The sequence below is a fragment of the Dromaius novaehollandiae genome, chromosome 16, assembly GCF_036370855.1.
Source record: "Dromaius novaehollandiae isolate bDroNov1 chromosome 16, bDroNov1.hap1, whole genome shotgun sequence".
Taxonomy (NCBI): domain Eukaryota; kingdom Metazoa; phylum Chordata; class Aves; order Casuariiformes; family Dromaiidae; genus Dromaius; species Dromaius novaehollandiae.
The window spans coordinates 9,081,869-9,153,957 of NC_088113.1; the positions used below are offsets into that span (position 1 = coordinate 9,081,869).

At 43.0% G+C, this 72,089-nt stretch overlaps 1 long non-coding RNA gene across 1 annotated transcript; it reads right to left on the bottom strand.

Moving 5' to 3' along the window:
- Positions 1-24,016: 24,016 nt before the first annotated feature.
- LOC135330100 (uncharacterized) lies at positions 24,017-47,415 on the bottom strand. The gene is made up of 4 exons (XR_010391868.1): positions 47,252-47,415; positions 39,208-39,304; positions 27,891-28,068; positions 24,017-26,270 (listed from the first exon to the last, which is right to left on the bottom strand). It is a non-coding gene; the product is annotated as an uncharacterized LOC135330100 (long non-coding RNA).
- Between the last annotated feature and the right edge of the window lie 24,674 nt (positions 47,416-72,089).

Sequence of the window (72,089 nt, forward strand, 5' to 3'; positions counted from 1 at the left end):
AGGGCACTCCTGCCAATTTTGGCACTGGCTGCATGGATATGACATGTTTGTGTAGGAATATGCTGTACTTCATGGTTTCGCTGCATAAGAAACTTGCTGAGTGCACGGCCTCATCTATGATTACCTTTTCATTTCACAGGACAACAATGATTTGTGAAGCATATTTTTGTGTAACCAGAAAACATTTTCATTTAATGATTGGACAGTGTACTGCCCCCAAAAAATCTTTTATAATTTAAGAATACATTCTCACAGGAGATCTGTTGCTTTAATCGCATTGCGTTTTGCAGGGGCTCTGCTCTGGCTCGCTTTCAGGTTGCTGCACGAGGCGTCCGCTTTGTTGGAGCAAGGTGAGGAAACGTGAGCTTATGGCCAACGTGCCGAACAGGAACTTAAAAGTGTTTCTTCAATTGCCAGTTCTGACCCTGGGTCTCTGAGTGCCCTCAGCAGGTCACTTCACCTCGACGTGTGTCAGCTCAGGAGAACCATCCTTTTCATTTTCCTTTCCCGTCCCTTGGCCCGTTTCATCTCTTTTGACCACAGGCCCTCCATCGGAGGCGCCGACTCTCACTGCGGGCTTGTTGGGTGCCCAGCACAAGGAGGGCATGCAGACCCGACTGCCACAAGAAATATTAATTAATCACTGCTTTAGAAAGGAGATCTCTGCAGACAGGCTCCGAGGGCCCGCAGTACAGCCCTGGCTTTTCGAACGCAGCCTGTGGACGTGATTAAAAGGACCGCCTCAAATCATCCCAACTTTCTCACTATTAAACAGCAGCTATAGCTTGTTCTCTTTTTGATTTTCTTTTCTTATTCTTTTTATTTTTATTTTTTAACCTGGCAGCCTTAGTCAATAAGCCATAAGCGCCTAGCTAAGAAGAACTGCTGTCATCAGACAAAAAGGCCTCCAAGTCCACATCCCTAACAACCTATTTTAATAACAAGAGCAATAACGGGATTTATTATGCATGCGGCTTTCTGCAATCATTTCTGAAGAGAAAATTAGTTTGAAGCCTCAGGTGACAGTTGAACTCTCAGAGGCGCCTAAAATAAAATAAGGAGGGGGAAAGCGGGGGGGGGGGGGGGCTGAAAAATAATAACTGGGGGAAAAAAAGAAGTGCGATGGGAAAAGTTACCGGAGCAAGTGTGGTGGTAAACTTTGTGACTTGCTCTTGTCCTCCGGAGGGAGAACGCGTTGGTGCTCGGCTCTGGCAGGCTTGTGCACGTCGGGCTTTCTGCTGCGGCCACCGCAGGGCCCAGGCAGATCGCAGCCCCGCAGGGCTTGTGCGGCTGCACTGCCCCGACGGTCAGGTTTACTGCGCGGCTGGAGCGGCCGTGAATGCTGGGGGGCTCCATGCTGGGGAGCAGATCTCAATGCTGCGGCTAGGGAGTGAAAAACAGAAACAGGGGCAGGGGGAGAGAAAGAGGACAAGGGATGGGTGCTGTGGGAGGCAGCAGGGCGTGGCCTGGCTGCGCGAGGCCGCCAGGGCGGGGGGTGCCGCGCGGGGCCTGCCTGAGGGGCCGGCAGTGTCCCCAGAGCCCGCCTCGCCTCGGGGCTGGGGAGGATGCAGGGCCAGGTGGTGGGAAGGACCCTCCACCATGCTGGAGCAGGGCGAGAGCAGGCTGTAAATTGGCTCCTCGCGGAGCCTGGGGGCCACGCTGAATTTCTGCCCCCTCGGCCAGGCCCCTCCTCCCGCCCCGGCCCGAGTGGCCTTGAAGGGCCCAGGCAACTGGCCGCTTGGACTGGGCTGGGCTGTGGGATGGTCGGAGACGCCGAGCAGCCTTCATGAGCCCAGCGGCCGGGGTAGCGCCTGTGAAGGCCCTGCAGTTCGTGGTGGGGCGGTGGTGCCTGGCCGGCATCCCCGTCGGACAGCTGCCACGCAGGTGCCCATGATGGCCGACGCCGCGGTGCCCACGCGGCTGCCGCTCCCTGCCCTTGGCTGCTGCCGCCCACGGCTTTCGCCGCTTCTCCCTGCCCCGTGCTGCCGCCGTGGGCAGCGCTCGGCGGAGGAGCAGCGCCGGAGGCCCCTCAGCGCGCGGCTGTGCTTTCCAAAACACAAGCAAAGTCAAGGGAAAGGTGTGTGCGTGTGGAGGGCGCCTCTGCCCGTGCGTGTGCGTGCCCGTCGCAGAGAGACAAAGCCAGTTACTCTCATGCATGCAGGCCTGAGTGCTGGGGGATTTTTATTTTATTTTTTGAGTTGTTTGTTTTTTTCCTGAGGCCATGCATGAACTTAATTGCTGGAAATACTGTGGCCCCAGCTGACTGAGACCAAGCATCTCAAACCTGCTATTAGATGCTCCTCGCTTTCTGGGCTCTGGTTTGAGGACACATTACTTACTCCAAATCCGAAGTTTGAGGCCGCCCCTTTTGAAATGTGAGGGGTAGCCAAAGAAAATAACGTGTGGTTATTGTTCAAAAAGTCATCATACCATAAAAGTATATGATCACTTAAAGGCAGCATGAAAGAACAGGGTCTTCTGCTGGCTTCGTCCGGGCCCTTGGCTAACCAAGTAATTCCATAGTGATATTTATGGCTTGTATATAAAAAAGAAAATGGTCTGGAATCCTGTGGCTGTTTAGGACCCACGTCTTTAATGTCTAACTGCTTAATCATTCTAAAAAGTGGGATTTAATAAGACAGTTATTGTATGTTATTTAAATACCAATTGATTATTAAAAACATTTATTTATAACTACAAATTATAAAGTACTTGGGGAAGTGCAGCCAATCAAATCAGTGGACTGGCTGATGAATATCATTTTCTACCCTCTCATTTTATATATAGAAAAGAGGTTGACTTATGCAACAGGAATAAAACTAACTTAACTGCCTTTATGGGTCATTTCTTTCTTTGATGAATCCTTGTAACTCCCTTTAATGGTAATAGGACCTTTGCTTTCCAACTGAGCTGAAAATAAACAGCCCTCGCTGTCGGGGTCCTATTGCCTTTTGGGGAGCTCTGAGCAAGGTTAAGCAGAGGCAGATGAAATGTTCTCTACTTTAATAAAGCATGCCTGAAATATTTCTGAATATGATCCTCTTTCCATACTTCTGATGAATACTACCTAGAGAGCCCTTCCATTTGCACTGATGCCTGCTACAGAGATGGTCCCTCTTTGGACTGATGTATTAGCTAGTCACTGCACTTTTCACAGTGGCAAAGTCCCACTCCATGGTAGTCAGACCAGAAGGTCTGACTGATAATGAGTGTATCTTCTTTAGACTACTTGCACAGCAGTCCTTAAAGATTTTTCTGTCTTTCTCTCATACTTACATTCCTTGCCTTCTTTGGTGGCTTTTCCATCTGAAAGAATAAGGACATGTTGAAAGCTATAAGTAATGAGGAATGTTCATCCTGTCTCTCTTTTTCCTTCTTTTTCCTTTTTTTTCCCTGGTTCTCTGTTTTCTTTTTTTTCCTCCTCTGGGTAAAATTATATGATTAATGAAGACTTGAAAAAAAAGGTAGCTCTTTCCTGACTCCTTTTCCACATGCAAAGTGCAGCTGCCTAGGCAGATGCGGGTTCTGCTGCTCAAACAGGCTTTCACAGCACAGCAGGCCTGATGTGCAGCCAAAAAAAAGAGAAAATCTGATATAGTATTTATGTATCTGTTTAGGGAAATTAACCCAAAACAAAGTGATAGCCTGAAAAAGAAGACAATAAGAGAGCAGAGAGGAAATTCATTATTTAAGAAAAAAAAAAAGGAATCCTACTAAGATGATACACTCACAAATAAATGAAAACCGCTTTAAAATCCTGTAACCCGATGGCTTTATGATCTAACTGTGCAAAGGAAAATGGCTTGCTTTTCCTTGACGACTCTCATTAATGTCTGAGGGTTACACACTGAGGTGTCATATCACCAGTAGGTATCAATCAGCAAGACTCCCTTGAAATCAATGTTACGACATCAATTTGCCCAAGATCCCAGTCCAGAAAAACAGAAACATCCCAGGGTGATGTGTTAAAGCCAGGGAAACCACTAGACCTTACTACACCAAAGTGCTTTTGTTTCTACAGGTCTCTCATTTTCAAGGTATTCCTTTAACTTCGAAAACTTATTTTCTAAAATGTATTTTGATTCACTATGGAAAAAAATACTTGCAATTAACACATGTTGATCCTGTGAGTGTTTAATTGTATTGTTTTCCCTCAGTGTAGTGAAAAAAATCCATTCCTAAACACAACAAGATCTTTGGAAAGATCTTCATTATATTTCAATAGCAATCTTGACTTAGTTGAAGGAAAACATTTTTGTTTATTAATTAACAGGAATTTGCTTAAGTTAGTTCTACTGAACAAACAGTTTGTTTTGCCACATGAGGCCAAATACTTTGAAATTTTATTTGTTGTGGGTTGAAGCCCTGCTGTTACTGAATCAAATGCTATAAAACTGACTTAGAGCAAAAGCAATACTAGGCCAAGCCTTGCAGTTTTTATAGAGGCCTCTGTATCCATCCAAGCTTTTCTAAGATACCCATTTGCACTGGCATCTGAGCTCCAGATGAATCATTTATTATGAATACATTGCGTGATAGATCTCCTTTTCTGTGTCCACAACCAGCTAATGAAATAAATCTGTTATTTTCTTGCTGTTTGCTCAAGAGTTCATGCTAACAAATTTCAGTATTGCAAACCATTTTCTACAAGGTGTTGCTGTTTATAAAGCATAATACGAGGTTGGTAATATAGATCATTAATAGCATTTCCCACCTGTGTCACTGCACAGAACTAATAATGTGTTTGAGGGAAGGATCTGAAGGGCCTGAGAAAGAGACAAGGGGGGCAGAAGAGGTGCACACAGCACCTTCAGGCCACATGGCTATGCTGGCCACCACTGAGGTCTTTCCTCAGGCCTATTTTTTCCTGGAGTGAGATGAGTATCTTGGCGCAAAAAACTAGTCCTGCTCATCAGCTCGGGATTTGCCCTTGTAGTGAACAGAAAGTGCTTGCTGCCTCAGTCCGCAATGATCTGATTGTTTTGCCCTCATTTTGGTGAGAAAAGATAGTATAAGAACATGCTGGAGAAGGGGCTGGCTGGTCATCGTGCTACTTTTGGGGTAGCCCTGGCAGGTCCCCAGAAAGAACTGGTTCCCATCATGCTGGAAGGCAGAGCCCTAATCTCAGAGGAGTTGTTGCTTTTGAAAGACGAGGCCCCAGACTCGGCGTGAACTTCACCTGTGTGCGGGTTTGGAATGTGAATGTGATTTGGATCTTACCTCTGCTTTGTGGATTTGCTTCCCCTGCATGTGCCCAGGCTGAACTTCAGCAGGGCAAAATTTAGAGCAGGAAGTGAATTTTCTAATTTGGTCTCATTTGAGACTTGAGTGAGAAAAAGGATCTAAACCGATTTATTTTGTACCTCCACAAGTATCAAGATCGTATTGCGCGGGGCTCTGTACAGACACAACATGCAGAGAGATGGTTGATGTTCAACCAGTTTTCAAGCTAGCCAAGGCCGCCTGACTACTGGAGTAAACACTCAGATGTGCATTTTTGGACAGCTAACCTGCACTTAGATACCGTTTACACTTATTAATGGCATCAAAGTGACATCCGGTACAGTAACTCTGGAGGATTATGTGAAGTGAAGGGTGAAATAACTTCACCAAAAGGCAAACACTGAGGCATTCCCTTTTGTGTATTGAACATTCTTATAGACTCTGAGCTTGCTCTTTTCAGACAATGCTTTCTTGGCTGGCTGGTTTATTGTATATCACATCTCTAACCTGCTGTATTAATTTCCATTGACTGTGAAAAGAACTTGTCAAATAAAGAGGGAAAAGGGGTGGGGGGAAGTCTTTTAATCCATAAGGCACAGTTCTTAAAAGCACCTTGTTGTGTAGTAGCTGCACACAAGTGAAGAATTTGTCAAGAATACAGGGCTGCTGCTAATTGTCTGAATAAATTACAGCATTGGAGCCTGGAAGCCACAAATCATGTCATTGTAGCACTAAGCCATTCCTTTATGGAATTGGTCTTTTACAACCTGGAAAAAAACTTTTGAGACGACTGCCCTGCGGGAAAAATTAGAAAGTGTGTGTGTGTGTATGTGTGTGGGCATGAACAGGGTTGCTCTGTAGTCTCTAAGCAGCTGTCTCTGAGAACAGGGCTCTCAATCTGGTTGAGTTTTGTGCTGATACCAGCCAAGTCATGTAAAGCAGCAGGACCACAGGTGAAGTCCTTTAATGGGCAGGAGAAATGGGCAAGACGAAAGAAAAATTTTCAGCTGAGTGAGGGTGGCTGGTGGTCACTTCTGCACTGACTCCAGGTCATTCCTCTTCGGACCACTAGGGCAAGCCGGCCCCAAGAGAAAGTACTAATTGTATAACGAAGCACACAGCACAGATTTATGTGACATTCATTTTGCTGCAGAGGACTCACACAAAGCACTATTGATTATTTTATCCTTTAAGATGTCGTTTTTCACCAGCATGCAGCAACAGGTACTTGTCATCTTTGTTGTGCAGGCACTTGTCCACTCTAATTTTTCCCACCAGTTTTAAATACCGTATAAGGAAGAGTAATACAGGATTTTTTGCATTTTTTTCCTGAAACATTTGGTTCTAGACTGTGGACTGAGTCCTGTGCTCACTGCTGTCCTTTGAAAGGCTCCTACTGAGTTCAGCAGTCTTTGGATGGAGGCAAGTTCATGTGTAGTAATCTAGCATGGCACACTCTTTAAAGGGGAGTTTAGTCCTGTGTAGAGAAAGACTCTTCAAGAAAATTCCCAGTTCATACTGTGAACTAGACAATAAAGTGAAAAGAGCTCACTGGAGTTTCCTTAAGGCAACCTGAAGCTGTGCTCCAGCTCTTTCCCAGTTTATTAGCAGTGTTTGGCAAAGTACTTCAGGCTTCTTTGCAGACCACAGTAATTGGTTAGCAGACACTAGAGGACAAGCTGCCTGATAAAATTCAGAGTCTGCAACGAGGCAGACAGGCATGATAACACAGCAATAAATCACAGCTGTTAGGGTATATTCCCCGGACAACTGGCAGAGAGGTTTCAGTCAGAAGCCAAGAGGAACCTGTAGCTGTGTGTCATGCTCCCCTTCACGTTCGAATCTCAGTCTGGATCCTCTCCAGCCGCCAGGTCAAATGCAGCATTGAGGCCCACTCTAAAGGGGAGGTAGCCACAGGTGAGATGCCAGGTGGGAGATATGCTCAGACCTCTTCTTCAGAGGCTGCACTGGAAAATATATTAATTATTATTGTAATACACATCAGGAAGTTTAGTTCCTAGGCCAACTGTCCATCAGTATCTTGCATGAGTAATTAGTTGCAGGTCCCGGTAACTGCCTGGGATCATACTCTGCACAACCCAAAAGTAACACAGGGTAAACACACCAGTGAGACATAAACCTGATATAAAGGTCAGCAAAACTGATCAGAAAGGTCTCAGTGTCATCAACAGCTCCAGATCCTGCAATGTCTGCTTGGGACAAGCAGCCTGGGGACAGCCGTGTGTTGTACCAATAGATGATCAACCGCTGCTTTTTGTTTTCCTCTCTTTTCCCTTTTTTTCCCCACAATCTCTGTGGGCTGGCTAGGCCATGTGCTGAAGGTAGTCAATGAGAACAAAGCCTTCCTTCCACCAAAACTATTGCAAATCTTTAGCTTTAATGCATGACCACTTGTTTGATCTTTTAACTTGGGCATGTACTGTTCTTTTTCTCTGTAGAAAGCTTCCACACATGAACCACAATGAAATCACTGTTCTGTCACCAAGTTTAATGAATCAATTTCATCTATCAGAGCTTACAAAATCTTTTTTCACCCTGCAAATAACCACTTTCCTTATGTATTCTTTATTTTTGTGGTGCAAGTGGGTGGGAGGCATCTCAAATGTTCAGTGTTCAGCCTTATTCTTTCCCTTGAGCAAGCAAGTAGGAGATTTATCACAGACTCCAATGGCAGCACAAGTAGTCCAGTGTTGAGCACTTTGGTAAAACCAACCAGGAACCCATTACTTTAACATCATAAAAACCACAATGGATACATATACTCGTGTGACTGATGGAGGACATTATATTAAGAGGAATTGTTCATTTTCTGTACATACATGTGATAACACTTAGCTAATTAATAAACAATGCACTACTTGTTCAGTTATTTGTGGGCAAACAACCTCATTAGTGCCAGTGCAGGTATTCTAGTGGACAGAAAAGCCTGGTTCTAGTCTTGCTCAAATGTGAAACAGGAGTGACCCTCTGAGTGGTGTAAAAATGCATTAGGCACGGTGAGAAGTCTGTGGGACAGTTTTTTCACCAACAGCAGTGGAGGTGATTCTGTGTTTGAAACCTCCACTTTTTTCCATTGTTCTTGAGGAATCAGTCCCTACTCCCTTGCTGCTGCTCAGCCCTGTGATTTCCACTGAACTGTATTTGGAAGGTGGCCGTAAGCGCACATGCGCTCCTTTTCCTTTTTCAGTCCTCTATCAGCCAGTCCATGTGCTGCCCTTCCATATGAGTAGTGCCTTTCTCGGATGCCAGCCTTTCCTGACACTGACTGTCTTCTCCAGTCTGCCCTCCCAGCCACAGTATTTACCTGTGTGCTCCAGAGAGCAGAGAGCTCAGATAAGCAGCTCCTCGGTAATAGTGTCTCCTGTCAAGACGAACGTGTTTCCCTAACAAAACATGAGCCTGATTAAACTGTGCACCACAGCAAGGGAAACGTTGGTCAAGTCAAGAGTGAGAAAAGTGCTATCAAGTTCTATCCAAAAAGCTTTGAAATATTAGCTGTGGTACAGAAGTTTAGACATTTTCAGAATAGGCTTAGTTCAAATGTCCAGGAGATGTTGACCGAGAGAAACTCTAGGAGCTCAACTGTCATGCAAGTACTATTGCTGCATTTTCTTTATTTTTTTTTTCTTGTATTAGTGTCTGCAGCCTTGATTGGGTGCCCAGCCTTGTCCTGCTTGAAGCCTCCATCAGCATCTCACACTACCTGCCTGGCTAGCAACAAATAGATGCCTTTCTCCAGATATTAGACCTGTTCCCAAATTTGTCAAATTATAGCAGTTTACTCCATCACTGCTTGTTTATAAAATTTCTTGCACCTTCCTTCTTAGAAAAAATTGGTTGAAAAAATGCTGATATAGATGAGCTAGCATTAAGAGTCAGTATGAAAGTTTTTAGAGAAAAAGGCAGATGGCTGAAACCAAAAGCATCTTGCTGACCGCATGAATAGGGATGTTTGAAAATTCAAGCTCACAATCTGAGCTTGGTGGCTTTCCTTCTCCAAGTGAGGAAAATTCTCCATTAGAGAATGATCTACAGGAACTTATATAGTCCCAGGACATGTTAGGATGTGTAGCACAGCACCAGTTGCTAATACATTGGTTCCCTTTAATCACTGAAGTTACAGAATGTGTTGAGTCCAAGCTCTGATGATGCCAGTATTGTCTAATGTTCTGTATTATAGATTTACTTGAAAGTGGCTGATATTCTGTTCAATTTGCTGTGCATTTTCTTTGTTGTCTGATGTTCTTTTGATCGTTATTATCACAATTCTTCCACGAGGTATGGTAGAATAGGTGTAGCCATGAATTAGAAGAAAAACATACTACCAGCTGTACTACTTTTCAATAGTATACATGACAATTCCCCCCCCCCCCCATTTTTATTTCCATAATTGGAGTTGAAGGAAGTGATGATTGAGGCTAAAAAAAAAAAGTCTTAATATTCAGAGGTTAAAATGTATATTTGTACTTGTAAAGTGTTTTATTGTTATTTAGTTCCAGACCTGCATTTTGCTGCACTCTATTATGTCGATAGTTCTGCTCCTCCTGGATTAGCTTCCTCTGCACCTGAACTGGGCTCTGGGGGATCCAGAAGGCAGCTGAATCGCTGCAGTTGGGATATTTGCACCAAAGATTTGCACCTGCCTCCTGGAGTTTTGAGGTCCCTATGCAACTCCAGTGAATCCAGGGCTCCTCTTCCTCCTGTCTGTCCACACCAAATTTGTGCACCAAATGCTCTGATAGCACGAGTGAAGGCTGCTGCAGCACTGAGCCCACACAACCCACTTATGCCTCTGTGTACCTTGGATCCCCTTTGCAGGACTCTCTGGTGTGAGGGTATGCTAGCTGGACCAGGTCCTCCTTTGCAGTTTGGCTAGGTGACCACGTCTCCATCTTTCTTCCTCCCCCATATCGCCACTGGAAGCTGAACTTGTTTTTTCTGCATGGAATTTTTGTTGTGGGATGTAGTCATACCTTTATATCTGGTTTCAGTTTGGTGCAGAGCAAATTAATTCTTCTGGCAGATTTTTCCACTGTCAGTGGGGGTTCCTGTGGTACATTATCAATGCTCCTCACCCTGATGATGCATAACATTAATCCATCATTAGAGCAAGTGTGTGCTCTGATGATGGATTAAAATAATTCATCATAAGAACAAGGGACTATAATGTAACACCGTCAAAAGATGGCACCATGCAGAGATGAACAGATCAACGAGGAAATTCAGTAATGCTCATTGAATCAAGTGGATCTGCTGCCAAGAGGCTCTTCTGCAGCAAAAGTTTGGCAACCTGCAAAAACATCATTATTCTCCTTGCTGAACCAACTGTTTGCAGTAATGGCAGTGATTTAAGCATTTTTTTGGAACAACAAAGGGATCCTCCCGTTGCTAGTCACCCCCTTTTTGGGAATAAATATTCCAGCTACAATTACAAATCTTATGTGAGTCTTAATTTTTAAGGCCATTCACATAATGAAATGCAAATATAACAGCTATTTAAACCATCAGTCCAAAGTAAGTTTGTTGCAGTATAGTTAAGTGACTGAGAGAAAGGATTTAAAACTCTGGAGACATGGTTATAGTCTTAGCTTTCCTTTGGAAGCACTACATCTGTAATTCAGCACTTCATTCCTGTCTAGTGCACATTTGCTTAACTGTAGCCATATGTTTGTGTAGATTCTTCAGAACTCTGTTAAAATAAGGATTAACTGAAACACCTATTTAAATGCCTTCCTGGACATAAGTTTATGCAATTTGGAGTGAAAGCAAGTATTGTACAAGAGGCTTAAGCAAAAATCAAAAGTTTGTATTTCACTGCCTATGGATAACCAGATTTTGAGTTGCCTCCAATAACTGGATTGTCAAAGGTCCTCTATCTGGTGAAATGCAAGAGAAAATGCATCTGCTGAAAGAACAGATTGGATAATTCATAGAATCACAGACTAAAACAAGTTGGAAGGGACCTCAGTGAGAATGCACTATGTTTCTGTCTGGAAACCAAATAATGTATGGATAACTGTAAAAAAATAAAAAAACAGAGCGATCTTGAATTTTCCCTGTGACTCCAGAGTACGTGCATCTAACTAAGGAGGCACTCCATAGGATGAATAAAAGTACTTCTGCGCATCATTGATTTTCCATAGTCTGGATGACAGTGGTTGCCAGTCTTCCTATTACTGTAATTGCTGGCTAAATGAACTATAATTGTATTAAGTGGTAACTTTGAAATATGTATGTACTGTAGGAAGGAGCTGAAGCACTGCAGGCAGAAATATTTGATTTGCAATATTTGGATGAAGTGCTGGGGGGGGGGGCTTGGTTGTGTGGTACCTGGCGCAAAAAAGTGTTGTAGCTCAGAGGCGTCCAGCTTTGCGAGAGGGCATGTGGAGGAGGTGTGTGTGCGAGGAATGCCTCACTGCCGGGACTGCTGTGCCTCGGGGTGCGAGTGCCTGCTGTGCCCAGGCTGTCTCCTGCCCCGCTCTCCTGCATGGCTGCGATGATCAGAGTGATCTCAGCAGGCACTGCTTTGGGTGAGCCCCCGCCTCGTAGCCTGTTTCACAAATACAAGGGAAAGTTAACCTACAAGTCCAACCCCAAAGGCTCTGCAAAATGGTTTCATCTGCAGATGCTATAGCACAGGGCTAGGACTCAGTGACGTGCAACCTGCCCCGAGTTTCATAAAGAGAAATTTCTGGCAATACACTTTTACTAAAATAGTCAATTAGTGAAAAGTCATTGGTTGTTTATGTTACAGGAGCACATCTTGGTGCCTGTTAGGAGCTCTGTGTGGGCACTAAAAGAAGGCACCACGAACAAGACATTTTCAATAGGAAATTCTTTGGGTCAATACTGTTGTCACATATGGTTTGTACCATGCTCATGCTTTCTGGCCCCAGTTTGCTGTTTCACTCTCTAAAATTTGTTCCTTCCTTAGGTAATATTGAACAGAAATAATGGTGCATTACATGGTGCTTAAGATTTTACTGCCTTTTTCTGTTTCCTTTGACTGTTAGTTGTCACTTTTTAATAATGAAAGAATTACAGAGGTTTCAATAGGACTTTTCATCTTGATATGAAAACTAATGATAGTAATTTTTGAACAGTTAAACTGAACTGTTTTGACTTATCCAAACCAATTTTTTGCAACATTTTGGTTTGCTAAAATTTGACATTTCAGAATCATATTTTGTTCTAATTTCAGATAGGAAAATTATTTCCTTCCTGGGCAATTTAGGATATATTTGGGAATATTTGTGGATGCTGTGCTTTGGAATGTGACTGAAAAGAGTATTGGTGAGGCTGAAAGCATAACGGAAAATGATCAAAACGCCGCCTATGAAAATTATGTTGTGAAAACCCATAAAATGGAAATCATTTTCTCATGAAAACTTTTCTCTGAGTAAAACCCATAAAATGCCATCTCTCCCTTCTGTTCGCCTGATGCAATAGTGGGTAACCACATTTTTACCCAGGAGAATTTGGTGCCAGTTTTCGCAACAGGACTGCAACAATACATTTTGTTTCCAGTGTGGAAAGACAAATGGACCTTAGTGGAGAAATGCAACAGAAATTCCAGCAAGCCGCTGAAACGAGGGGCAGGCTTGCCATCGTTGTCTGTGCCTTTGGCTGAGTCCTTAACACAGCTGCTGAAAATGCTACAGTAACATTAGGGAAATAATCTGCCTTCAAAATCTTGTGTGCAGTTCCTGTTAAACCAGAAGCGAAACCAGAAGCTAGGCAGGTGACCCCCCCCCGCCCCCCCGACACACACACATCTCCATGCCCTGCTGGTGGAAACGCGCTTGCCAATGCACTAGGGTTCCCCGGTCTGTGCTGCCCGCGCGGGAGCAGCCGGGGCAGAGGCTGGCCCAGGCAGAGGCAGGCTTGCTTTGCAGGCAGAGCTTGCTTAAGACATGGCAGCTTTGTGCCTGGGAAACAGCCCGCTATGACCACTGAAGCGAAGATGCCAATTAAGTCAGTCCTCGGGGCGACCTTAGCCTGCCTGGCAAGTGTCAGGCCAGCTCCAGGAACTCCCTGACTGATGGAGGCCAAAATGGCCCAGCCCATCGGCTTCGGTGCAAGTTGCACCTGCGTATCTGAAGGAGGAATTTGGTTCACAGAAGTTAAGGCTATCCCCAGAGGCTGCTTTGATAAAGACATTTCACCATTGCCTTAAGGACTCTGCTTTACTTGAATGTGGGAGAAAATTCATTTCACCGTGCTTGTCTGCACTGGGACACTCGAGGATGTAAAAATGACTTTGCCAATCCACTGAGGATTAAGGCACGGCACACTAATGCTGCTCGGTCCCTCAGCAGGAGAGAGGTTGGACATGCTTTCCCATTTGTAAATTAATATGAAGCTCATTTATCCAGAATTCCCATGCAGGCATTGCTACACACGCAACTTGCTCGGATGGATGGGTGAAGGCATGGATAGATAGGTGGAGGGCAGGATTTTCAAGAACAAAATTCCTGAGATGAACTATAAGCAAGGATTTTAAGTGTTGTCCCTCCCTTCCTCCCTTCCCCCTGCCTCCTCTTAGTGTTTAATTGAGTCATCTGTAAGCATTTTGGTAGGTCAGGAATGCAATTAAATAGCCTGTCTATCGTAAAATATTTGAGCAGTAATACCTGATAAAATCATCATTATCTTGGAGTAATTGACCACATCAGATAATTAAGGTTCCTGAGGCAAAGCTTCACCCTCAAAGGAAGTTCAGTGATATTAGAGCAGGGCTGCAGTAGTCAAGACTGTGTTAGTGTTTCCATTATAAGCCCTATATTTTAGGGCTGTGTAATTCTATCTGTAAAATGGCTGTAGTCTGAGAGCGTATTCATGATTTGATCTCCCTTTTTCATAGCACAGTAAGGAAAATACAAGGTATCTTGATCTAAGTGACTGAAAAGATCCAGATGAAAAATAAAGTTCAAATAAGGCATCACTTAAAGATAGGGGGGAAAAAAGAAAAAAAAAAAAAGAATGACAAGATTGCATCCCATCCACAGCCTGGTGAATTTGCAGCCCGAGAAGGGTATAAGAATGAGCTTATCATCTCTCCAGTTTTGTGGATGCTTTCACAGTTTGAGAGCGAAGCGCACTCATGCTTTTTTACATACAATGGGCTGAATTCTGCCTTCAATTTCTTTGTAATTTTAAGTATATAAATTTAAGATATGTTTTGCCCAAGTATAAAATAGAATAAGCTGTTACAGGGTATAGATGAGTTCAGATATTTGGATATCTTGAGAAGATAGCTCACATTCAGACATTCCTAGACTCAGCTTAGTTGCACTGAGTTTAGAGAACTAAATCGTAACAAAACATGAGCCTCAGTTCTCAGCTGTAAAATTGAGATAAGTATTTCCCTATCTCAGACATGATGTAAGCAATAGATTTGTCGCAGGATTAGTGGCAGATGAGACATATCCTTAACTTCCCTTTAAATATAGGAGTGCCATGCTGGATCAAAGCAAGGTCTATCCACAAATGCCTGGCTGCATTTGGGCCACCGCAAGGCAAGCTGCTATCACAGCCCTAACTTCAAACAGCATGGGCGCGAGCCAGCCTGTGCCCCTTGGTCTCAGGGTTAGGACTTTGTTCCCTGGCCCTTTTCTGTTTAACCAAATAGAGCAGCCATTGCCCTGCTGCTATAATATCTGAGCTCTTCACATTTTTCATTGCATCTTTTCTTTGAATCACCTTTTCAAGGCAAGGAAGAAATTTATACCTCATTTTGCAGAGAAGAAAATGAGTCCTAGAGACACAGATTTTTTTTGCATCATTGAGGGATTGTGCTGTTTATTGTTGCCAGCCTGATTTAAACTTCTAAATGGGTTAAGAATAACAGTGCCCAGCTATATGGAAAAGATGAGGGATAAGAATAAGCAGCATGTCCCAGAACATGCCAAAAGTGTGCTCAAGTAACGTACAGAAGAAGAATGCCATTGAGCAATGCTCCTTTTTTTCTTTCCTGAGACTCATCTCTGTTGACCCAAAGAGAGGGCCAAGCCAGTCCTCTGCAATTTAAGGATATTTGTCTTACTAAAAGTGGAGGGAGCAGGATGTTATATATATTGAGACCCTTATATTTTGGGGCAATCTTTGGTGGTGTTTTGGAGGGAAGGGTTGTTGCTACTTTATTCTTTACATTGTTTCTTCTTTCTGGATTGACTCTCCAACCACTTGATTTTTTTGCTGCATTTGTGTTCTGTTTTTTTTTTTCTGAAAAGTGTCTTAATGAAAAATACATACCAGAAAGCTCCATGTGCGTAGCCTCCAATGCTGAAGATCAATAACAGTTTATTTGATCACTGACAGCAAATGCTCTTTCAATTAAGCAGGTCACATAAATAACTTTCTGGTTCCAACATTATTTGGAAAGGTTGAGTGTGAAATAAATGTGATTGGGTTGGTGGTGCAAGTGCCTCAGAAGGACTAGAGTGAAAAGTCACCTAAGTACTTGGATGCTAATGCTTGCTTTATCAGACTGGCCCCAGCATGCCAAACTGAGTTCGGAAATCTCAGTACAGTATGCGTTTGTGCAGATTTTTAGCACTTCGCTAGCTTTAAGAAGAATGGAGGTTTCTTAAGAACTACTGTTCTTATAGTTCTTGGCATTTTTGTATCTTCTACCAGCTAGAAACAGCCCAATAGCACACCCCAAAATTAAACTCTGTGTGTGGGATGATGCCTTTAACCACCCTCTCTTTATTTAACTCAAAAAATGTTTAGTCCTGCAAGGGTCCAGCTGATCATTGTTTCATCCATACAGGTTCTCTCTGTCTTACGGCAGGACTCCTCTGTGTCTCCCCACCTCGGAAGGGGTTTGTGCCCACAGCAACGTAACGTCCCTGCATGTAACTCTAGACGCGCTCCGACATTAAAAATGCTGCAGAAGGTCCAGGCATGGTATAAATCCTTAGAATTCATTGAAAGCAAACTGTCTTGTGAAAGGTGAGGATAGGATCCTTACAGAAAAAAGATACGGGACAATACACAGAATATATACTGAAAAAAAGTGGAAGGCTACAAATTACACTTCTTTGTTCAGTGCTTAGAAAAATACAGGCTGTGCACAAGAAATAACTGATCTGTATTTCACAGGCAGGGACCTGAACCAAACAGCGGGGACTAATGATCTTTAGGAATGTCCAATATTCAAATCAAAATCTAGTGCAAACTTTTGTAGTTATCCTTAATCCACAAATATTATAAGCCCGAAGCTGGATGAAAGCCCTTTTGGTTATTTGATTGTTCACAAAGCAACAGGAATGTTCCTCATTTCATTTCAGGTTGGCTCTGCAAATGGTGCTGCTGTCCTTTCCCCTTTAATTTTTCCGATATTTGGTTTGTGTAGAACAAGTTGTGGGGGGAAAAACTGATTTTGCAGCTGCTGAGAAAAAGATCAGAGGCACCAACCTTGTTTAAAAATTCCACAATCAATTTAGGAAAAAAAAAGTAAAACCCTAGGAAACTCCTCAACTTCTCTAAGAAGTCCTCAGTTCAAAGATAGCTGTACGAGGAGGAATCCACAGGATCTGCCTGTCAATAGCGTTCTTAGAGGAAGAAATGCTGTTTTCTGTTTTTTTTTTTCTCCCCTCTTGCTCTCTGCCATTGAGACACAACTTTATAACTGCAGAACAAGGTGAAATTACTAACCAGGGCTGGTGGGAGAGGAGGTTCAGGGAGGAAAGGAGCTCATGTCCTGAGGACGACTTTGTGAGTTGTTACTGTTGATCTGCAAGCTGCTAAAGGTTGGATGAAAATAACAGTCTTCCATGTCTCGTATCAGGGTCTGAGCAGCCGCCAGGTTGCACAAAGCAACCTGGACCCTGTATTCTTGGTTGTTATCGTATGACTTTAATGTCATCCTGAGAGGTGTTAAACATGCTTAACTCTGCAATGTTAATGCACCTGTAGGTACTGAGCAGTTTTCCAAAGCAGTCCCCGAAAGATCTCAATATCTAAGTTGGTATATTCACATGATCAATTTTTTTTTCCTCTTCTCAAAAAGGTTTCAATATTGCAACATCTACAGATCTAAATTTCTTAAATCACTGTTGGAGAACTAGGGCTTGGATGGCTTAACCACTGGGACTGGGGCAAACGCCAAACAGTGAGCTTGAATTCAACCTTGCTGAGGTGAACTGAAGGCCTGGCATGCCCAGCGTTCCCCTGAGCATTGCTGAGGAAAGGCTGAGAAAGCGGCGATCCCTCAGCGTTGCTCTCCTCAGCATCATCTGCAGGTAGGGATGGCTAATAACCTTGCTGTATTTGTCCTCTGGGATTTGTTTAGTTGCTTTTTGAACCGCCTCATACTTTTGGCCTTTGCAATGTCCTGTGGCTGTGAGTTCCACAGTTCAATTATACACTGTATGAACCCAAACCTTTTTTCTTTCATTTTAGCACTTGCATTATGAGTAACAGTGAGTAATCTGGCTATGACTATGTTTCATTACTATCTCAGGATTTCTTGGAATAGGAGGAAACCAGCTTCAAATCTTCATTGGGTGACATGTGTCCTAAAAGGCTGTTACTGCTCTTGCAATATCAGTGCTGAACAGCAATGCACAGAGACAACAGTTGACTTTCAGGTGCAGAACTGTGACAGTCTGCACAAATGCATGTGGGATCAGTGCTGAACAGAAGCAAAAGGAGCATGCAAATAACCCCATGCACCAATGCCTGCAGAACTGTGTGTTCGCACAGGATCTTGCTTGCATGCTTGTCTCAGGGTACTCTGAACGCTGAAATTGGCAGTGTGCCAAAGCACATATTCACTTTTGCACCTGTATTTTAAAAAAATCTTGCCTTCCTGAGGATCAGCCTGATGTGTTGAATAGCGCACCTTGCTGCAAGTCAAGAGGCCTGAGACTGACTTCAACTGCAGTTACTTATGAAGACTCTCTTTGCCTCAGTTTCCCCTCTTCCTCTCTGCCCAATTTTTGTAGTTAGACTAGAAATTGTTCTGGACTGGTGTAATCGCTCATTCTGTACTCAGCACTATAGGGCTGAGATTTCTGGTAGAAAACATACATGCTACCCTAATCCAAATCATAATAATGACAACTGTATGAAGCTGATAGACTCTTCTGAAATTTCCCTATTGCTAACTTTTATACTGCCCATCACTGCTGCAAATTCCTGAAGTGATAGCACCTACTGGCCTGCCATTATTATGCATAATAATAATTTAACTAAAATAGCAACAGAAAATGTGCATTACACAAAATGAATTTAAATTGATTTTTCTTCTTTCTCAAAGCTTATTACTAATTGGTATTTTTAGAGCAGAGATTCATTTTCATACACTAAAATTAATGGGCCATATCAGCGGGTGTGAATCAGGATAGCTCCATTGAATTCAATGGGTCTTATATCATTTACTCCAGTGGAGAATCTCACCTACTATTCCAAAGAGCATTTTCTTTTTTTTAACTCACAAAGTAATTGCATTTCCACTCTTATGTCCTGATCCTGCAAATAATTGTGCAAGACATTAACTTTATGTAGATAAGCAGCACTGCTGATGCCATTGCAGCTACTCACATGAGAGAAGTTAAGGTTTTGCAGGATCAGACCTTAAAATGCAAATCAAAGCATTGCAAAAGCTACTGTGTCCACAGTAATATTTTACAAATGGCAGCACCTAATATGTAGTCTGTCCTAAAACTTAAGATTTCTGCAAATTATATTGTTTAGTGAAATGGTAGAAATGGGATTATTTAGGTTGCTTATTGCTTTTTATTTATCATAAAAGAATCTGCAAATTTTCCCACTGGAAGCTCTGTTTCCCGCATTGGCTGCAGCAAGTCTTTGAAATTCAGCAGGGGGATAACCTTTGGATTAAAGATCTGCTTTTTTTCTTAGCCCCCAAGAAATTCCAACTGTAGTTTTGCTGAGATAAAGTGTTTTGAAATAGCCAATTCACTTCTTTCTAGAAAATTTGGCAATAAGTACTGATTGAAATAGGAGTTTAGAAGACTTGCCCTTTTCTCCCCGCCCCTCTTCCAAGAAAAAAAATCCTTTGCCTGGATCTCAAATGATAGGCTGATGTGCTAACAGTGCAAGGTTAAATGCTGCTGATGGTGCACAAAGGACAGAGTTACCACAAGTTCTTTACACAACAGAAAAACAACCTTTTTAACAAATGAAAAGGAAAAAGTTTAGGTTGCAAAATTAAGCACTTTAAAATGTAAAAACTGTCAGCTCTTCAGGATCCTATGTCATCTGGCCATCGTAACAATCTTACAAAGTCTTTGATACCAGAATCACACAGCCTGTTTTTTTTTTCTTACTGCTACTGAAATGTTCAGTGCACATGATGGGCACAATTAACATTGTATGGGCTTGACTTAACCATGAAGACAACACTTTTTTCCCCCCAGTTTTTGTATGTAATATATATATTACCATGTACTTTGCTTTTTTTTTTTTTTTTTTTTTTGCTTTGAGGCAAATTGAGTTTGACATTTATACAAGAAGCAATAAAACTGATGCAGTCAAAGTATATTCCTAAAACAAGTTCAGTAATGTCTCTTCCAAACTACGTTTGAGTTAGTGGAATAAATGCCTTTTCATGTTTGCAGTTGAAGTACCGGCCAATTCTGCCAAATGGTTTTTGGAAAATTGCCTTCAGAATTGACTTTCCCTGGGGAAGATTTGCTTCTATGGAAAGCAGAGATACTGGGAGAATTTGAAAGAGAGAGAAGGCAAGAGGGAAGGCAGAGGGAATAGGTTAAAGGCTAACTTTAAACAGGTGGCTTTCATTTCTTGTTGCCCAAATTGTTCTGTAATTTCTTACCCTAAAACTTTCTGGTTAACTACAGCAAATTTCATTTTAGCGAGAACAGTTGTATGCTAATCTAGCTTTGTTTATTACCTCGTACCTCGGCTCCGACTGGGTATTTCTTTCTCCTCTGGGCTTCCCGTCTCCCAAGAGCAAATGAAAATTTGGGAGTCTTTCACTTCCAATTCAACTTTCAGCTTATCCGTCTGGGAGTCCTGAATAATTTTGGATCCCATGGACTTGCTTCATCTCAGCTCAGAAAGGGAATGGTGTGGACTTTTTCACCAAGCTGTTAGCAATGGCTGGCTTGAATAGAGATGCCAGTTTGACTCCCATTAGTCATACTTCCCCCCACAATGTAGAATTGTGCAGAATGAGTGCCCTTTATCCAGTTTGCTTGATTTATTTTGATATTTGGAATAAGAATGTCTACACAGGGCACTGGAATAGCTATTGAAGTGTGATTTAGTCCACATATAGCCCTTCTGGACTATTTTACAAGTTGGCGGGCTTTGGGAATCAGCAGGCATTCACTGCACAGGGAAAGAATCCACTCAATTTCATACATGTTAAATGATATTTCCTAGTCCATCTATGCATGATCTGACAGAATGAAGCATATTGCAAATGGATGTGTCATATATGATCAACCCCAATAAATATCTCTCTTAATACACTGTATCTTCCATCTTGTGTTTCGAAGGTGACATGCAAGCAGGATAATTTTGCATATACTGCAACTTTTTGTTGCTGCAGTCTAGCTCTCCGAGATACAGATCATCTACATTAATACATCTTCAACTCCATGGGCAGGGCCATAGCAAAAAGAAGTTTTGTTTGTGGGAGAAGCTGATGAGCATTCCTAATGTCACTGAGTTTACACTACCATTTCTCTAAGCCGGTTACAGGGGCTGCTCCTTGCCTCTGTTGTGCAGGCCACCTTTGCTTGAGCATGTTAACGCTACCCAGTTCTGAGGTTTGCTCTCTATCACTTCCCGCTTGCAGTTCCAAAATCCTCAGAGGCCACCGTGGCTTCAACCTAAAACTCTAATATTTCCTGATGGCTATTGCAGTACAGCTCCCTTTTGCCCCTGAGATGGTGTGAAGGGGACAGTGTCTGTCCTTGAGACTCTGGCCCATTCCACTTTCCATCTTTGATTTGCGATGGCACCCATGAAACTGATATGAGCAGCTAATACAGGAGGAGGGCATTTATTTTTAGATTGCACCAGGAAAACAGCTGCAGCACTTTCTCAGTTGTAGAACAGCTCTTGCAGGACAGAGTGAGGCCTGTCTTGTTGCCTCCAAATTTTCCTTCTAAAGAGTTTCAACCTTTCAAGGCTCCCCCTGCGCAAACCTCCAGCTCATGTGCGCTGATGAACGTAATTCTAGAGCTTCGTGGAGGAAACCAGAACTATTTTTATTTTTGGTTGAGTAAACCTTTAACATTGAACAGTCAGGTGTTTATTTCACTTCCCAAACTGCCTCTGGCTCCAGTAATGCTTAGCATGATCCTTTTCTCAGGGAGGGGGGAAAAAAAAAAGGATTGAGTTAAATGCTCTCAAAATGGAGCGGTCTGAGGAATCACAAACTTGTATCCACTGCCACACATCCTACCTCAGCCCCCCTCCTCCCTCACTTTGGCCCTCCTTGGAAGGAACCTGACAGGAAATATTTGAGAGGTAGAGAATTTTCAATGAAAATATTATTTCTCCATCTGCCCACTTTTCCGCCCTCGCAGGTTGTATGGCTAAGTGACGTTTAGGAATGTGCATCCTGCAGGCCACTTGATTGCCTGTCTTCTCACATGTTGCTTTCCCATCAGAAGCACATCAGGGCGCTGGGTCCTCCTGCATGTCACAGGAGACACTTGACCTTTCTGAGTGTGTCCAGGCTTTTCAGAGTCATTTTCAGCCTCAGTAGTTCCTGTAAATGGGGGAGGCTGTCCCCTTTCGATGAGCTTTACTGCAGCCTTCCTGGGAGGCACGGCGCGGGTGGGGTCCACCAGTGCTCCAGAGCTCTGGGATAAAAAACCCAACAACCGTGAAACCTACAGAAAGTTGGCTGATATTGCATGCACGAAGCTATTCAAACCAGATGCTTGCATGCCTTCCTGCCCACGCTACCTTACCCACACTTATCCGTTCCTAGCCTAACAGGATGTTTCAGTTTTTTTGTACCTTGAGCCATTTTCAACAAAAGCCATAACAGGAGAGGGACACACATTCTCTGCAATGACCTACAAGAGGCTGCAGTCAGCAAGAGACGCGCTTCCTCCTTAGTCCGAAGACTGCCATGTTGCACTCTTTTTCCTTGGGCAGGCTAAATTTATTCCAGGTGGCTAGGAAGTGTTAAGGCAACATGGCTTGACAAACAGTGTGTTTCTGAGAGAGGGAAGAGGAAAATGACTGAGGTTAATTTGTGCTGGAGATTAACACTGAGCGGGCCAGGGGAATGACTAATAGCAGGACACATTTCAGCCTACCCACCACCCCTTTTTGTGCCGATAAAAAAACAAAGACAACCCCCCAAGCCTCTAGCCTGTGCCTAATTCTGTCTTCCTGTTCAGCCGTATTTCTCAGGTCAGAGGGATTCCAGGTTCTGCACCTGAGTTCCCTGTGTCACCGAGTCCCTCGTTTCTGAATCTCTGTTACGAAACTGAATCCTGGCCACTATTTCTAAAGCCCTCCCAGTCAAATCTTACCAGTGGTTCTCTGTAGCTGGGAAGCAGTCATTATAACTTGCCCTACCCATGACAACATTGCTTTTTTGGGGAATATTCACCAAAAAAGCTATGGCAGATCTGGGAGGAACCTGTTGTCCAGAACTAAACTAAATCCATCTAGTCTTGTCAAGATGAAGGGCAGGTCCAGAAAGCAGGTTCTGCTTTGGTATGAATAAGGATGCAAGTTAATGTCAGAGGTTTAAAGGAAGATACGGCTGCAGACACCAGATTTTTTGAAGCTGACCATCTCAACCCATACATCAGCAAGTGGTTGATTTTGGAAACATTCTGAACAGGCCCTGAAATTAGTGAAATCTGCAGCACTTAGCTAAAAAATATAAATCCAGTTCAGAGCCCAGCAAGCTGAGCATACCAAAAGATCCTAATGAGGCAGAGAATTAGGGCTACCATTTTGACAGGCTCCAGGAAAGCAGAAATATTCAGCACAGGGTTACTAAATGGTATCCAGTGTGCCAATGTGTCAGTTTATTTTTACTTTAACTGCTGATTGCACTTTTAGGCACTCATTCCCATTTCTCCCCTGTTCTCCCCTAAGCCCACTGGCAATTGCTGTCTTTCAGTTAGAGCATGGTCACATTAGCATTTGATTTGGCAAAATAGAGGTGTGTGAAAACCTCCAACAGAAGAGGTTGAAAACATTAAGAAATATATGTTTTTTCCCCCCAAATGATTAACTAATTATATGTATATATGAGGCCCAAATATACAGCCTTGAATTAGCATAATTCCATGGGATCTCATGGTCAGATAGGCCAATAAGATCAGAGTCAATGTTTCATACCAAAAGTTTATGTTTCCGTGATACCTTCTCATCAGTAGCGAAGCCAATGCTTCTTGTTCCTATCCTAGAGTGCAGTGAGCACTGGTTGTATGATGCAGCTGCTGTGCTGTGTGCTAGCTCGCTGAAATGATTTTGGCAAGAAAAAAAACCACAGAAAGGTTGGCATGTTTGTAACTGGCATCATTTCTATCTGCTTTCCAGCGTGGTGTCACAGACTGATGCAGCAGCACAACGAGTCACAGCAAGCTGTGGCACAGTGGTGGGACTGAACGGGGCCTTTCATGGGGGATTTCATGGAGGATCTTCTGACCCCACACAGCCTGTGTCTGTGCAGTGGTGCTTTTCCGTTGTGCCTAGCTCTTTCACACCCAGAACACATTAGCCAGGGCAATTAAATGTCTTGGTGAAACAGAAAAGACACATGGTAACAATTTTCTTATTGCAAACTTATCAGGTTTTTATTTATTATTTTTTATTCCCTGTGAAATGTGATTACTCACTGGCAAGAGTCTGAAACTTGATGGCTTTTTATAGAGAGTAGGAAGGAAAAAAACCCCTTTAGTTTGGTACACAAGTTCATCGGAGAGGTGATCAGCCACATAAACTCCACCTTCCCATGCCCACACTTTAACTCACAGCTGTGTAGATATAGGCTTTGAGAGCTGAATAACCCATTAATCTCCATGTGGAAAATCAATAAATTGAAAATAATTACCTGGGTATGAGACGAAGCAAAGAATGAGACAGCTGTTATTTAAAGCATGATTTAGGCATGTAGAAACAAGGTACAACAAGACATGCAGGGAGGGGAGAAGGAAGGGAGGATATGAAAGAAAGCATAGAGTGGTGAATCCAAGGGAGCAGAAATGTGTGTGTATATATAACCCAGGTTAAGTAACTCCATCCAGGAGGTATTTTGCAGTGAGAACTGTAGAAGGATCTGAAGAGCCCTTGGAAGTTCAGCTCACTGATTGCAACTGCTCGCTACTGAGGGCTGCAGTTAGTCGCCAGTGACTGAAAAAGGAAAGAAAACTCTAGCCACTGTCAACATTGTCAACATCTTATTCCTTTCCAGCTAGTCAGACACCAGGCTGTGCAAGGAAGATAGAAGAAGAGGCAGCAGGATCAAGGTCAGGCTACAGTTGTCCCATACAGTGCTGGCAGTATAGCACTGCAGCCCCAGAGGAGGCCAGGCAGAATATGACCATCTTCCCCAAATAGTCCTGCTTCACTTCACGTGGACTTGGTGACAACTGTTGAATAAACGTTCCCTGAGAGAAACAAATTAAGTGAATGAGAAGCATGTACCTCATGAGTGGGGAGATAAAAACTTAGCACACTGAGGCAGATCAGTGATAAACCAAACTGTAGCTCAACTGTGACAGGTAGGATCATGAGGGGATATTTGGACTGAGCTCTAGAGTGCATTACTTTTAAGCTAAGATTTAAAATCCATGCTCCTGTCCAAACCAAAGATTCTAGGTTCAGTTTTGGGTTCTAGAGAACCGTTTAACAAAGTTCCAGTCCCATAGGGCTGACTAGCCACCGTGTTTATGGTGGAAACTTCAGGGGATCCATTATCACCCAAAATATACTCAAACTGAACTGGAAAACTGCTAGACAATGAACAGACCCTAGATGCAATTAATATGGAAAGAATTCCTTGCGGAGATGGAGCCTACGTACAAGGAGAGATCAAAGCAGAAGTACTCTATAGCTGGCCATACCCAAGATTACAGTCCTGGTAGTGATGTTTGTAAATTGGAACACTAACTTTCAGTTATTCAGAAGCAGTATCTTCCCTTTCCTGCAAGCTGCAGATCAGGGCATAAACCTTAGCCGTTGAAATATGCTTGAGTCTGCAAAGAGCCAGAAACAAGATCTGTGTGGGGCATGAAGTGCCTTGTGTGTCTCAATAGTGTTTAATCCAGAATTCACTTCTCTGGGAAAACCCATATCTCTGTCACAGATGACTCCTTGTATGGTAGGAATAAGAGAGCAATGAACTCAGCCAGTCCACACAAGATGACCTATTATTAAGTTCTGCCTCTCCTTAAGGAGGCTCCTGCTATAGCCTCCCCACACCATTCTTACATGTGGAGGGGTACCATGTGCAAGGGGAGTTGTCATTTCTACATACACCCAAATAGTGAATCTGACAGCTGCTGCAAAGCTGTGGAGAAAGAAGGGTAGAACAGGTGACTAGTTATAGGGCTGCTCTAGACCGAGTGTGCCTCTAGCCAGGTGCTGGATGTAGATGGGCCTGAAGGTGCTCCCTGCTTCTGTAGCTTCTGGCATGGATTAGCAAGTGCTATCACATACAGTCTCTCTAACCTGACCTAGGTTAAGGCCAGAAGAGGATAAATTAAGTTCTGAGCTGACTTCTGGACCTGTGTTTGGGGAGTGACTCTGGAAGCAGTTATTCAAAAGCCAGTGGCTTTTGGATGAAGTGAAGCCAGATTTCAAGTCCTGGTATTGGTGTATCCCTGATGTGCAGACGAGCTTGGACTCACAGGCAAATTTTCTTGTTGGTTGAGAATTTTTTTATTCATCTGCATGTCTGGCTTTCTCAGGGTAACACTGCTTTTCTCCTCTCTTACTCTCACTTCCACCAGCTGTCCAAACCGTTGGCGTTCTGCTTCCACATCTCTTCACAGCTCAGAAAATCACAGTCAAGTTCTTGAAGACCTCTACAGGCTTCATACTGTCTGGAGACAAGAGGGAATTACAGAGGAGCTTAATTCTCGCTATTCAATTTAATCAAAAGCTTTCTAAATATATTTATTAGCTTCTTGTTATTCTATTTTATCAACCTCTTTTTCAAGATTTAGTGAGGGATCTATGCCATTTCTACTGGTTCATGGGAATATTATTGAGGTCTCATCAAAATGTTTTCACTACTGGGCAAAAGTCAGATTTAAGATTCATCAGGTGCAAAATTTCTTTTTGTTAGATGTGACCTTATGATGAAGGAAAGAGAGGCTGCAATGGCAACGTTCAGATCCAAGCTGAAAATTCAGGGATGTTGGGAGGTTTGTTTTCAGCCACTGCAGCCACCCAGACAAGAAAAGGAATTAAATATCAAGTTGTGGGTTAATGCTTATTCTGGGGGTGACTGGAGTATTTTGGATAGATAGCAGGGAGGAAACAGAAGGAGGAACAGTTAATCTTCGCCACTTTCTATCTACAATGCTTTTCCAGGCTTTTTCATTTTATTAGGAAGGATGGCAAGTCCTTCTGCCTTTCTTCTGAGATCCAAAAGTAATGTATTTGCCCTTCTCACTTACTCAAAAGTCTATATGCCTGCACTTCCCTTAAAGGAACAGATAGAAAGTTAAATACTTTTATACTCTGAAAAAGCTCCTTTTAATAGTCTGGATGGATCTATCTGACTGTAACTATAGAGAATGGGACTAAAAAATGAAGTGACAATAGGAAAGAAAGTAAAGTCAGGGAAGAGTAAAATAAAGAGTCTAGATGAATTACGTGGATGAAGACTATATTGATTCTCAACTGTTGACAGCACAGAGAGTGCTGGCTTAGACTCCATGCTGCAGGATATCGTGAAAATGCTAAAAGAGATCCAGCAGCCTCTAGAGAGTAAATAAACCTAACTCTGATATGTGCACCTCATCAAACTTAAGAAACACGGACTTAGGAGGAGGGAGTTGCAATAAGGAATAGAATGACTCAGGCATGAATAAAGAATTCAGCAAAGGCCATATGAGATTGAGGAGGAATTCTGGCCAGCTCCAGTCTGCTAAAAACTTCTCACTCAGACCTCCTCCCCCCTTGAAGAGAAGATGCTCTGGGGGCTAAAGAAAGTTTGGGGTTGGGAAGGCTCCAGCATCTCCGGTTGGAACAGTAACTAGACTCAGGATTATTCTTCTACTGTGTTTCTACCTCACTATCACTTCAAGCCATTGAGCAAAAATAAGATACAGTTAAATTAAATGAAAAAACCCTGGGTAGGAGCTAAACTCCAGACTTCTGCTTGTGAAACGCAGCAGAATTGATTCTGTCTGGATGACAAAGCCCAGGATGCGTTGAAAAGAGCTGCCTAGGAATGCAAGTCTGAACAGCTTTGCCAAGCCTCAGGAGCATCAACCACTTTCCACAAGAAAGCCAAAGCCCTGCAGTTTCTCAAACACCAGCCAGTGTCAGGCGAGACTGTTACTGAACGTACCCTGCTCCTTCTCTGCAGCCCTCTGGGGCAGCAGGATTGTTGCATGTAGAGTCTTGTGCAGAGGGAAGGGAGAGACAAGTGAGCTCCCAGACTGACAAGCAGGTTTTGCGGTTTTGTTTAAGGTGCTGAATCAGAGTTTCACCTGGAGGAGAGGCAGAAGAGGATGGATCCTGGTTGGCAGGTGTCTGCAGAAGCACGGCAATTCCTGTATCTCTGAGGCTGGCAGACGGCACTGCTTGGCTGGGGCGGTTGTTTCTGCTGCTCCAAAGGCCGCTAACGTCATTGTCAGACACGAACGTGCTGGTTCTTGTCGTGTGGCCCTACCAACAAGAGAAAACTCCCTTGAACAAATCTGCAGCAATTTGAAAGGATAATGAAATTCAGCATCCACCCACTAAACACGCTGAATTACACAAGGTTCAGAGCTTGGATTTGTCCTACCAGAAGGTTCTCGTTGCCCCTGAGACTAGTGTCTTCACACTGGCTGCATTAGGAATAGATTTTACAGCGAGGACTGAACACGTATTGAGAGGCCTTATTAATTTATATGTTTCCTTCTATTTTCTTTACGCATCTAGAATAAAACCCTTCTCCATCTTGCATAAACTATAGTGTACCAAATAGAAAGAAAGCTTTAGAAAGAGAGGCCACAGACTACTCCAGGCTTTTCCATCAAGTTGTTCAGTGCCATGGCACAGCGTTCAGTGATATTCCCTGCTGCTGCAACATGTTAAGTGGGCAGACTGTGAGAACAGCTTTGGACAGGTCATATGCTCCCCTTGTTTGAGCCAGCCTGAGGTTGGATTCACCTGCAGAGCTGCTCTTTGCAGCTGTGAGCATTGTAATTTGGATCCCAGCTTCAGAAAATCTTTCCAGTGTAATATGGAGGTATTGATAAGAAGTGGTTGCTCACAGGATGAAAATACTGAATGTATTTCACATGGCAAAGTGTATGTGTACTTTTACTTCACAGGCCCTAGCAATCACTTTGGGGGCGAACAGTTCCTTTCTATAACCACAAATACCATGAATAGGAGCAGCAGGTATTGATCTTTTAACATACATTGGATGAACATCACATGATCCTAGCACCAGCTCAGGAGCAGCTGTGCTCCATTCGCAGAAAATATTTAACATCCAAAATGCTGATGGGTCAGATTTCCATCAGTAGTAAATTAACATTCTTCCCACTGCAGCAAGCAGTGGTAAACTCAACATTTGACAGAATTGGTGACTTCAGTGAGCTATTTCATAATTTTCTGCCTTGCCAATGCCTATTCTCATCTGCCCTGTCCTGCTGGGCTGGCATGGATCTACCTGTGCTGACTAAGCTGCACTGCTTTGCCAGGTCACTAGATGGTGTGCACCTGTGCTGATGCAGAGGCAGTTAAAGCAGGAAAAGGCTGCTAAGAGGAAGTGGAAATAATACGTGTTAGCTCCTGAAGATGGGTAGAGCATTAGCATTGCCTTCAGGTCAAGATTAGGTACAAGAGCAGAGCTGTTTGGAAAGAGCTTTCATAGCCCCCAGTGACCGTCTTATGCCAAATTTAAACCAATCTGTTTGTGCCCTTGCTTCTATGTGTATTAAAATTCGTCAAGAAGATAAATAGTTACTTCATTGCCATCTGTTTTTATTCTGCCAGACAATGTAATCAAGACTATTCTATACACATAAGAAGTACCGCTTAACTAAATATCATCCAAAACACAACCTACGGCTTTTTGAAAGTCACCAGTACTTGTTGCTATTCAAGACTGAAGCAGCTGGATCAAGACAAGGCAGGTTATACACCAGGCATTTCTCTGCTGCTTCAGTATTGCTTGAAAACTTCCATGGAAGGCTTTTTCGTAAATAAATAAATAAATACAAAATTGTGTTTGCTGAAATAGAAATTTCTTCTCTGGCTTTTCTTTGAGAAACTGTAGTTCTTGGTGAAAGGACAATTTATTTTCAGTGTTTGGTTTCAGGAAACTAATAAGGAGGAAAAAGAAATACTTGCATGTCAGAGAAGGCTTTTTTTTATGTAATCTCTCCTCCCCTTGAAAAAATGCATAAAAAATATTGCTGCAGATGATAGCTTTTGTGTTGGCTGAAATTTTCATTAGAAACAAACAAGCACATAAATGACCACACTATCAGTCAAGCTCAGTGACTTGCCCAAAGCCACATGGACAAAACAACAAAGCGAAGAGCCAAGTAGTTAGATCTTCTCATCCCACATTCTGCTCTGACCACTAGGCCTTGCAGATTCCAATTAGCAACAACAAGAAGAGATCCACCAAAGATAAGTAGGCTCAGTTCAGTCTCTGACTTTACTGTTTGCCTCAAAGTGGTTATGTGGGTGGTGCAGAATTTGTCAAATAAGATGTTCACAAAGATCTCCCTAAGTACAGCTGAGAAAAAAATGAAGACAACTCTACCATAAAGTGACACATAATTCAGCTGAAGTGAAACATACTGATGCAACAGCTGAGAATATCTCATTACCCTTAGGCAAAACCCATCCAAAAAGCTAATAATGAAAACTGGAGGACTCCAAACCATTATTTTTACTTTCTAGGCCAGCAGCAGGGATAGCTTATGTAGTTAGCAGCTGACTCTTGAATTTTATTTTTGTTTCCACCACTAGCTCATTGTATGATCTTGCAGCTTCACTGTTCTGGGCCTCAGTTTACCTGTCTTTAAAATGTGGATGTAGGTTGATTATACAATCTTAAACTGATGTGCAAAGAATATTCTGAATAAATATGGAGAAGGCTAGCTGTTGAGGCAGATGCTAGTGTCCTTTTCGGGGCCTGCTTTACCTCTACGATTTAGAAGAAGGTAAAAGAGGGACACTTCCAACATGCATGTGCACATTTGGATTAAGAGGAAAGGCAATGAAAGAAAGGAAGGAAGAAATGGAAAGAAGGAAAGAAAGAGGAGTGATTTATGCTGCTATTCATATTGTGGATGTTGTGAGAGCTGTCTGGGGACCTTGGTGACTGGGCCTTGCAGTGAGCTGGACAGGAGCCTGCTCTCCGCTTGCCTGGCAGCGGATGAGGATGGCTCGGAGCCGCCGCGCTGCCTCCAGCAGCAGCGCGCAGGGTTGTATTAGCAGCAGTCGGGGACCTGTGTAGGCCTGGGGTGGAGGCTGTTTAAACTTGTGCTGCTGCCAAAAAAATAATGCTTCAACTGCAAACATATGATTACATTCTCTGGCCAGGCCTCTACGGATGTAAATCACTCAATCCCGGGAAGCTAGGACAGCTTACACCAGTGAGAGTGCGTCCCTGGATCACATGTGAACTCCCTTCAAGGCACTTCCTCAAGGACTGCATCTGGGCATCTTTGTCCTCAGCTGATGGCTTCCAGTTCAAATTTGCTCACTGAATCAGTAAAAAATAAAGAGCTCCTTCCATTTAGTATATGGCAGTGGAAGTGGGCCCACACTTCTGAACCCGCTGTTCAGAATGATTCTTGAAATCATAAGGTAACATGTTTTTCTTGCAGAAGCTTGAAATGTGAGACAATATAGCTTGAGCCCCACAAGCTATATGGGAGAAAGGGCTAAAAATTCCTTGTGTTGGTAATTATGACTCAGAAATTATGGGAGAGAGGTCAATGCTTTAAAAATAGCCCATTTTTATATGCACTCTAGTCTGTACTTTGGGAAAGGAATACCAGCACAACTCTTTCTTGGAAGGTCATTGAATTCAGATGAACTGCCCAAACCGGTTACTATTGGCTTGTAGAAACATTGTGGACAGCAATATTTATGATGATTAGCCTGACAGGCTGAGTAATTGCTTTGCAGCTAAAATGCTAAAAGCAATGGAGCTGGGTTTTCAAAAGAAGTATTTCATCCGAGCTTCCTAAATAAAATAATTGTGGGAAGTACACTAGAAAATGGAGCTGATGGCTGGACTTGTCTTAATATACATGTATATAAATAAATAAATTATATTTATATATACACACACAGATGTGTGTGTGTGTGTGTGTGTGTGTGTGTGTGTACATATGTATATATATATATATGTATGCATATACACATATATATATATTAGTGTAGCTCAGGAAAATGAAGAAAGCAATCCATTTAGATTTAAGCCTGGATTTTACAAATCTTCCTGCACACGTTCATTACTACCAATACCATTAGGTCCATAATTTAATTGGTAGTACTCATATACAGAAAAATATTTTCAGGGATCCGAAATGTAGAAAGCAGAAGAGTGATACCCGGAACATTCAGTGGGGTTGATAGCATGAACCTACAGCTTTGATTATTTAGTTTTAGAGGTACATCATTAATAGTGAAAACGAAGCAATTTTGTTTCATCAACATTTGAATTTCCCACAAGGATTGGTTACTTTTCATTCAGTTATCTTATTGGCTATGCCACACTCAATATTACTGGACTTTTTAGTCTGAAAGAAGTCTCATGTCCAGTGTGCTTCCACCAGTAACTTATAGTTTCCATTGTGGAATTAAAGAGGTAAACTACCAAAGAGGCTCATCTCCTCTTTTCTAAACACTTACGATGTGAGGACAAGGCTTTGAAATTACAGTCTTATAAGCTTGTGCTGTATACGGATCCCTACTTAGGAGTCACGAGGTTATCTTTCTTTACTTCAGCTACTAGTTGAGATTCAGATCTGCTTGGTTTTTAAATGAGCTGAAACATCTGAAAAATAGAGAAAGTAAGGCAAGTGTTGATTTGAATCTGATTTATGAAGCTGAATTCTTTGCTTGATAGATCTTAAAGATGTTTAGATATTGAAGTTTCTAATTGGCATGATAAGATAGATACGACAACTGTCTGTGCAACAGTGGTAAATGTGTGTGTAATGCTCAGCCATGGAACTTACCTTCAGTACCCAGATGTGTGGCCCTGCTAGATTAACAGCACACGTGTGTTGACATGAAGGCTTTAATGGAAGTGTAACCGCAAGGCCCAGCCTGTATGAATAATCAATAACCTTCTTCTCATTCAGGTACACCTTTAATGCAGTGCCTGGGAATTTACCATAGACTCTCATTAATGGAAACACATGGCTAAATCCTGTCCAATCATCCTACACTGGAAATGGGCCTCCAAGGAGTGCTTCTTTTTCATAAAGGGATTTCCTTCACTGTTGGTTCATAGGCTGCTCTTTGCTGAGCTTTACAGATAACAGCCCCCCGCCCCTTCTCAGCTGCTACAGCAGTATATATAAAATTACTGCACAGGAAACAAACTATTGTCTAAGTTTTGGGACAAGAACTGCTTTTGTATATTCATGACTGTTGCAAAACCACTAAGTAGTCAAGTTAAACACATATACTCTGGCCATCCGAATGTGAGCTGTTTCTGGGTTATTTTGGCAGGTTTTGGACTAAAGAGTAACCAAGGCTGTCTAAAGTCTGGCTATGCCTAACTCTGCTCCACTCTGGCTTTAAATGTCATGCCAGTCTGACTGGGCACTTAAAGGACACAGAGAAGAAGCATTCCTGTTATAGATTTGGCAGGCATTAGTTTTATCAAAGCCAGCAAAGGTGGGGAGAAAGTAGTGCTGTCCAGATTTGGTCTTCAGAGATCTGGCAAATCTGCTCTATTCTCAGAGACGCGAACACAGTTAGTATAGAAACATTCATGGGTGGTGAGTAAATGGGACAAGAACTCAGGATGACTTCATCCTTTTTTCCTATTATTACCAGGTATTCTGTAATAGCACTTACAGGCTCTAACCAAGACTGGGACCTGCTGTGCTAGCACTTGTATGGACAAGTAAATTGACACAGTTCTGGCCCTGAAAGGTTTAGACTGAGATCTTGAAAGCAAAATAATTTTGGCCTGAAGGATGACATAACAGACAGAGATCAGCAGGAGAAGAGGGAGGTGAAGTGACTTGTTCAATGTCAGGAATAGTCTGAAAGTCTTCTGACTCCTGTTCTGCCAGTTTAGTCACCCATGGATTATCCCAGATAAACACTACCACAAAGTGGAAGTCACTTAGTAGAATTAGAAGCAGAAGCTGCTCTAATCACTCATAGCCTACAAAGTTCTTAGATATTACCAACAATTCCTTACCATTCAAAATTCTAGCTTTTTGGGGATTGATTTTATTTTGTATCTCTCCATCTCCCCACCACACCCTTGTGGAGAAATCAGAGATTTGGAAAAGTGTAATCTAAGTAACAAAAGTTGTTCCATATCCTGGAAGTGATTTTTGATTTTGATTTATCTGTCTATTTTTCAGTTTCTCACTCTGTCTCCATCACAATATCTGGGAGCATTTACAAATCAGTTAAAAACATTATACCATATCAGATATGAACAAATAAATTTCTTCTCATCCATCCCCATCCATGCTCCAGGTTTCGACTTCCCTAGGCAGATTTATCAGGAAAACTCTGAGTGAGTAGCTGGACTTGCTGGATGTTTTGAAGGATAATGCAGTTTGACTTTGCCAAACCATAGGGCAAGCAAGTTGTTGCATTAGCTGAAGATCCTGATTAGGAAATGCCTTCATCCACAAAGGTATGATGTGTCAACCCCATCCTCACACACATAAGTTAAGATCACTTAGATGCAAGATTGAAGTTGATGATAACATCTATAGAGCTGCAAGGAGTGAGAGAGGCAGCATCCAAACCATGCTGGGTTTCATTCAGAGAGCGCCAAACTGGGATTTGGATTTCATTGCAACTGGAAACACACTGGTAACCAGTCTGGCCTCCTAAGCAATGCAGCAATTAATGACTGTTCCCATAACCTCTCTGCTAGGTTCTGTCTGCAGCCCAGTTTGCTCTATGTTTAGGTTGCTAGGGTTTCCTTCTGGAAACTTAAATAACATCAGTTTGATGGATTCCCCCATCCAGGAACCTGGAGAAAGTAAATTACATCCCTGGGGGTATCTCTAACAGGTAATACTTCCTGAGTTGCAAGTACCAACTCCAAGTGTTTCAACCAGAAAGAACTTTAGGGGCTGGAGAGCAGGGGGAGATGCAGAAGAAACGTGGTAAAGCCATCCATGAATACTTTGCCATTTTCTATTATGTAGGACAACCCTTCTCTTCTTGGTTTGGCAAAAAAACAAACTTTGTCCCTATCCTTGTCCCTGTTTCACATGATGGATAGAAAAGGCATCACCAGAGCTGCTCAGATGAAAGCTGAAAGAAGACTGGGACTTGGCCCTTTCTGCTCTTGCCCACCAGATCCTGGCAGAGTGCTTGCTCTGTTAGTGAGCTCCCCTCTGCCTGGAGCTCCCAGGCTAGGCTGTGAGTCATTCCTATCTGCCATCACAAACAGCAAGTTTCCTACAGGTCATTTACGCGTCCAGAGCAACTGGGATTCTCCACTTCTCGTTGTCTGAATTTCCAAATGGTCTACAGTGATTATTTCACTTAAAGTACACTGCAGTGTAATTCCATGTTATAATATTTGTTGTCCTTTTAATACTCAGTCTGCTTCTTGAAGGACCTAGCTGTCAGGCCACTACATACTCTGTAGACTTTTCATGCCTTGACAACCCTTGAAATTTCCTGTAACATGCAGCTCACATATATACATCTTATTTACAGATTTTAGAACCCTGTTTTCTCTCTAATGTCCTGAATTTCTTGACCTGGTAGATTCTGAAGTTAGTAGCTAATTCTGATTCCCATTTCTGAGGGACAACAAGAAATGAGAAGCTGAAATATTGGGTGCCTGACTGCAGTGGACCAGGGGGGACTGGGGGATTCCCTAACTGAAAACTTGTTAACAGATGTCTGTTGTTCTGGTCAGGGCATCAGGAAATGAAAAAAAATAAATAAAAACAACCCTCCTCTTTTCATCCCACTCACTTCTATGCAGGGATTTAGTCTGTTTTTTCTTTTTCCTTTTTCTTCTTCTTCTTCTTTTTGTTTTTGAGGTTCTTAAGGATTTAGAAACCTTTTTCTTTGTTATAGTTTTGGATTGAGAATTTTCCTTGATGTCTCTCTATTTGTTTCAAAAGAATTCTTCCTGTTTACATAAATTAAGGATCTGGTCTTTGGTATCCAACCCAGCCAAGGAGGACTTCAGTACAACGAAAGAGTTTGTCCTCTCAGGATTTCCAGCTGAGTAGAGAACCCAAAGTGCCAGAAATCTTGTGGGAAGCACTGTTTTGGGGGAAATTTCAACCCATATTTTTGATACGTGTCATAAAAGTAGTCAAACCTGACTAAAAATCTTCTAAAATCCTTCTGCTGCACTCAACACTTCTGGCAATAATTTTTTCTTTAAACTATCTCACTTGAAATGAAATTGTGACACCAGTATTTCTCATGCCCTCTTGGGAAGTGCGTAAGGATAGGGTTCATCTGGAGGGTTCCACCCGTAGCTGGTGGTGAAAGTGCCACTGAAATTGGTTGTAGCTGTGCTGCATGGCTGTAGGCATCGCCAAGTGACATGTTAGGTACTCAGTGTTTATCCTTTGAAGCTAAAGCTCTGACAAGTTAACTGATGTGGAGAAGCAGGGAGCCGAAGACTAAGCGTCATTTCTGGATGTGTCCTGGCTGCAGACTCTCAGCTGTCAGTGGTACTTTTGATCAGATGAATTCCTCCTATCGGGAAGAAGGGTAACGTATGCTGGGGCTTTAATTTCATTTCAATTTGCTTTAGCAGAGATTTATAATTATTATAAGAAACGATTTTATAATGTAATTCTCTGTTGTCAGAGTAGGTTAGCTTTATGACCTGCTTTAAAAAAATAAATGCGGCTTTAATTAAAACAAAACCAAAGAGAGAAGTACAGTCTTGTACCAACATGTTGCTGTCAGCACCCTGCTAACTGTCTGAATTGAACTGTAAGCCTCTGCTCAAAGATACCAGTGCCAAAAAGAAAGCTCATGGCACATTAAAGCTACCAGTGGCTTATTTTTAATTTGTATCTGAACTTAGTATTGCTGCAGGTTTTCTAATAACAATTATGATGACTGTCAAAAATTGGACACTAATGAACAGCAACCCTTAGTAGGCTGTCAAGTTTTACAGAAGCGTAGTTGGATGCATTAATAAACCTGACTTTCTTCTTGCTTAACAGCAGTGCATTTCCATTACCTGAAATGGAGTCACTTTTGGTTTAACCTAGTACGAGATCAGAATCAGACTCATTATATTTAGCCTTCAATCTGCCGTCTTTCATGAGGTAAGATGATTTTGCTTCTACATAATGGATGTCACAGAGCTCATCTTCAGTACATGCTCACACTACTCGTAATTTTCTGTATTTGCATTACCTGACATGTGAGACAATATTAATGCTATATCACACTGAAGTCTCTTTGACATCAGCAAATAGAGCCACCATGCAAGCCAGAGACTTCCTAGCGTGCATGCACCATGCATAGCCCCGTTTTCGCCTTTCTATCTCCTTCACAAGGTCGCTGGTATTAAGCTGACATCTTAACCATGTTAGTATTACTTTATCAGAACTCTTTATGTTTTAGTGATCATCATACATCAAGATCTGAAGAGCTGTTGTATGCCTGACACTGCCTAGCTTGGCTAGGTCAACACATAATGTTTTGGGGATGTAAATTCCGCCTGGGATCAAAATGAGATTTTGATTTTAATATTTATCATCCTATTGATTTCATTCTGATTAACCTCAGAATGAGAGAATTATCTAGTCCATAAACTATACTTTGGGGTAGGTATTAATTTTTGAATTAATTCAGTAAGGTCCTCCTCTGCTTTTGGATAGTGGATGAAAATGCAATGGTAAAACTAATTCTGAGTCTCTAATAAACAATATGTACCCAGGACAAGTAGATGACAATTTCTAGGTGAACAGCAAGATCCAGGAACAAAACTGTGAGGGGCAGATTTCTTCCTTTGGCTTCAGCCCTCAATGTGATATGTTTACTTGGACCCATACAGGCGTCCAGTAGCTGTAATAGGACACCTCAGGAAAGGATTCTGCAGTAGCTGTCGTTATGAAAAGATCAAGGCCACATATGACGACGTAAAGCCAGATGTTTGAAGGATGATTTATAGAAAATGAAACCTCTCCTCTAGCAAGTGCTTCTTAAAAAATATTCTACAGAGTACTTAGGTAAAAATAGGAAAAAAACCTAAGTCTAGGATTTAGTTCCTAAGTTAGCTGTCTTTGGGGGAAATAAAAGTACTTTTCAGAAAAGATATATCTTCAGCTGAGATATTGTCTACTCTAACATTGCAAACAAATAGCTTCAGAAATTATAAAACCTCCTTTAGAACTGCTATATTGAAAACTGAATTTCTTTCTTTCAAGATGGATGCCACTAAAATCTTAAACTCTGTCTTGACGTGAGATGGGCAACACTCATTTCTGTGCCAGATCAGAGTTTGATGCAAAAAGTCTTATGTCTTTAATAGTATGTTCCATTAGAGAGCTGGTAAATCACTCTTTCTAAACATGTTTTGAGTCTTTGAAAGTTATGAGACATCAACTTGCATAATCTCCTAAGAACTTTTTTGGAAAACAGGTAGTGGTTAATAAAACATATTTATTACCATTTTGCTCTCCCATTAATACATATCTGGCCATAAGGCCAGATTTTGAAAATTGTTCCTTTTTTTAAAGGCCATATTTTCAGGAGATATCAGCAGACAGTGTCTTACTCTGTTGCTTTTGTTGCTTGTGGCTTTGGACACATCTTGGCTTGGGGCCATCTTTCTGTTCTGCGTTATTCTGTTGAGCACAGACTATATTTCACAACTATATTTCATAGGCACTATCATGCAGCAAATGATGATGATGATCATCATAACTCTACATATCACCTGAGGCATTAAACCCAGTTAGGGGGATGCAGAAGTTGGTTCAAATAACTTCTGAAACATTTCTCAAATACTTTTCAAAAGCTACATGCCTATGTTAGGATTGTAATTGTAAAATCCTATCAGCGTCCATTTGGGATGGCTTTGTACTCGCATTAGAGAGAAGCATCTCTGTGAGGACATGCCGTCACAGAGCACATCACATCTGCTACAGGAATGTGTCTGGTGTTCCTCTCACTCTCATTAGTTTATTAAAACATCAAAAAAATCCCCAGAAGGCACTATGTATCACAGAAGTTCATTGCTTGTCGGTAAGCTTTACTCTGGAAGACAGTGCAAGTGTCCAAGCCATAAAACATTAATGTTTATGATGCACCATGTTTGATAATGCTATCATGGGCTAGCAGCAATATTGTGTGTAGTCATGGATGGGGAAAGGGTCTCGATGCTGCTGTTTGACTGAGGGTTGAACCACAGCTCCCCAGTTAATATTATGTTCTTCTCTCATGCCTTTTGCATATAAACACATAATTTCCCTCCCTTTTGGTAAAAGTGTATATGTAACACCTCAGTGGAACTGCGATGCTTGACGCTGGATTGGCCTTAAGGCAGCTACATGCTTGATACAGGAACAGCTATTTTCTCACTTGGTTCCTCTAGTAAAGTAGATCAGTAGTAACGTAGCAGGTTAGCTTGGATCTTACCTGATTCTCTGGAAACTGTAGCCAGGTGGTTGATCCTGGAGCTTCAAGAGATGCTTTTATTCTTGGGCCACAGACCTGTATGATTTTCCTGACAGTGCTGAAATCAGAGAAGAAAGAACAGAATAAGCTCATTTTGTTTTTAATCCTTATGGAAGTATCTCTGACAAGCATATGCTAAATGAGAATCCATAGACCCTAAATAAGAAGCAGTGCAAAGAAGCAGCTTAAAACTCAATTTCCACGTGGATTTATGCTGAATTCAATTTGTAAATATGCTAAAAAATGATGGCTTTCTTTTCAAGGGTGTGGGGTGTATTTCTCTCATAGCAGGCAATCAGAGCTATATTGCTTGGCAGTGAACAGGATTGGAAAAGGTGTAGGGGCAAGGAGAAGGGAAAAGTCTTTTTGTGTTCTGTAATCATTGCTCCTCCATTTTGCTTAAAAAAAAACTTCAACAGAAAAAAAAATTTGAAATGCTCACATTTAAAAATCTCAGACAGCTGAATTCATTTCAGTTACATAAAATCACTCTAACAATCTCTTTGCAATTGGAAAGATATAAGGAAGAAAAAGGAAGAACTTTTACTTTCCCTGTTCAAATTTAAATGAATCAAAATGTCTCCCCATTATCCCTTTGGATAAACCCAAAACGAGGTGTCAAAGTAATTCCCCCATAGAGCTCAGTGCCTCTGTCTATCATGAAATACAAAGGAAAACAGCTGCTAACACAAGTAGACTGTACTGCGTGAACGACTTTTCCTGTATTAGCAAAGCAGACTACTAATATGACATGATGGGACATTACTAATGCAACAGAGTGTAGCTAATGCAAACAAAATACATTGGAGAGCCTAGTTGAACTGAATAGAGAATTTGTTTGTCTGGGACCCAGATCCTGGAAATCAAAGCAAATCCCTCAGAAATAAATCTTATGGATAATTCAATAAACAGGTCAAGCCCCTCAGATGCACCAAGCAGCTTGTGGACACTGGAGGAAAAGATAGATCCAAGCACCTAATTCCCACACTGGCTTTTGAAGGGAGTTAGGTTCTTGGCTGTCCTTGGCACTTTGGAAAATCTCCTCTTGTATAAATAATGAATGATGATAATTTGCATTGACATAATAACTAAGTATATGTGGTTATCAGTTAAGTCTGTAAAACTGCTATTCAAGTTGCTGGGAGCTTTGTTGTCATTGAATACAAGGCTGTGTGTTCATAGCAAGTTCATCTCTCAGAACTAGCTGGTTATAATGTTCCCTTAAAAAAGTAGCAGTGATTTTTTTTTGCCTCCTTCCCCCTCCTCCCACTCATAGCTCTTAATGACGATATTGTCAGCTGTAAATGGATGGGTTTGAGCAAATTAGAGAATCCTATCCCTAGTTTCAGCTGTGGGTAGTATCTCCCACGGCAAAGGATCTGCTTAGACTTTGATGCATTTCACTCAAAAGACTGTCTATTAAATTGAATACTTGTGTACTCTCCCGCAACCTCGAGCGCTGTGTGCTTCAGTGGGAGCTGCTTTGCAGCCAGTAGCAACTAGTCGCAATTTGTTATTAAAACTGCAGCTCCCCACTGCTTGCTGCTGCTGCTGACTACCATGAGGCTGGAGTCTGCTCAAGAAACGCAGAGAAAGCAGAATCTGAGAATATTCCCAAGCTCACCTTTTAATGAAGGCATATGGCATTCAGGATATTGTTATTCATGTAGTAATTGGCAACGGCATACACATATTTATGGTACCGCTCATCATGCTTAGGAAATTTTGGAATTGCTCCATTTTTATGGGCCATAAACATGCACCTAAAGTAAAAGTATATGGCAAATACAAAGAAGCATGAATAAGTCTTTATAATTACACCTATATATTTATATACACACACACAAAGCCATCAGGCGAGGAGAATATATATATATATTTTCATTGTAATTACTGAACTAGAAAGTAAACTGTGCCATAAATAGTTTTGAATTAGTCTAAATGAGTAAATTTAATTTGTAATTGTCAAGTGAAAAATCAAATATGAGGTTATAAGAGGTATTTGGGGCCGCATATGACCAGAAAGAGGATGAACTGGAGTGTTTGTGATTAGCTACTGAACTTGATTCAACATTTGCAGTAAAACTGGGACTGGGCAAAAAGTATAGATTCAGAGGGGAAAGAAAAGGACATCATTTTATAGGCCTCTTTCTGTTGGGAACTTACAAAGTTTTTTTTCATTTTATTTTTTTATAGATGGAGAACATGGAGTCCTCTCTATCTACTCATCCTTCCAGAGAGATGTGAGCATTTGGGTCATAACCTTACTAGGGAAAACTTCTGTTTTAATCTGTAACAGTAAAATTAAACTCCTGCTGCTATAACTGTAGTTATCCATATGGATATTCAAATTCCATTTTTATTTCAGAATACAAATATTTTTTCAGTTCAATTATATAGGCTAACACAGAAATAAGAGCTGTTATGCCAGAGTAAGAGTTCCACATGGAAAGATATTAAACAACAGTGGCTTAAATCCACAGACTTAAATTTCTGCTACCGAGAAGATTTTATCTCTCTGAGAGAAGTCTCACTAAAAATAAAAGACCAGTTTAGAGGAGTGGTATAAAACAAAATTGCATGTGCCAGTGTTTGTATCTATGAGAACTGAAAAGGTAGATATCTTGAACCATTAAATGAAAAAAGCACATTTCTGTTTGTTCCAAATTTACCAAAATTCACCTACTTATTTAAGCACAGACATTTAGGATGTTTCTCCGTTCCATAGTAGGGTGCACAGCTGAGCACTCGGTAGTACCCACATTCTCTATATGCCGGAGTTAAAGATCTAAATACTGATTTTGCTAATGATCTGCAGATGCTGACCTTGTAATTTTTGTACTCAGTGTTTTAAAGCTGGTATCTGAGAGTCTTCCCCCTCTTGCTCCAAAATCTGAAATTGTAGTACTTTTGCCCCATCTTAATATTTGAAATATAATGCTTACAAAGACCACCCTGGCGAGCTCAGATTTTGTGCTTTTCTATTAGAACCACAGTTCCCCTTTATCTTTCTGCTTAGACATCTGGTGTTGCAGGTAGGGTACTTTGGCTCACAGCATCTGGGCTGAGAAATGTTTTCTCTCCTTGGAGTCCCAGCTACTTCAGAAAAATCCTTCAGAAACCATTTATCAGAACACACTGAAATGTTCAGTGAAATTTACTGTGAACCCCCCTCTTTCCCTATGAACACAATTGCCCCAGCCTCATTCCAGCAGAGCAGTTGTTAACAAATTGGTTAATTAGCAGTGCTTTGCTGAGGTTTGCTGTTCTAAAACAAGGATAGTCAACTCCATTCATGCAGATTGGAAATGACCTTAACCACTGTTCAGAATTAAAATGGGATTTGTCCTGAAATTTAAAAATCTCTCAGGCAATTATTTCTTTTAGTTACTGGCTCTCAGCATCCATACTTATGCTTCTGGATTATTGGACGTACTTTGCTGGCAGAAAGAGAAAATGAAGAGCTTTATCAATAACATATTGGCTTGCAGCTCAGAAGATCTGCTTCAATCCCTGACTCTGTCATGAATTTTACTCACAATCTTAGGCCAGTTCTGTCATCTCCCTGTAAAACTGGAGCAATGTTACTTCATTTCCTGCTTTTTAAGATGTCTTTTTCACTTAGGTTGGAAGATTTTTTTTTTGAGAAGGACCATTTTTGTAAGACTGGGTAGAACCTGCCACAATGTAGCCTCATTAGCATCAAGAAAGTCTAAGATAGCATGATAATATTCACAAAAGTAAGTAGGGGATGTAATGAAGACATATCAAGCAAGAAGATGCTCTTGCAACATTTCTGTCATCAAACTGAGATGAGAAATTTCAGAAATCCTGTGAAGCCACTTGTTCTCCAGGTTTTACTAGTTGACCTTTTCAGACTAGCGACATTTCAATTGTTTGGATAAAGCTGGAGAAGTATCCAAACTTTTGGCTGCTGACTGGAAACGTCCAAACTTTCTGAGGTTTCTCTATCATTGACATAAACCATGGTCTGTGGCTTTCAACAATAACATTTGCACTGATGTTAGCAATTCCAATCCAGATGCAGCGACTGAGCTTGGCAAAACATATGAGCCACAGACCACTTCTATATATCGGAATGTGGAATCATTTATGGTAAATAATTCTCTACCAGCATGGACAACCAATTTTTCTTATGGCTTCTCCGACGTACAGGAGCAAAGTCAGTACTGTGAATGTCCATATGTATATACAGTCTGGAATATTTGCTTTGAAATGTTGCACTGACTTGAACATGGAGCTGAGTGCTCTTTTGCAGAAAAGGAAAACCTCGCTTAAGAATTAAACCTGCAACGGCTGAAAATGCTTGGAAAATTCACTAGCCTCTTCCAAAAATGTGTGTAAGAAAGCAATTCATAGAGGGATGGCAAATGCAATATTTTAAAGGTATGCAAGTATCTAGACTCACTGGGACGTAATAACGTACTGTGACGTGGGACACTTCCTACAGCTGTAGTGACTGTGTGTGCAGACCACTGTCAGCCTCTACTGGCAGGTGTCAGAGTTGCCCGGCTAGCGTCAAAGGCTTAGTCCTCTTCCTGCTCAAGTGTCAGGAATCAGCAGCTGGCCTGTTTGGAAAGGCAAAATAGACAGTATGTCTAATCAATGCATCTGTGATTGCCGACAGCCTTTGGATGTGAGATAATATTGAGGCCTGCAAGGGAAAGGATAATAATAATAGACTTAACTGAAGCTTTGATCCAACTTTATGAACAAGAGGGAGCCAATTCATACTGCCCACCCAGAAGCAACTCATGCCAGGGAGCTGAAGGCAGATATTCAATTAGAAGTATCACTTCACAAGGGAAAATTCTACACGGAATGAGATATGAAATGTGAAATTTCAGTGGGAGCTGGATTTTCTTTGGGGGAATTCAATGGAGAGTTTGTTTTGGTAGCCAATCTCCTAATGGAAAGATAACTTCATCCTTAAATCTCAAGTGATTTCTGCCAATTCATAACAATTTACACCTACAGGGCATCAGCAAATTAAGTCCGACTGCATCACTGTCATGCAGGGAAGTATTGGGTACGCTGGAGCATGGAGACACTGGCTTACAGAATGAGAAATGTTAAAGAAAAGAAATAAAATTTAAGAGTCCCAACTCCCAGTTGCCTGCTGTAATCACTGTACCTTGTTTTTTAATACTCTTCCGGTGCTGGAAATAAATGAATTATTTAGGTTCTGCCTGACCATTTTTCTCTCTCCTTTTTTAGCATTTTATGTCTCAGCTTTAATTCATTCCCAGTATTTTTTCCATTTTAGTTTCTAGCAATAACATTATTAAATTTCATGTCTGCTTCCCTTTTTATTTCCATCTTTCACCAAAAAGATATAAAGTGAAATGAATCCAAATGAGAGAGGTTTTCTCTTCAAACCGCTCTTGGTATCATCGTTTCCTTAATTAAGTAATTGAAGCTCTCCCAACACACACAACGTCATTCAATCTACTGCGGTCTCTCGTATATGCTGGCACTTAGATTTGTTCCTATAGGGGACTGTTTTTCCAGTTCATTGGTTTGTTCTGCATTTCTTCCAATAAACTCTCAGGCCTGGTCCTCCTGGTACCCCATGTCATACATGCAGCGTGGATTTAGAACATAGAGAGAAAATTACTTTAGTATTATTCATAAGGCTCTTTATCCTGGGGATTATACTGGGACCAGTCTCTATGGCTCTTACTTCCTTACTTGCATTTCTGGCTGAGCAGTTTTATTCCTTGCTTTAGTTTTGTATCTGGGCCTGCATTTTCTTCTTTTGAAGTGAAGGATTTTACATTATTAGTAACAAAGTTCCTCCTTTGACATCCTGGGCTGTCCAGACTTCTTTTGCCATCTTTTTCTTGAGCCATTACTGTCTTTCCTGGCTTCTGGAATGACATTTTTTCTTTTCTGGAAATCCTGGCCAAAAGAGTTTCCGGAATAGAAATACATCTTCAAAGGATAAACAACACATAGCCAATGCTAAGATTTAGCAAATGCCAGTCCTCATGACAAAATCTCCAGAAAAAACTCATGGCCCAGCTATTTTTCCAGAACAGTTAGCAACCCATGGATCTAGTTCTTGTTGATAGCTGTGACCCCACTAATTTAGTTAGATGCTCAATACATCCAATATAATATAGTAATGGCTGTAGCTGTTGGGGGTTACAGTATAAATTTTCTGCTGAAAGTTTCTCAGTGGATGACTGAGATTCTGTTTCACTAAATTTTTCAGGGAAAGAATCCCCTCAGGAGCCTAGAAGATATTTTGACTGGGACTGGAAGTGAGGGCAGAGCAGCCAATGCTCCACATTCCTTCTCCTCTTCTATGGAGCGTGGGTTGGTCTCTTCCCTTCTCTCTCCACTACCACTCTTGCAATGCCAAATATGCTGAGGGTTGAGGGAGTTCATTTCAGGAATTGCCCTCTCCTCTGAGAACCTAGGATGATAAAGACGGAGATCTGATCATAGGTGTTCTTCGAGCTTGGGAGGAGTTTTAGAGAAGCCTAGGAGCTGCAGAGGAAGAACGGAAGGCAGGGAATGGGACTATACCATGGATATGGGCGAAGTGGTGCAGGTGGTGGTGGAGCCAAGCAATGGCGGGAACTGATTTGAGGCTTACAGAATTAGAATTTGGGAGAACTAGTTCCCACCATACTTAATGAGTGGGGGCTTTGTGACATTAACAGGAATTCACTCCAGTCTCGTTTCTTGCCTAGAGTTTTGCAGCATGGATCTGCGTGGCATGTCCTTTGCACGTAGAGCATCCGTAAGCCCAACCTGTGGCAGTTCTGCTCATCGGGCAGCTGGTGAGTGAGTGCCATGCCGACTTACAGCCACTAAAGTAGAGGAATTTCACCATCGATCTGGAGAAGCACTTGAGAGAATGGGAATAACAGGGCAATAAAGATTGTAATACATCATCAGAGGCGGCTGCTGGCCTGTATAGATCAGAGCTGCATTAGGATCATTACAGCCCGCCTGAGACTGATATGAAGAGAGTAAGCCAGCTTTAGCAAGGGGAGGAGCTGCTGATAAAGAAACAAAATGAAACGAGCTGAAAAGAAAAAAAAAATCAGCATGACAAAATTTCCTTTGCCAGCCAAGACAAATGCCTTTGAATCCCCACAGTAAGCTGCTGTCAATGAAATGCGAACACTAGTTAAAGCAAACTATTTCACTGTTTCATCCCTCCCCTACTCCCCCAAACACACACACCCAGTTCCTGGAATGAGTGAGTTACACAAAAAGAAAGGGAAAGACAACCAGAAAACAGAGAAGAAACAAAAAACAGGAATCCACTTCCCACGTAAGTCCATACATCAGCAAATTGCTCAGCAGGCCTCTTACTTTAAGCACAAGGGCAGTGCCCTTGTCTTCACTCAGCTTGCCCGTGCTCAAAGTCGGGGAGGTGCTTTCCCATCTTAGTTGCTCCGTGAGACCCGGGGAGAGTGCACTGTGTGTCCCAGCCCGGGCTGAGCTGGTGGCGAGGCGGGCACAGCTCTGCTGCCCTCGCCACGCGTGCTGCACCCATAAACCTGCTCACGCGGGTTTGAAGTGCCCCACTGGATCACTGCACCCAGCAGTTTTGGGCTTGAGCCTCTGATGCACTGTCAGAGAAAGGAAACCTCTGCTGCACTCAGAACGGAAAAATGCAAATAGAGGAGTAAATCCCACCAGCCTAAATCTGCCCATGCCTATTGCAAGCAGTAGAAATACAACCATTTCTACCAGCTGAGGTTTGGCCCAACAGATATTCAGCTTTTCAGGATACATATTAGTCCCTTGGGCATTTTTTTTCTGTGTCCCTGTAGATCACTGGGATGATCTGAAGCTTTTCCTGTGTAGCAGATCTGCTGAGAGCCTGTAAAGGAGCCAAAATCAAAGCAAGAGTGATTGCAAAAACCTGATCACAGATGGTGACTCCTTGTCACTGCAGACATATCTAAGAACACATTCCCCTTTCTGGCCCTGCTGTTTCATCCCCTGGAAAGAAACTCACCATAATTTTCACCTCCTCATGGGAGAGACAGGTTGAGTTTGACGCTTTGTGGAGAATGAAATAACTCTTCATTATTAGGGAAGAAAGAAGAAGGGGGACTTCCATTCATGCGTCCCATGCTCCCCAAGTATGCTGTTGGTTCCAGTTGCTGTTGGTTTGCATAGGATGGTGTCGGATGCTTTTAACACACTGCCCAGTTAAGAAGCTACTTACTGTGCATTGAGCCAGGTGGGCTAAGCTACTGCAGTGCATTTTTATCAGCAGGCAAGGGCTTCTAGTCAAACTGGAGCCTTAATCCTCCTAAATAGAGTGAAACCTCCCTGCAGATAAAAGACTTGTCTGGCTTGTTCCAAAGGGAGTCAGTGACACGGCTGCTCCCTCGCCCCCTTCTCCCTTGGGAAAATATGGCCCTGCGGGAAGAGTGCAGAGGGAAGATCAAAGGGAGCTGCCGTTGAGCTGCCTTCTTCCAGCAACAGAAAGGCTAACCCGTCATTACAGGGAGCAGCGCGATTAGAGGCGCAGCGCGAGGGGCAGGGATGCACGCTTAGGATCACTGGCAGACAGAGCAATTGGGGCTATGCCACGGCGTAGGAGATATTTGGGCTTGGGAGGGGACCTTGTTTCTTCCCACTCCTTTGGCAATGTAAAGCCCAGGTGTGTCCCTGGGAATCCCTAGCTTTTCCAGTCGTTTAGGAGAATTAGTGAGTGGATGCTGGGTTTCACCTGCACAACTTGCTGGTAACTCTGCACTGGATTTCCCACTGCACTGTGTCTCTGCAAAACCTCTCTCTCTCTTTCCTTTCTCTCCCTTTCTCCCTATAGTCGCTTCCCTAGAAAGAAAAAAAGCAAGCGTTCTCTTTGAGAGTTGCCGTCTGTAATTTTTTCCTCTGGCTTTGGAGTAGAGAGAGGAAGAAGGGCAAAAGGGCAAACTTCCTCGAAGTTTTAAAGCAGGGCTAGAAAGTAAAATGATGCTCCAGAAAACGTGTAACGACGCTGGAGTGGGAGCTGGCTGGGCAAGTTCTGCGCTTTCTCCTCTGAGTAAGCATCGGCCGTCCTGGGACAGGGTCCAGCTAATTATCAACACGCGCAAGATTTGGCGATTGGGTAAATAGTCACAGTGAGACATTGGAGGGTGTCAGTAAAAGCACATTTTCCAGCTAGCTTTTTAATACCAGCTGAGTGCAGTAGCTCTATCTGTTCAACAGCTTGCCTGCATGCACTTGAAACTTTATCTTTCCAGTAAATCCACCTTACCTGCTCTCTTCCTGCAAAGTTGGCAGCATATGGGTTTCCAGCACGGATCAGTGTCCTCCGTCCCAGGTACCAGGAATGGGGAGCCAGGGATGAGCTTCAGAGCAAGCAAGGGCTGGCTGTGCATTAGTGACTCTGCATCCGCGAGATGGCGAAAGCTGGTGGGCACGAAGGGGACGCACGGAGAAGGACGCATTCCCTCTGGCGATGGATGGGGTGGCCAGAAGCTGAAAACATAACTGCTGGATAAAGACCGGGCGTAGCTCTGGCTGACGCTTCCTTTCTCTTTAGGAAAGGGGCAGAGTGCAGTGGCTGCTGCCAGGTCCAATTGCTCTAGCAGCTCCGAGGGGTGGATGTGCCCCTGCCATCCCTTGTGACAGGCTGCAGCATGCATTTCCTGCAGGGAAATCCAGTTGTTCTGGTTGTGATGGAGCAGGACATGAGGCCATGGTTTCTCTGACTCCTCTGGGTAGTCTAGCGTTCCTGCTGCGTCCAGCCTCGAGCCAGTCTTGCATATGAGTACAAGGGCTGGGGTTGAGTGGCGGCCTTTTGGGAAGCCTTCTGGTGTCTCTGGCCCTCCAGACCATTGTGAGAGCACCCAGGCCCTTGCTTTGTTAAAATTCATTGTCAGCCCGTTAGCATTTTGTGCATCCTGTGGTTTGACTGACTTTTATCCACCTTGCTACAGAGGAAAGTGTATAATTTTTGATTTTTAATCCCTCAGATTGGAAGCTCCAAACAGGGGATTTCCATCTAGCAGGCAAGTGGTTATTAATAATAAATAAAAACAACTTCTTACATGGATAGAGCACCTCTCATTGAAAGAAATAGATCCCAAGGTGTTATATAGACATGTTTCTACTTTTAGGAATCATCTCCATATGGATTTACAGCACGGATACATTTTGTCCTGTAGCAAAGCAAAAATCACTTTATCCATCACTGAAAGCAGCTGCCTCAGGAGTTGAATGAAAGCTATAGCTGCTAATACTGGCAAATAATAGCTACTATGACTTATTTTGCATATTTCTATGAATATACTTCAATTTTATCCAATACTTAGGGATGCTGAGGTTCTGTTTGTCATGATGAGCTCTATATCTAAAACTTGGTTTGGTCCCAAATCCCTCTTTTATTGAAACACTCTGATATGGACAACCTTTTAGCCTTCCCCAGTGAGAATAATATTTGCTTTCTGATAGGCTGGATTTACATGCTTTTCCTTTTTATGTCTGTGCGTGTGTGTTATGATGAGAAGTTTTAAAACAAACGAAGTTATCCCCAGCTGCTAAGTTCTGACATGCACTTTAAATAAGTAAACCCAGGGATGTGGAGGGGTATGGAGGAGGGGAAAGCAAAATTGGCTTATGCATTGCACTGATCACAGAATTATCATCTGCTATCAGACAGTTTACCATTAGACCCAGCTGCTGCCAACCTGACCAGTGCATTTCTTCAAGCTAAGCTAACAAAGCACTTATTTGTTATCCAGGGAACTACCTCTAATAGACTTCCAGTGAAATAATATTTGCTTTCCAACCCTACTTTGAATCCCACTCACTTTGTTAAAAAGATTGCCTCTGGCTGTCTCCGCTGGTCTAATCTAATAGTTTCTAGTTTGTACAAGCAAAGCGCTTTCAGCCAACTATATAAATAACTTAAAGAGAAGAAGACACTTTTACAGCGCTCTGTGCCGGGTGCTATAGAACATGACAGATTAGTAAATGACGCCTCAGTGGAGCTCATCTGGGAACCTCTGTCAGTTGAATATGAGCAATTACAATATTGTATTTGGGCTGAAAGGATTGTCTGTCTTCTTACAAAAAGGCTAACAAGAAAAATAATTCCTGTCTTATTTCTCCTGTGCATGAAACTGATCTAAGTGGCTCTAGCCCCTTTTCGCTTCCCCTCCCGGTTCCATTGCAGCAGCAGGAGGGGAGAGGGAAAAGCAAGCAAGGAAAGAAAAGAGAGTTATTTTCTTTCTGTTTTCACTTTTGGTTTGAATTGAAAATGAAGAAAGAATAATATTAGGAGATGGGACTCCCTGAGGTTTGAGAGGGGACGTTATATCATTATATCAAAGAGTACTTTCTGCCACCCGCCTCTCCTACTCGAGCAGTCCAGTGTGCTTCTTAAAGAGCGAGTGCCCCATGCCTGTTGGAGCAGCTTGATTTATCTCAGCTCACCTGCTAAGATCACCGAGGGCCTAGAGGTTCAAAGAGTTGTCCAAGGTTTAGCTGTGCTATTCCCACTGCTTTTTCTTTTAAATAGAAATGCCGAGGCTGAGCATCATGTGACAGAAAATATAGCATACAAGCTGGGACTTCCAAAGGAAAAAAAAGATCACATCCCGTTGAAATTCTCTTTAGGTTTCTTTGAAACTGCCTAAAGGACTAGAGGGCTGATACTGCATGTGCTCCTCTAAGATCAGTGAGGTTACACCAAAGAATCTGCCACTGCGAGAGCTTGACATTGGATTTTGCACACATCTATAGCAAAAGCTGTTTCTTTTTTTCTGAAGAACCATCCCCATAGAAGGAATTTCTTTTGTTTTTATCTGTCTTTTTCTCACCACAGCCAGTTACTGTGGCTCTTTTCTGGCCTGCGAGTAATTGCATGCAATTGCAAGCACATGAAGGGACACCAGCAGAAAATTATGCTCTTATTAAAAGTAGTCCTCCTGCTACAGAGAGGAAAACAGTGGCATTCCACCTTCCCTCCTGCTATTAAAGCAACGTATGCCCTGTCCTATGCCACCCTGGGCCGATTAGGGACTCAGATAAATGATCTGCACCTGCAGCTAAATACAGGGTTTTGGAAAACGATGAAGCCACAAAGCTACCTGCTCACTGCTGTGTCAAACACGTCCTGACATTTTTGGTGTGGCTATTAGTTTCTGTGGCCTAGTAGCTATGGTAGATGGACACAGATCCATGGCACAATGCAACCAAGCAACCATCATTCACTGAGAGTAAGCTCTGATTCTTAGGGGAAAAATAGGGTCAAAAATCACATTGCAATTAGGATAATTGCCAGAAATCTCATCTAAAATCTGGACAAAAATCTCCATCTAGAACAAAATCAATGCAACGTTCAGTTCTGCCATTAGTTCTAAATTCTGCCTTTGGTTATGCTCATGCTGCTGCCTCTGAAAACAGCGCAAGCTGTGTGCCAGCAGCACGGGGCATAAGTTGGCCTACAGATTTCCTCCACACTAGGCAACCATGCTGTACTAATGCTTGAAATATGTCTGAAAACAAATATATGAAACTGAGATCATTTCAACAAAATCAACAAATTTTCATACTGAAACATATATGCTGCCAGAGCCCCTGTTCATTGCTTATGGGAGTGATTGCAGCCTTGTAAGATCAGAGGTGTCGTGATCAGACACAAATTGTCAGCTCTTGGGGTTTGGGAGATGTTTAACAGGATCTTGATATCTGTTTTCCTCCTGCTTTTGCTTTGTTTGCTCCCAAGTGATACTTTAATCAGAGATTATCTTTTGCCAGACAGACAGTACCCATGCAAAAAAAACAGCAGTAGCGAATGTAACCTTACCTTTTGAAATACATGGCCAGATAGAAGAGTGAAGAACATGTCAGTAGAGATGACTTGAATGAATAGGCCAGTAGTTCTGGAGTCAAACACCTGGGCCCCATTCACCAATTTGGCCACTCAGCTAGTGTTTGATCTCAGACGTGTAATTTCATCTCTCTTTGGTCTATTTAAACTGTGAGCTCCGTGGGGCAGGGTTCGTCACTCTGTGGCTGTGTGGTATGCGGCAGGTAGAAAATATTTATAATTTAGATTACATTTGGCTTTGCATTTAAAAAAGGAGTTCAACATCTTTGTTTTATATGAAAAAGCACAAAATGTCTTCCCCAGGTTTTCGTTACACTGTTGTTTGCATTTGAAGTTCTAAAAAATCTAGCTTGTAAATCTCTGTGTTTTTAAAAAAACTTATTTCAATTTTAAATGCTTTCTGTTCAGTCTTGGGCATCACTTTCCCAAGCATAGGTGAATGCTGTTGTTTAAAACTCAGCAAAACACATTCTAGAAAGGAAAGTTTGGGGGAAGTGTGCCTGCTCCTGTGGGAGGTAGAAGGAGGTAGAACTGGGCAGTCTTGGCAAATTCAGGATTGTGCTGAAGGAGTCAGGCTATTGCAGATTGGAGGCTTTAGCTGGTGTGGAGCGTTGCTAGTGGGACAGGGACGGCCAGGGCTTTGCAGCGGCAGCCATCTCAGATGTCTGCGGAGTTTGTGAGCACGGTGCCAGTATTGCTACAAGCAAGGGCAGGGACAGCATCCAAGTATTCGGGACATGAAATCCTCACAAAATGAGCAGTTAGATCCTGAAATGTAACAGGACTGAACAGAGCCAAATCTAGTACTTATTATGCAGAGATTATTTTTCAGCTGTACCTCGTCATTGAGATCCACAGAAATAAGTCAATGCCTGCGTCCACTCATTTTGGTTAGTGCTACGCACCTATATATCTTCTCTGGATCTTGGCCTCTGACCACTGGTGTCTTTTATAATATCCCTCCTCACCTTTTCTTTTCCTAGATTACACAAAGCAAGGGAAAGCATTTCCCTGCCATCCTCCGATTGCCCCGCTCTAAGCAGCGAGAGGTGCCCCACTGAGCTCCAGCCTGATTAACTCCCATTGAAGTCGGCAGGAGCTGCTCGCCTGCCCGGAGCGCAGCGCACGCACAGCTTCCTGCAGGACGGGAGCCCGGCCTGGAACAATTCGCCTCTAAGACCTGTATTTCTCAAACTCGGAGTAGGTTGAAAGTCAGGATCTATATAAAGACTCTTTCACATCCTTAACTGTGATGTTGTTAACCTGGCATTCAGCACTTGAATACTGCTGTGATGGGCACTAGAGATAAATCTCGGAAAGCCAGACATTGAAATAACATTGTGAACGTTTCTTTTTAACCCAGAGATCTATTATTGACAGTGTGTCAGCTGCTGATCAAGAGCTTTGAAGTATTTTATGGGATGTGACAGCTAATAAAACAGGTTGTTGTTTTTAATTGTTTGGCAGGTAGCAGTGAACTGTGAGCAGACTTAAACTGGGTGCAGAAGAGTTTGTACGTTTCCCCAAATTTCCTCTGTGTTTCCTTGCCCTCACCAAAACCTAACATTTAAAAAAAAAATTAGTCCTCTAATTTGCACCCTGTGCTTTGCTGATATGGTCATGACAGAAGATTGCACCATGCATCCAAAAGTGCTCTGCCAAAATCCTGGGTCCCAATCAGCCAAGGCAGGGGGGCTTCATTTCAGAGCACAGGGCTTTTCCTGAAAGAGGTCATATTTTTCCACACAAAGTTTTGCAGATTATCCTGTCGCAGTTTATCTGCCAATTGCACAGATGGCGTGCCTCTATTGCACCGAAGACCAGTGAAAAATGTCCTGAGACCTATGTCCTTATGAGACTGCACAAGCTAAAAAGCATCTGTGTTGCACTGCATATGTGCAAGCACACTGCATGGTAAGGAGAACAATCTGGGTCTTATTTTACATCCTGCTGTGCAAAGCTCTGCTTTCCAGAGCTGCTTTGGGTGCAAAACTTATTCTCGGTTTCAGCCCAGTGCTTTGGCTCCTTCAGCCTGCTGCATAATTAGCTCCTAACACTTTCCATAGCGCAATGTACTTTTGGGAGGCTCCAAAGAGCTTATTATATCTCCGTTTAAGAGACCCAGAGGGACTGTGCAGGGCTTGCATTGTCTGAAATGAAAGATGTCTCATCAGGTTACACCTTTTAGCTCCTATCTGTATAAGCATGCTGATAAGCAGTGCTTTTTCTTCCTCCATCCCCCCACCCCGTTTCTCTCTCATATAATCTTTGCCAGATCTAGTCAAAGCAGAATAGCTGCAGGGGATTCATTAATCCTAGTCTAGAGCTAACCACCGCTACCACCACCAAATCATAAAAATAAAAATTTAAAGCACCTCAGTTTATTATTCATATATTCCCTGTCCAGCCTTTTTTTTTTTTTTTTCCGTGCTCTCTGGGTACATCCTCCCCTTCCTGGGACCCCTCCCATCTCCCCATCCTCTCCCTGTTAAACAGTTATCAATTCCAGAGGGAGACTTGGGATAAAACGACACTCCTCCCATGCGCCGAAAGCTGCCAGGGTTGTGTACACTGGCACAAGTACAACAGAAACTAAGCCTTGGCCTGAAGCAATGTAACACCCAGATAAACAAGTCTGCCAGAAAGAGGCCTGGCCGAGGCTCTGCGCAGAGCACTTGGGGATAGGCTGATACGAATGCTCGGGAGCTGCAGATAGCTTCAAGACAGGGTGTATCCAGGAAACCCAGACTTCTCCGTGGTGGTACATCCCACGTGGCAGCGGTCCAGCGCAGCCCCCAGAGCCGCCCTCCCTGTGCCAGCTTGCCAGCCCGGGAGGTGCTCCCGAATAGTCCCAAGCAAAGACATCGACACCGTCTCCACGCAGAGCTGGCAAGGGGAATCCTTCATCTTTTGTTGCCTTAATGTGTTTAGTTGTGGGGAAATACTCGCATGGGGGAATGGGGAAACGCTGCCTTGCACAAGGGCACCAGCTGAACATCCCGGGCGGTCGGGCCAAACTCTGAGGTGAAGGAGCGGACTCCAGCTTTGCCCACAGGTTGGGTGAAAATGTGAAAGAACAGCAAAAAATCTGTTTGTTCTCTACAACCTAAGACTGTTTCTGCCTTCCTAGCACTGGGCTCCAGCACAACTGCCTGCTCACAGCAGCACAGCCTCCCTGTGCAGACCCGAGTACTGAGCGGGCAGGAGAGCCCTTCCTCACAAGGGGAGCAGCCGGAGGAGATCTGGCCTGGCTGGGTATCCTTGCGAGGAAGAACCCGCTCTTCAAGTTCAAACCAAGGAGACAGCCTGTCTCTGGGTGATTGGGACACTTCCCCCGTCCCTGTCTCCTGATTTATCTGCTGTGAAACAGATTGGTTTTGAGAAGCATTGTGACTACTAGATGCCTGAAAGCTGGCCCTCTTCCTGCTTCTAAAGGTGGGAGCAGGCAGGGCCAGAACAAGATAGTCCCCGGTCTTCTCCCCACTCTTCACCGAGGTGCTCAAGTTACCATCTCTTTGCCTTTCCGCAGCCATTGGAAAGACCCTCAAAGGATGCCCAAACAGTGAAGCCCTCCAGAAGCGAGAGGCTTGCTCCGAACCACCCACCACCCTCTCAACACCGGCCTGGCAAGCCTGCTTGCAAATCCTGCAGCAGTACACAGAAGGCAGTTTTGTCCAGCAGCTCATTCAGGGAGGGCAGTGTGGGACGGAGGTTCGGCTCCCCTGAGCCATAATCCCACTTTCTGCCATTGGCAGAGCAATTGTTACAGCTCTAGCCTCAGTGCTACACGCACAGACAACGCCGCTGCACTACGTAGCTCCCAAATCTGGCTGCTGTTGTCCACTGTCAGTATGCACCTTATTAGGGCTTAGACGGATTGCAGATCTAATGAGGACCGGCTGCTCTAGGCGTCTACTCTGAACTTTCACGGGCTGCAGAGACCGTCAGAGTAGGCCATGAGTTTCAGCAAAACCATCACCTGCACCTTGCCATGCCTCTGCTGAACGTGCCAATGGTGGGAAGAGCTGAAGATGATGCCCTGGAGGGTGGTTCTGTTAATACATAGACACTCTTTGAAATCTAGGTGGTCCTCTCCTGCCATCAGAATTGATCTGCTTTAAGGAAAACACAAACAGCGACGACTCATCAGTTTGTAAAGCTCTCTCTGCAGACAACCTGTGTGAATGATGAATGCAAAGAGCAGTGGGTGTCTGCTAGCTAAAATGTACTGCCTTCAGTGAGGAGAGAAAGTACATCCAATTAAAAATACTCAATCAGTGTAAAGAGGCAAGTGCAAACAGCAGAGACCAGTTCTGTTTGCAATGAAGAGACTGGCAATCTCAAAATGACCCAGAAATACAGGCCACGTGGCGCCTGGTACATTACATATGATAAAGGGAACCATTTTACAGAAGTATGTGAGGTATCTGTTCTGTCCCCACTGCCGAAAACTGAAATTTCATTTTGAGGCCTATCAGCAATAGGTGGTAACTGAAAACCACGAAACTGGTTTTCCTAGCAAGTTTTTTCTTACACCTTCAAACCAGAGAGAGGGTGCCTGAAGTATTACACTGGGAAGGGTACTCTAAATCAGAAGCAATGGTAAACATCAGCGTGGCTTCGTTTTGAGGGGTCTAGGACTGATGCATGACTCGGGGAAAAAGTTTTCACCTGAAATTAGACTCTGATTTCATCAGCTGAGGGACTGAATACCATCAGCTCTGCCACACATTCTGGCTGGAGCAATCAAATGCTGCAGATAGGAGACGGAGGCGAGCTGCTGTTGAAACTGAGGGATAATTGATACCTAATGCGTTTAAGTGCTATCAGTGGTATTGTTAAATATAGTTAAATGCAGTTTATCCACCTCTAATTCAGCATTGATCCACTTCTCCTGTACACCAAAGAGGCTGAGTGTACTCGATTTTTAGTGGATCGCTTCAGTGTTGTTAACTGCCATGGATCCAGCAGTACCTTTTGGCAGCTGTGGTTGACCTTCAGTGATCTACACTCAGACTAGCTGAATGCAAGTCCGGTGGTAACTCAGGTTTTACTACTAAAGCTCCAGCTCCTTCAATCATGCAACCACGTAGAGAACTGTTTTCTCCCTTTAAACATTTCTAACCTCCAGCATTACACAGAAAAAAGCTCAAAAGGCCCGAGCCCTAAAATCTCAAACCCAAAAAGGCAAATCAAAAGGTTTCAACAACCATTATTTTTTAAACCCATAAGCTTGAAGCGAAACTCTTTGCCTTTTTGCAGCCTGACTCATGCTGCTGAATGCCCGAGGCTGAAGGAATTGCTTCCTCCTCCCTCTCCCCAGTGCGGAGATGGGCTGCAGGGCTCGGAGCGAGGAGGTTTCCCGGCGGGAGCTGCCGGTCCTGCAGAGCCCTTTGCTGGGCAGCAGGCTCCGGCGGTGCTGGCACGCTCGCTGCTGACCCAAGCCATGAGCTGTGCCAGAAGCCCAAGCACTGATGATAATGCAGTTTAAAGCTGGCCTGGGCAACTCAGGTGATTGCTCATTTCTTTTCCAACAGTTTGGAGTTTCCACTGCCAGAGCTTTATCTGTCAGTGAGCTGCAGGAAAGGAGGAGAAAAGCTGCCTTGCCACTGGCAAAAGCCCAAACTGTCCCCATTTCTCCTTTGTGCGGTTTGAAACAGCAGTCCCCGATTGCAGGCTCTGCCTGGGTGGGTCGGGCAGCGTCGCCCTGCTGGGCTGCAGGGACCTCCCCAAGGAACAGGCAGCAGCAGTGCCGTGGTCGGGACTTCGCCAAGCGCTCGCAGCTCCCCTGCTTCATTCTGTGTCTCCAGCCGGGGCAGGGAGAGAGCAGTGAATGTGCAAAGGATCAATCCTGCAATGCGCCAGGCACCCTTCTGGTCTCCCTGGCTTTCATTCCCAGCACCTTGTAGGATCAGGCCCTTTCTTATGAACTGTCAAGTCATTATCATCTTTCCCTGTTTGGCATTTAACGTCTCTTGGCAAAAGATTAATGAATTGACTGGCTTTCAACAGGCTTTATGAAGCAAGACAAGAGCATGCCAGCACAGACAGAATATTAAATGCATTCAGCAGGGAAGCCTCTCATACTTGTTGTGTGTATGTGCAGCAAGCATGTGTGTGTAGGCACGAAGGGCTCTAAGGGAGCTCTTGGCTCCGTATGGCAAGCGAAGGGGGAAAATTGCAATAAAAGCAACATGTGGCCTTTAGCTTACTGCCTTACCTCAAATGAACCTTCATTAAAATTGCTCTGAGCCTGCTGATTTAACACTCCCCCCCCCAGCCTCGAAGATGCTTGTCATGTATACTCACATGCTAGAAACATATGATTTAGTGATTAGGGAACTTAAAGCATCATTCATATTTCTGTGGTTATTTTGCCCCGGGGTAAGTGGCCTTCTAGCTGTGCCATCAGCGTTTGGGAGCACAGGTTCACTCTGTCACCTGCTCCAGCAAGCAGCAGACAGAGCTGCCTGCACAGGCAAAGGGAGAGAGAACAATGAAAGGTGCCGTTGTGATTTATAAAGGAATAATTCAACCAAAGAGTTCTGGTGACATCAGAAACCACTGGAGCGGAGACCTCCCAAAAGCAGATTTCATGCCATGTAACATGTCTTTTGGTTGTTGTGTTTTTAAAATATATGGATTGAGTGTTGGTTTAGGTCTTTAAAACAAATGAACCATTTTATTCAAGTAATAGCTGTGTTAGCGGTGACCGAAACTATTGCAGTGCTTATTTGCACGCGAGGGTAAAGTAATGGAATTTCAGGCCTGAAGAGATCAAGCCAGAATGCTTCTGAGTGTGAGAGAAATTTCAGTCCTGGACCTACTCGGCTCTCCCTGACTCACATCGCAGACCCAGAGATTTAAACCTCTTCAGTACCTGGAAAGTTTGCAGGGAGCGCATCTGATTTTGGGATATTGAAAGAGAGAAAGCCCTAGTCCTTTGTCCTAGTGTTGGAAGGTCCTGGCACTGCAAAGTGCTGAGAGCTGCAGAGAGTTTCTGATTCCAGTGGATGTGAATGGAAAATGAATTTTGTCAGCATCTCACAGGTTTAGGCTTATTAAGACAATCAGAATGATGTGATGGTTTACTAATTATTGCTGCTCCCCATATAATACTGTATGATTACCTTTTGAATAGAAGTTAGCAGTGCCAGATCCTCAGCTGGAGTCAATCAGACAGCATCCCTGGGAACCTAAGGATGAGGCTTCCTACTACACCTCTAAGGCCATAAGGGATTTGTGAACCTCTGTGAATCCTAGGCCTATATCTAAGAGGTCCACCCAAAATAACTAAGAAAAGCAGTTCACAGTCAGGAAAATTCCTAGGGGAATCCAGATTGAAGGAGGTGAAAACTACTGCTCTAAAAGGAACCAGGAGATGCAAAAGCTGTTCCAGCACTTCCGATAAATCTGTACATTAGCTGCTTCGAATGCCCAGATACTATGCTATGGGCTCGCGATCTGACATGCAGCTCTCCTCCCAGCATGCACGTTGTCCCAGGCTTGGGTGCTTGGGAGGGCACTCCTGGCCAACACAGCAGCACCTGCCTTTCTCCAGCTTCTGCACCACCAAAAGCCTTTGTGGCTACATTGAGGACCTCCAAACTCCTCATAGCTGCAAGCTTCTCATCCAGCAGAGACAGACAAGATAGAAAAGGCAAAGATCTCATCCCCTATGCTTCTTTTACGGACTGCATGGAGATTAGTGACACATGGCATATTATGCAGGTAAACATTTCTTCTCACAGCTACTACACAATGAAGTTACCACACACCAGCATTTGAACCAACAGCCCACATTATAGTGAGGGTGAAGGAGGTTCTTTTTAGGTGACAACTTTCTCTGCTAATAATTAGAGGTTTCCTATTTCTTTTAGTATCAATATTAATGTTAATAATAATAGTAATAATGTATGCCACTATAAATCAGAGCTAGACTTGTAGGACACTCCAGCCATTTCCATTTGGCTGTGCTCCTGAGGCCAGCTGGATGGTGTTGAATCTGGTAGTCTTCTGGCCTCCAGCATAAACACAGGGAGCATTGGGGATCCTTGCTGGCAGTCTCAGAGGTAGAAAAAGTTGGAGAGAGGCTAAAACACGCTTTTTTCCTCCACCTGGGTTGTCCCCGAATGAGACTGTATCATTACATGAGTGTCCTCTCCCTCCCTTTCTGCAGACAAGTATGGGATTGCAGGCTGCACACAGATATGCAAATGCTGCCTTTACATACAAACCATTATGTTCTCTTGCACAGGGTTCATCTGACAGTCATTTTGCAAGCGGTTCTCTTTGATACGACATCGTGAGCGGCATGTTCTAACTGGAACGGTGACATCGTTCCACACCTTGAACCACCCACATGTATATCACCACCCACGTGTGTATCACCACAACCTCACCAGTTGCAATATCCTTGTACAGGCAGGAGTTTCCCAGGAGAAAAACTGACTGAACCTACTTAGTGAGCTTGCAACACTGTGTTTTTTACTGTGCCTTTGACGTTTTTGCTGTAACCACTGTGGTCCTGATGTGAGGCCTTTAACGGCACAGAAGCAATGAATACAAAGTACGCTAAAGCTGAGGTAGGCATTACAAAAAGCTTGCACCAGCTAGATGTGTGGGTGACATGAGCTACAGCTTTTGTAATGTCCCCTTTATCGAGGAACAAATTCCCTTCAGTTGTCCCAAGCCTGTATTTTTCTATATATATATATGTATAAAGCTGCATTCGTGCAGCAGTAGTTTTCATGCTGACACCAACACTGGTGCACCGCTACACAGGTACAGGCCTTTGAAAATTTGGATTAAGCTTGTGTTTTCCAGAGTTTTGAGATCAGGGATGCCTCAATCAGAAATGGAAGACACTCACAATACATATTTAATTGCATTTGAATTTTTTTTTTTTTTAATAAGTATGCTTCCTTGAGGCTCTTTAGCAGAAGGACTGGCACTCATAGCTTGCACGCTCCATCAAGTGGTAACGACCACATCGCTTGGCAACATCAAAGCACACTGCAGATACCTAGGAAGCCTAGATTCTCTGTGCAGGGGGGAAAAAAAAATGCACGTGTATTTATTTGCATGCAAAATGCTCTCCATGCATCCTGTGTGGGGAAACGATAGGGCAAACACACAGCTTCATGCTACCTGTTCTCAAAATACTCACTTTGTGGGCCATCATCCTTGCTGCATTGACGACTGCCCAGAAACAATGTGTGTGAGTGCAGGTGCTATCACGTAGGTCCGGTGGAAGCTGCGGTCCCAGGAAGCCACGAGCGCTCTCTGCCAGTTCTGCGCCTTGTGCCTGGCCCTGACGCAGCTGGGCTGCCCAGCGCACATAGACACGGGGAGCGCACAGGAGGTGTCACTACACAACAAGTGAAACGGGTATTTATTTGCAAAGCAGAAGCACAGAGGAAGCGATGCAATTCCCCCATTACGGCACACACATCTGCAATGTGTCAGTGTTTCAAAAGCACAGTTTAAGGGCATATGTGATCGCCCCAGCAAAATGAATGGCTGTTCTCAGCCAAGAAGGCTAAGCAAACCTGTGCGAGTGACAGATTTATATGTCATTGCATTAACGGATAAACCAACAGTTTAAATACAATTTACATACTTTGTGTGAAGCAATTCTAAAACCTTAGTTCACACCCATCCATGCAGGGTTTACTGACTCATAGTAAACTCAATCCCTACGGTGTATACATTCATGAGCTAATCTATATCATAGCAGGCTTGGTTTTTTACCAAGTTGGATTGTGAAGCTGTTTTATCACTTGTTGCCTTCCATGTCCGTTGAACCACCGCACTGACAGAAGTACCCTGGGCGTGCCCTGCATCCCCGTCTCCCTATCAGACCTTGCAGTTCTAGTGCTTGTGAGAAGACAACGGTTGTCATTAGAAATCACACCAAGAGCCTGTTTTGCCGTAGGAAGGATGGTGCTCACCAGCTGGCTCAGAGCAGGGGACTGGAAGCCCTTTCACAAACTGTGAAAGTTTCTTCCTCAGCCACATCCCATAGATGTGGTGCAAAAAGGTTGTGCAACGTTCAAGTCTGCTGCTTTAAAGAGAGGATTTTTGCGGTTCTGAAGTCTCCATAGGTTTGTATAAAGTTCTTTCATCCTATTCCCTGCTGAAATGTAAATGATCATCAGGAGAGGTGCTGTAAAACCTTTGTGCAGAACAAGATCTGAGACAATTTTTTAAGTTCCTGAGAAACCAATCTAACTACAGGGTGGGGAGGGGATTGTAGCCAAAGGCTTTATTGGACTTATTTCAACGGTATTCCTTGAAAACACAAGAAGGAGCAGGGATGTATGAGTCTGCATGTGTGTGCACATATAGATCTCTTTCCTTCCAACAGCTTTTGCTGCTCATCTTCTCCCTTAATTGAGATTTTTAGCTCTGACAGTGGATCACAGCAGTAATTACTGTCTTGATCTTTCGCCACACACTCTCTTTCATCTAAACTAATTCACCCACTCACTTTTGTGCAACAAAATGAGACACAGCAAACACTTGAGTAGTACATTCATGCTGCAGGGGGAATAGGAAAATTCAAATTGGGGCAACAGGGCTGTCTCCAGGTTTGAAGGACTCCATGGAAAGTGCCTTTTGGGCCTCACACAGTTTCTTCTCCAATGGTAATTTATTCTTTGCCTATTCGAATGCCTGTGGTTCCAACCCTCATCAAGCCAGCACTCTTCATGGAGCTTAGAAATGAACCCGGATATTGGGAAAAGCTCAGAAGAACTCCTGAACTCTAGATTTTGAGGCAGATGTCTCCTGGCACCTTTTTTTGTTGCTTTAACCTGAATAATCTTTCCAAAATAACTGTCATTGATTCATTTTTGTTCTCAGTGAAACAGATTTTTAGCTCTTTCTGGTGGAAAAATGTTTTGTCAGAAATATTTAGACTTTATTTCCAAACTGTGAAGTGAGTGTTGGTTCTTTTCTGTAATTATTAAGCATTTTTTACGTGTCAGGGAGAACACTGAAATGAAAGGGATGCACTGCTCTTGGCAAACCTGATCTTCTTTCCCCATTGTTTCTTTTCCGTAGCTGAGGGAGGAATATATCATTTTGTTCAAGAAGGGAAAATTCCTGCTATTCTCAGTGCTGTGAACTCTGGGAGTTCGATGACATGCAATCACTGCTCTTGCCAATGCAACAGGACACCAGTTCAGCTGCATTTTTGGCTCAGTCCTGTGCTTTCCAGGAACCACTTCACAGCCACACCAGCATGGATTAGGAGTACAAGGAAAGGGGGCAGAATCCTCCTGTTGCGACACCCTGCCCCTTTCTCCACCTGCACTGCAACTGACTTTTGAGAAGCAGTTAAAGAGAGCACACCATTTTAGGGAGTGCATTACCAATGCACACGGAGGAACTGCAAACCTCTGTCGTGCTGGGGGCTGTTGCAGGGATCCTCTTTGCGCTGTGCTTCACTCCCTGGCTGTGCTCATGCACGCTTGGCTCAGCACCGCGGCTCTGCAGCCGGAGACACCTGCGCACGCTAGTGCTCGCGTGCGGTCTCTAAGCAGTCCAACACCTGCAGCATGCTCAGACACCACCGTCTGCCCTTTTGAAACCCCTCTCGGGGTCCTCTGTAGCTGTCAAGTGTTTTTCTTCCTCAGTTCCACTTTGCGTCCGCAGTGAGTGCTAATGACAGAAGCCAGAATTTGGTTCTAACCTTTGATATTCCTAGCACGTGCTTTTCAGCTGTTGCTTTTTAAGATGTGAACAATCGTGATCCAAACACCCATTTCTACAAAACTGCTAGCAGACCCCACGAGCAGCAGCTCTATTAAAACTTGGAAAATTTTCGGCAACAGTAGTTTTTTAATGACAGGCAATGAACACTGAGCTCTGCATCTCATGGGAGGGCAACAAGTCCAACGCTTGGTGTCACGGTGACCTCTGTTACCACCTTCCTCTTCATCTTTTTTCTTTTTTTGGCCACCTGGGAAAAGATTGAATAAATTAAAATTAAAAAAGCCAAACAATTTAGAGAATAAATAGGCCTCCAACTTCATATGAATATGGATTGAGGTGTCAGTCGTGGGCTCACGAATTGTCCCTCTTGAAGTTCTTGAGGACGATCTTTTAGTTTTCTTAATTTTATTCTGTAGACTTGTCCATATGGAGACACAGGAAAATTAAGCTTGGAAATTTAACAATTCTCAGGGAATCCTGTGGAAGGGAATTTAAGGTAGACTGGTTAAGCCACAACCAGCTAGTGAGTCCAGATCTGGAATGATCTGAGTTTAGTTTAATATCATAATTTGACTTTTATAGATCCAGAAAAAGTAGGTCAGTACTGACAAGTGTCTCACTAGCAGTGCTAACAATCTGTGTAAAGACATGAGGGCTTGTGAAAACTACCTTCTCCAAAATGAAGGATGTTGGGATAACAAAACCAGGTTAAGACCTAGACTTGCAACCAGCATCACTTTATTACTGGTTTCCTGACATTGCTTAAGTAATGTAATTGTCCTTCAGTGGTGTTATAATGCTACTGAATAGACTAGTAAGTGAAAAAGCGAGTTAACTGTACTATTAAAGAGCTTCTTTGTGATGATAGAACCATTTTGTACATTAGCATTACCTTGCTGGTAAAGAAAATCACCCTTCTTAGCAACACAAGCCCACCAGTAGCAAGACTGAGCAGAAATTAGACCTGAGAGTCAGTTCTTTTACCCTGTGTGGTTCTCCCACCTCCAGATCCGGTTCCTTGCCGGGAGTCAGATTCCCCAGTGCACACGTGGGAATTAGCAAAACAAGAATGTTCCTCAAGCTGCAAAAAAGATGTTAGCAGTGTTTCTTAAAAAATCTTTAAATGGGAGTTTCTTGGGATGAATTAAACTGATCAAGTGTTATGGTATCCCAAGTGGTCCTCAGCAAAACTGTTCCTGGAGAAGAAGAAAGAAAAAAAAATCAACATCTGCCCTACACATTGAGCTGCAAAAGCACACAGGAGGACTCACCCCTCTGAAAAGTGTCATCTTCCCCAAGTGCATATGCTTAACCCAGGCTGAAGCCAGCTGTTCAGAAGACTGTGTTGTCTTACAGCATACAGAGCCGAGTCTGCGTATATAGGAGTGTGTTTTTTGCTCCCTGACCTAGAATCATGCTGTTATATAAACCCTGGGATTATCAATAACCTCACATTACCAACCAGCTCCTGTTCAGCTCATTAAAGGCTACCGGTTTGCATCTCTGCCTGTTCTGACTCATTTAGCCTCTTTGGCATTGTTTCTGTTAATGAAGATAGCAATTCATTACTCTGCACTAGCTGAAACACCCAGAGGTTAACACGGTTTTCCCTTTTGAAATGATTGTTTTACAACAGTATTGCAGCAGTTCCTCCTGCACTGGCAAAACAGGCGTCAGACTGGATCAGCCAACAGCAAGATATTCCAACCTCAAATACGTCTTCCTGAAGTTATGGCTAGATATATCTGAAGTACCCAAACCTGGATTAAACTAGTAAACTTGCACCACTCTCAGCGCAAGCTCGGCTCCCTCGTTTTATCATTTGCGACATTACATCACTGCCTTGCAATGAAACATATAATCAAAAACCCAGAAGCTGACTCTCTCTAGGGGTTTTGGAAGAACCAATTTCTAGGGATAAGAAGCTGAGATGTGACCTTGTTTCTTTAAGCTTTCATTATATGGTACTGAAACAACTTAGCCATAAGTAGGTTCATAATACTGTCCTTCTTCCATTTAACCGACTAGAATTTGACCAGACCAACAGGATTAGCAAAAATTTTGCAAGAAATCCAGGAATTGCTGATGTTTGTCCTTTGGGCTCTCAGTTCTCATGCAACCTGCTGTCTTACATAGATCCATGCTTTTTTACCCTTCCAGAAACTCATCCCAAATCTTACCTACACACTCCACTACAAATGCTAAAAAAGTCTGCTGTAGAGGCTGAAAGGCTTCTGTCATTTCTTACTGGACTTCAGTGTCGTCAGAAGCCACTTCTTAGCCCATGATTCTGGTGCAACTCAACTCTCCCTAGGGCAATATCCTTTAGCTTTGACTCCAAAAACAAAGAAATCAGCTAAATTTGAAGGTGTAGCATTCCTCAGTACTGACCAGTGCTCCGTGAGTTTAAAAACTAAGGTAGCCAGTTTAAAGGGTGTAAAGCTTTAAAGCAGTTTCAGTCTGAAAGTGATGTCCCCCAAGACCATTGTCACCTAAAAGCACATCAGAGACAGTTTTGAGGGAAAAGCATTTTACTGGCTGAATAATCATCACTCTAAAAAGGTGAATTTCCAGGTCCCTTAATAAAGGAACAACCTGGACAAGAACAGACTAAAGCAATGGGAACTAAAAAACCTCCAGAAACTCCATAGCTGGAACTTAAGCAAGTGTGTGTGTGTGGGAAATGACAAGGGAAAAACAAGAAGAGAAAAAGAAGAGCAATAAAATCAAAATTAATTTTGTTTTACCTTTTTACAGGACTATAGGACTATAGCTATAGGACTGCAGGCAAAAGCAAGGAAAATTATTTTGCTCTTCCTGTGGAAAAATTAAGAGATTCCGATTGAGCGCATGTTCTGATCCATCTGAGGCTGGCATTTTAATGGGGCTGGCTTCTCCGAGGCAGCCTATTACAGCACCATTCAATAGTTCTAACCATTGTGGAAAAATGCCATGTGCCAACAGCTATTTTCCACAATTTTGTTCAGAAAATCCAAAAGAAATGTAGAAAATTGATTTGCAGCCCTGGCAGAGAGATAGAGAATCAGTAGCACAAGGCTGCAGGCCAGTAATTTATGTTTTGAATGTCACTGAGTGCTTTGCCTATAATTTCAAGGGAGAATGATAATAATTAAAAGCACAAACTCTCCAGTCATTTCTTAGGAGGGAAAAAGCTGAATGTAGTAAGTGGAGGGATTTCTTTAAGTGCTTAACTTTTCCAGTGGAGTTTCAAAAATTAAATATAGTAATAATAGCTGTCATCCAGAGTTATCCCAAAGCGCTTTCCAATGTAGACAGGGGAAGCTCTTCAGCCACCGCTAACACGCAGCCACGGTGTGGGTGAAACGTGGCAGCCGCTGAGCAGCCGAGCCGTTCGGCGAGCCCAGCGCCGGCCCAAGCAAGCGTGACGCCTTGCGTCGGGGCTCGCACGCTTGCCTCTAGCCTGGGGTTGCTGGCGTGGCGTGGCCCCACGACATGCGTTTTCATGCGTTAGCTCAAAACGCAACCTATTTGTTTAGCAATAGCGGTGCAGGGGAAGAACCACTGCAGCTCCCACCAGGCCTCTAATGCTCTTCCCACGCACAAATTCTTTGGCACCAAACTGCAAATCATAGCTGCCAGAGCTAGATTTGCACACGAGTCTCCAGTACAAGTCTCCAAATAAATGGCTAAATTCACCTCTATACTGTATTTGAAGGAAACTTAAGTGTGCATGCTCCTGTGTGCATGATGCAGGAGGCTCTTTATTCGTCCTGTAAATAAGGGCTACTCTGCTCTCAGTGGGAGCGGACACACTAATGTCAGTGGCAGTAGCAAAGGATGCACTGGAGCCACATGAGCATTCGCACTTGGTCTTTAACAAAGTTAATTGGAATTCGGTGTATGCACTGAGGAGTGAACTTGTTCTAGTCTGTAAACAGGGATCATTCCCTCTTCCAATTATTTAACTTGCCAAAGGTTTATATTTACACCAAAAAAAAATATGCTTCTAACTTTCCACATCAACTTTTACAGGGACATTCTCAAGGCATTTATTACATCCCCTGAGGAAAAAGACTTATGTTATTTACCTTTTGCTCTTCTCCTGAAATGTGATCATTTGTTAACTTTTCTGAGGTGTATACAGTGCTATTTGTATTTATAAAAGCAATAAAATCAATATATGGAGGATAGAGCTAAGAAAAAATTCTGTGCTGAGCAGGATTTTAGTCTGATATTTTCAGCAATATGACTGTTCTATCATGTCTATATTTTGCCCAGAATTTGCAAACAAAATACATCACAAAATCCTTGATAGATACAGGTAATACCATTGCAGATACAAGTGGTATGCAGCTATTAGCTTCCGACTGGATAAACATTGACCATTTGAAGTTAAGCTCTTTTTTTTTGTTTTCTTGTCCAAAAATTATAATAATTACTGAAGTATAAAGGGAATGTATGTATCGCTACATACATTCACATTTCTGTAGCAGAAGAATCCTCCTCACACTATCGCATGCTGGTTGTAAGCAAAACTAGAATTAGGACAGATTATAATACATTTGTATATCATTGCTGCTCCTAAATGCAATTTTTTTCCTCCATAATCTGAAGTTTCATTAAAAATAAGAACAATTTTATACCCATTCTTACAGGTTTTATAGTAGGAAAATCTTGGTATCAAGCATCAGACTGTGACTGATATAATCTACACCTGCCTGAGTTTGAAGAAAGCCTGAAGAAAGGTATAAATAATGAAATCCTGCATTCATCTCTGTCATGTATTAAGTCACTTCTTTGCTTTTTAGCAGTGCATGTAAGAAAGAGGAGGGTGAGCTCACAAATTACTGTGACAATTTGCTAGTCTGTGCCTGGAGCAAATCCCACCAGACCCATTCGGAAGGAATATTATCCTGAGGGGTCACACTTTAAAGTTACCAGCAGTTTCCCGGGCTACATTTAAATCTTATGGAGGGGTAATGGCAGCAAAGAGCACAGTGGAATGCAAAGACCATGGAAAAAGATATTTTGAATTTCAATCTTAGGTAACTAAGGTGTTGCTGTACCTTGCTGGACACAATAATCCCATCCCAGTCTCATAAATATGTGGTAAACAGTAAATTCTCCTATGGAGGGCAAGCTTTTTTGTACGTTCTCGGCACTGATACACTCCCAAGAAGCTGGCTTTTCGTACTACTTTTTGGTTGCACCAGCACAATTACGTACTTGGCTGATTTAACTGAGGGCAGAATTTGACCTTTAGGCCTCATTAGCTCCCTGCAATGTCAGAGATGCCTTCGCCACCGGGTTTCTGTGCCAAGCCCCACGATAGCATGTTATCATATAACAAATATGTGACTAATGATTACTAAGTAGCAGTTAATGAAAGGTTTTCTTGCTTCTTTCTATTTTATATAATTGTGTAGAATTTGAACCTTAGATAATTAAATGCTATATAAAATGTTCCAATACTAGCAATCCTGGGAGCATCTTTTTGAGCACTTGGCAACCTTGTAATGGTTTGTCATTAACAAGCATGCCCTAATGTGACATTCCACTTCAGCAGCCTCTCCGAGAAGGTCTTTTTTTTTTCTTTCCCCCCCTCTTCCTCCTTTGCAGCAAGGAGATGGAGACTGGGTTATCCACAAGAAGCAGGTGTTGCAGCCTTGCTCCCTGTGGAGGCTATTTCAATACCCAGACGTCATTAGCACTGAGATACAGTACGTTGTAGTACAGTAAATGCGTCACGTTGCACTGGCTTCCATGGTACTCTGGTGCATCCTGCAATGTATCATTGCGGGTTTCTGTCAGGAAAGGTTGTTTGAAAGGGAGGGACTAGTCACTGTAAGCAGGGACTGCAGAGCAAAGAGGAAGATGGTAATTTTTTCCCCCCCTTTTAGAGACCTCTGTCTTCTTTTCATACATTCAGCATTGAAATAAATGAAAAATATTCCAGACTCAGGAATCCCTGGGTCCAGTTTAGCAATTCTGTAAATGGCAGCATCAACTGACAAAGCTTTATAATTAATTTTGAGCTAAAGCAATGACCCTGGTAGCACACCAGTGATTTCACCAGGGAAGGATTTAGCCCTGTTGTTGCTTTGCCCTGTGGTTGCCTGGTGATACCATTTCTGAGTAACTAGTGTTATCCCAGGGTGGAGGCAGGTGAGACACAGAGAAAAGCGTCTGTGCTACCTCTTTCTTGTACTATTTCTGGGGACCTGCAAGCCCCCTTAAGCTTCTTGCCCCCAGCAAACCAGGCCCAGTTTTACAGCACAGGCCCTCACCTTAGGATCATAGGTGAATTCAGGCTGGATTGGACCTCAGGAGGGTCAGCCTCAAGGTCAGGCCAACTGATTCAGGGCTTTGTCTTGAAGACCTCCAAGGATGGGGACAGCACAACCTCCCTAGGCAACCAGTCAGGCCACCTGATTGTCCTCCTGGAGAATGGTGTCCTGGTGTCAGTGAGTACACAGAGCAAGTGGAAATCACACAGAGCAAGTGGAAAGTAGTGTAGCAAGGAAAGCAATTACCTGGGCTGTGCAAGCTAAAATAGGAGTGAAATAGAGGGGTGTGTCTACACAGCTGTCTCAGATTACACCTAATATAGAGATAAACTAATCTAGCCTAGAACTAGCCAGTGGTCCTTGCACTGGTCAGCTGAGAGGACACCAACTGCTTTTGGCAACAGCCCCTGAAGCTTAAGATTTGACTGTTTTGGTTAGAAGCTTTTTTTTTTGTATGACCCCCTCCTTTATTACATGAGTTAATGCCACTAATTTTTACGCTCCTGAACAGCATCATTTAAAGTCTCAGTTGAAATGAACAGTGAAGTTTCTCCTCTGAATTAAGCTTGGGTTTCACCTGGTTTTGTGTAGCTTTGTGTGGAATCCAGTGTGATTTAGTAAAATCTTATGTCAACAAAGCATGAGTTGGCCAGTCTAACTGTGTGTGATGGGGCAGGAGGGTATTGCTAACGCAGAAAGGTGGAAAGTGCTAACATCTGGCGCACAGAAGTGAGAAGGACATCCCCACTAGAAATAGGTACTCTTAATGTAATGGTCAAGAACAAGATTTTGCTTCCAGCTCTGTAACTGTAAATCAAACTTCCTACAGGCATCCAGCTAGCTGAGGGAGAAATCTGAAGATACTCTGGTTACAGCTGCATCAATGTGAGCAGAACTTGCCTCCGTGTTGTTAGTACAAGTCACAGTTTACCCAGCATGAAGTGTTTCAATTTGATAATAAGGTTTGCATTTGAAGTCAGGGTTCTGTGAATACAAGATAATTTTATCTAAACTGATTTATCCATCCCTGACAACTTTACTCAGCAGGTCTCTGATGCTGAGTGGAGCTTTGCTAGTGCCTGGGCATGTGTGCTCGCGGGAGATGCCTTTTCTAATTCCTTAGTGAATCTTTGTTGCAGGCGGACAAAAACGACAGGCTGGCTGGATGAAAGGAGAGGCACGACCCCTGTGTCTTAGTACAATAAAATCCTCTGGGGCTGGCCGAGAGGTTATGCTCCCATTGCCATGTGAGCAACCTGGATTAATCCCTCTTCTGGTCCTTTGCTCTGCGGATGAGCAGCAGTGCAGGGTGCTGCGGATGTTTTGGTGGCGATACTCAGCCATGACCCCTCTGATTGATCACGGGGCAGTGGGAAGAAGCCCCGAGGGGACCTGCCCAGCTCTGCTGGCTGGCAGCACCGAAAGGCAAGTGGGGGCAGATCACAGCCTGGGGAAACGAAGAGGGCTCGGGGCTCTTTTGAGGGCATAGGAGTTGCCCTTAGATTTAAAAAGCAAAAGACATATAAAGTGACACACCCCACTGCCATAGCTAGTCAAGATGTGGGAAATTCAACAACATATTATTTGCTGGAAAGAAAATGTACTTCTTTTTTTTTTTTAAATGTGGCTCTCAGTGAAAACCACGTTTATAAAATTTCAAACAATGTATGTTTTGTGGTTGTTGGGACCGAGCGCAGCGCTCCTCACGGAGCTTTAAATCATTTAGTATGAATGCAAAAGCCCTCTCTGCTTTGCTGAATCGAGAGATCTCCAAAAAAGCCTGAATGTGAAAAGAAAAGTAACAGCTGAAAATTCCAGCCAGCGGGTTCGAGTTTTCCAAGGCCTGTTTGCTTTGGCCTGCCTCTGCCATTCCTTTCTTTCTTTCTTTAGAAGTGTGAAACTGGTTGGTTGCTGGTATTTGTTCTGCGGTCTGCGCTAACTGTTCCATCTGTGTAAACTCGGTCTTGCCAGCCTGGGAGTTTAACAACACTTTCCCTTCAGCTGGAAGGAAA